General features: G+C 36.0%; 2 protein-coding genes across 2 annotated transcripts; both read right to left on the reverse strand.

Moving 5' to 3' along the window:
* Positions 1-25,285: 25,285 nt before the first annotated feature.
* Positions 25,286-36,352, reverse strand: LOC123548527 (peptidyl-prolyl cis-trans isomerase 6-like). The gene is made up of 4 exons (XM_045335843.2): positions 36,195-36,352; positions 35,082-35,283; positions 30,931-31,050; positions 25,286-27,317 (listed from the first exon to the last, which is right to left on the reverse strand). The coding sequence occupies exons 1-4, from the start codon at positions 36,255-36,257 to the stop codon at positions 27,076-27,078; spliced, it is 627 nt and encodes a 208-aa protein (XP_045191778.1). The 5' UTR covers positions 36,258-36,352; the 3' UTR covers positions 25,286-27,075.
* A 24,632-nt stretch (positions 36,353-60,984) lies between these two features.
* Positions 60,985-61,791, reverse strand: LOC128558068 (galactose-3-O-sulfotransferase 2-like). Its single transcript, XM_053546869.1, has one exon. It carries the CDS (start codon positions 61,789-61,791, stop codon positions 60,985-60,987), a length of 807 nt encoding a protein of 268 aa, XP_053402844.1.
* Between the last annotated feature and the right edge of the window lie 10,298 nt (positions 61,792-72,089).

A 72,089-nucleotide genomic window follows, 5' to 3' on the forward strand; every position in this document is an offset into this window, starting at 1 on the left:
TGTCCAAGAAAATTAAATTTTGGGGTTGAAATGTCTTGGGGTCGAAATGTCTTGGGGTCGAAACGTCCAAGATTCACAATACTGACATGTTACAAGGCAAAACGCAAAAAGCAAGTAGCAAAACGCAAAAAGCAAATACTGTAGCAAAACGCAAAAAGCATGTCACATCGGGATTCCATGATGCTTGGGAAACACTAAAATACTTACGAATTACCATTGTGTGTTCGGCAATGAAGTGAGGTATCATTGCGCAATAAATACATTTTAGGGCCATCGATGCTTCAAGATGACTATTTACGTAAAAGTTCACTGTTTTGATTCATCTTGTAATACTTTTGTTGTGACTACACGTTAATAGTAACTAATTTATAACCAAAAATTACAGGTTAACACGGGAAGTAACTATTCCGTGAATAATGCAGTATTTTGAAAATTCGTACTATTATTAGACAATACCGTGTTGTCCCGAAGGATTTCTTTTGATCTTGGTTCCGACAAAGAAAAAATTACTTTAGCGAAAATAATTGCTCATTTTCAGTTCTATACTATGATACTAGAATGCAAGTTCAATAAGCAGTGATGTAATAGAAAAGGTATTTCTAAACAGAAAAGTTTTCACAACAACTTCAGTTAAAGTGTTAGGTAGGTAAATCGAAAGGATCAATTTCTCAATTTCTACACCATTGTCAAACAATATCCTCAACATAAGAAGCCCGGCGCTGATGCGCCGTGCAATGAAATTCTTGGATTTCCTTTTTCAGATGTCTTAAAGTGAACTGGGGCTTAAAGAGGGAGTATTGGAACCACCCGGGCCGAAATGTTCAAACTGAGAAACTAAACAGTACTGGTCAATAACACGACATAAAAGTCTTGCTGAATATCAAAATTTAACAGCCCTGATTGAAATACAAGGATAAATATCAAACAGGGAATGCCACGTTCCGCCACAATTTTACAAATGCTGTCACCGGTCATCTGATGTACAATATGGAAAAAAAAGTAAAATGCAAACTGTTAAAAATGGACATAACCATCAAAATACTAGCCCTGTTTGGCGATATAATGATGCCAAATTCAAAGCATTTGGAATTGCAGTTTTTTAGGAACCTTTCATGTAAAATACACAGCAAACAAATCTAAGGTTGTTCGTCTTCCGATTCATATGAGGAAAAACCAAAACAAATTACATGTAAACCGTTTGGATTTCGCATAAAATATTCTATGAATGAAACTGACTTTGAATTCGATGGTATTATAGAAAATTCAATTCCAGATACACCACCATGGACCCTTCATATCCCTAAAGTTCTTCTCGATTTGAAAACTGCCTTTAGAAAGTCTGAAACAAACCCTGAAATATTCAAGTCCAAATATCATGAAATAAAGTCAACTTACAAGGACTGTTTTGCAATTTACAGATGAATCAAAGGTTGGCTGTGCTGCTGTCAGCCTCCTTCATAAATCAAAATTACGTTTGCCAAATAATGCAACAATATTTTTAGCCGAGGCCAAAGCTATTGATTTAGCTCTAAATTTTATATAAAAAAATAGTGAAGAAAAATTTATTATCTTTTCCGACTCACTTTCTGTTTTACAGTCAATTCATAACCGAAATATGGAAAATCCATTCATTCAAAATATTCTTCTCGGGTTTCATGAACTATCTTTAAAAAAGTTTATCATATTTTGTTGGATTCCCAGTCATGTTGGTATTCATGGAAACGAGGATGCTGATATTGCAGCAAAGAAATCCCTTTTATTATCACAATCTAATTTAAAATTACCACATACCGATTTTAGGCCCAATATAAACAAATACATTTTATCTAAATGGCAATCGTCATGGAACAATGCTTCATTCAATAAACTTCAGGATATCAAACCTACTCTAGGGGAATGGCACCAAGGGAACAGATCTGTTCGCAGGGAGGAAGTTGTTCTTTCTCGCTGTCGAATAGGTCATACCCGTTTGACTCATTCTTATCTTTTGAATAAAGAAGATCAACCCGAATGTGTACCATGTCAAACACCTCTAACTACTAAACATATTTTAATCGACTGTGTGGACTTTGCTCCACAACGCAGTACATACTATGACGTTCAATCTTCGAGTCTTTCAGTCTTTACTCAGACTGGTATTTTCTCAGTTCGGGAAAAACTTCGGAAATTACATGACAAACCATGAGTGTCATTCGAGTATTTTTTTTCTATGATTTAAAGCAGCATGTTTTATTTCCGTGTATTTGTTTTAAACGCTTCTTCAAAACCTGTCAAATACGTCATTTTAAGATCTGCTGAAACAAAACGACGTTAATGGTCATGTTTAAAGATATGCAGCAGCAAAAAATGGAGAACAAATTTTAAGAGAACTGAAAAAATAACCAGTCGGTAGGGAATATTGTCCAAAGTAATTTATGAAAATTTAATAAGTCCGTTGAGAAATTGGAGGTGGTCTTAAAAAGTACAGATAAATTTATTTTGTCAGTTATTTAGTTCTATTATAAAGTACAGATACAAGTTTCAATTAAGTGTAGGAAGGGCCAGATGGTTAAAGTCACTGATTTAATATCACTTGCCCGTCACTGATGTGGGTTCGAGCCACATTTGGGTTGTAGAATTTTCTATCAGGAAGCCATCCAACAGGCTTAATGAAAGTCTGGTTCTACCCAGGTGTCCGATGAAATAATGCCCGGGGGGGGGGGGAACCTGGGGTCTTCCTTAACCACAAAAAGGGGCCTCCGTGGCCCTGTGGTTAAGGTCGCTGACTTCAAATCACACCCCTCAGCGATGTGGGTTCGAGCCTCACTCGGGTCGTTGAATTCTTTATGTGAGGAAGCCACCCAGCTCGCTTCCAGAAGGTCGGTGGTTCTGCCCAGGTGCCCGCTTGTAGTGAAATAATCCACTGAGGGGCACCTGTGGTCTACCTCCACTATCAAAGTTGGAAAGTCGCCATCAGACCTATAATTGTGTCAGTGCGACGTTAAACTCGAAAAACCCACCACGAAAAGATAGAATGTCGTCACAAGGGGTGGGGGCGGGGGTAAGAGTGAGGTTAGGTGCACTATAAACCAGTTTAAGCTCCCCAGTGGTGGTTTTGCCACTGACCGTTCCAAGACGGTGCCCCAGTATTCATTTATTTGTTTCAGTTCATACTCGCACATATTCCTTGTTGCAAGATCATCAAATTGACCTATATTGACAATGACCGTAATATGACCTCCACCTTTAACATTAAAACAGTTTTAGTCCTTTATTAAGCACAAACTGATTTGTTTATAGATTTGATTTGTATACAGATTACCTTGACCTTCATCCTTTCATGTGACCCACTTTAATGACCAGAAATATTTCATACTCACAATTGACAAGCCTTGTGGCAAGATCTACAAACTAATTTATACATCAAAGACCTTGGCCTTGACCCTTTTATGACCTTCACCTTCAAACATAAGACCTTAATAATTTATCTGTACCATTTTGTTCCTGGTCCTGCAGCCCATATAAATTACCCAGTTTAATTCTTTAAAGTAACTGATAGCTGAAAACCTGTTTTAACCTATTTTAACCATAAAATGGACTTTGATGAAATTTTACACAAGTGATCTATAGGTGGCCCTCTTTCCAATTTATTCAAATGATTCAAATTCATTTAAGATATAGGTCACTATGGTTAAAAGTAGGTTTTCAGGTATCAACATTTAAAAATCTTTTTCTCTGAAGCGATATAAGCTAGTGCCTAGCTCAAAAAGTATTTCATATAAATTGGTGGAACCTTGCATGAGTCTTTGTCATATGAACTTGAACACCTCCTATATTTCGTCTGGTTACGCAAATTGTTTCCAAAGTAATGGCCCCTAAAATGGTCAAAAATGCAAATTTTCACCTTGCGACGCGACTAGCTCAAAAAGCATTTCATTTCAATTGATGAAACCTTGCATAAGTCTTTATCATAATCCCCGTTTAAAACTGCAAAACTTGAATTATTTCCCCTTATTTGTGAAGTACCAGTGAGGGCACACTTTGTGTCCTGCAGACACATTCATGTTTTCTATCTTCCTTGTTTACTTTGTTTAGCTCACCTGAGATGTGGAACCAAACTTTGTAGTCCTGTTTGGCGCCAAATAACCTAAACTGTGTTGGTGCGCAAAACCCAAATAAATAAATAAATAAATTACCGGTAGCTCACCTGAGCACAAAGTGCTCATCTTGAGCTAATGTGATCACAAAATTTCAAAATAATTTTACTCAAATGGTTAATGTGTGACCTTTTTCCAAAATTGTTCAAATTGTAACGATTCGTCAAAAACATGAATGCCTTTCCCTATATGTATATACTGGAAACATTAAAAATCTTGTGTGAAACTACTGGCCTGATTTTAAAATAATTTTACACAAATGGTCCTTGTGTGACCCTTTACCAAGATTGATTCGTCAGAAAACATGGCTGTAAGGGGGCGTGGTACACTTTTCCCCTTTATGTATATAATAGAAACTTAGAAAATATTCTTGTATAGCACAATTTTAGAATAATTTCACACAAATGGACCTTGTGTGACCTACAGATACTGTTCAATTTTTTTGATTAGTTAAAAGCATGGCCGTTATAGGGCGTGGTCACTTTCCATCAACAGTTTCTTTAAACATCTTCAAAACCACGGAATGGATTTAAATGAAACTTTACACAAATGATCTCTGAGAAGCCCTCTTTCAAAATTGTTCAAATGGTTCCGGTTCATTGAACATATGGGTCTTATTGGTTAGAAATAGGTTTTCAACTATCAGATTTTAAAAATCTTTTTCTTTAGAGCTTTGATATTTTGCACGTGTTATAAGGGTGTGACTCTCTACTATAATTGTCCGAAGTATGCCCTACGGTCAAAAATTGCCATGCTCCTGTGTGTGACATGTACTTACAATAGGCTTACATATAAGAAACTTGGAAAATCTTCTTTGAATCAATAACAGCTACAACCTTGATATTTGGCATGTGATATCAGAGTTGCACTGTCTACATTAATTGTTCAAATTGCCCTAAGTTCAAAAATGTGTGCGACATGTATACTGGCTAACATATAACAAACCTAATTTTGTACTTGTACCATTACGGTACACAAATACAATTGAAGACTTGTACACAGGTGAGCGCTTTAGGGTCAATGACCCTCTTTTTATAATCCTAATGCCTAAAGCCTGTGCCATTAGATGATCATTTATATACATGTAAAAAGTTTAAGAGGATGACAAATGTTAACTTAGTTTCAATACCAGTAGTGTTTAAAATTGCATTAAATACTGTATCAAACAAACAGACACATATAGCTTTTATTTCAAGGCATACAGCTTTCAGACTTATTTTTTTCTTTTTATAGGTCAGTTACCAACCTTACTGGGCCAAGTCACATAACTCTGACATGTATTTTTTTTGGGCCAAATTATGCCCCTTTTTGGACTTAAAAATCCTGGTTAAAGTTTTGCATGCAAGGAACTATCTTTAAAACTAATGTAGATATTGATTTTGAAACTTCGTTATAAAACCACGTGATAGCCAATTAAACATGTTTGTAACGATAGTCCGCATGATATTGGAAAGGTGAATGAATTGTGTAAGTCATGGGAAGACTGTTGCAATGGGGGAAAAAAAGGTTTTTCTGTTCAGTGTCGTGAAGATGTACTTTCATGTCTTGTTAGGTTTATGCAATTTCGCACATAATTTGTTAGGAAAAATTATCAGTGGTATTTTATAATTATTAATTTTAATGTTAAAGAAAAATGTGTCATCAATAAAGATCAACTTACAATGGAGCAAACAGTAATCCAAACGTTGTTCCATATAAAAACACATCACATACAGAAATTCCGACTTGTTGTACAGCATTACCTAGGTCATTATGGAAAGGAGAGTGTTCAGACAGTTACAGAAAAAAATCAAGTCATCAAACAATGGTATGTATAAATAAGATTAGTCTGGCTACCGACTAGATAAGCTTCTTTTTTTTTTAGAAAAAAAATCTGTAAATAATTCTGACTTCATCAGTCCTGGCTCTGATTATCTAATGTTTTGAGAAGAAAAGGGACATAATTACACAGAATTTGAATAGTCTCAAGGGTTCTCTCTGTGGAGTTCTCACTTTTTCTATTTTACTAGTATTTGAAAGAACACTTACAACTGCATGTAATAGTTTAAAGAAGCGATACAAAAACCATGGCGTTGGACGTAATCAAGGATTTTCCTACGACGCTTGTTTTTTTACTTGAGATTGTTTCCTATCTGCGATAATGCATGTGTGTCTGTCCAAAAACTGTTTTATCGCATGGAAAAATTTCTTAATATCCAATATCATATAGATTGTTTTCATCGAGTTTCCCACTAGTAGCCTTAAATGTCCTTGAAAAGTAATGTGTGTACCCTAATTACTGTGATTGAAACTTTACCTTTTAGTACCGCCAAATTCAGTTCCTCACGATTTCAGTAACTTTAAAACAAGGATACATATCCAACAGGGAAAGCCACGTTCCAAAACCGCAGCCTCCCAACAACGTTAATCCAGCACGCGGACGCGCACATGACAACACATACAAAGCAAATACACTAGAACAAAACGAACAAATCAAGGAACACCTGCAGTCTGCTTGTGCCTGAATTCTAAAGGGATTTCAACACTGAAAATTATGGTTGTCGATTACTTAGTGTTTAAATTATATAGTGTCAACAAGCCTTAGTTAAACAAGTATTCAGTAAAAATCAATTTTAGGGCGCATGATACTTGTAGGAAGTGGTACTATATTTAATTTTGAATACAGTACAACCTTACCAGAGCGGCCCTCTCTTAATCAAAAACCTCTCTATAAACACATCATCAAAATTTCCCTAAGCTGAAATATACTATCAAATTTACCTCTCCAGAACAACAACCTATATATACTCAAAAGATGGTGCTCACCTCCCCAGCGCTCCTGCTCTTACGCTTATGTATATAGTATAGATTACACCTAACCGAAACATACATGGGAAAGGAAACACTTCAAACATTTCTTATCAAACTAAAGCAGACCTGGCTTTTGCTTCTACAAAGGAGGATATTAGAAACACTAGCTATGGATTTTTTTTCCAAAAACCCCTTTTCCAACAATCATGATCAACGTTTTTAAAATATCAAACGCTGGGGTCGTGGGTCCGAGCTCATTGATGTTACGGCCACGACTTTTCGTATAACACCAGTACTGGTTTTCCAGGAAACGAACTCTGAACCGTCTCTTTACACACGCAAAGAAAAACGTATTGATATATGCTTTGAGGGTAGCTGCAAAAACCTGTAACACTACTCATGAAATCGATTGTAATGAGAAAAACAACAAGAGGGTCATGACGGCCCTAAATCGCTCACCTGAGTACCATTGCCCTTAATGATAAGATCAAGTTTCGACATAGATCACATTGACATACACATTAAATATCACCAGGATAAATATTTTCTTGTAACAGTCCCTTTTGACCTATGGCTCACGTACTAGTCAGGGCCAATCTCCATACCAAGTTTGAGGGTCCTAGGCTCAAATGCTGCATTTTTATACTAGCATGACTATTCCTTACCCTGGAAGACGTAAGTAACATTTAAAACCAATGTCATTAGATGCTGCTAAGGTATATTCATTTACATAAAATAAAGGGAGGTAATTTGTCATAAATTCAGTCAAAAGTTATCTACCCTGATTGTCCGAGTTCATCTGACGGCATAAATGACATTTCAAACCAGTATCTTCATTGGTAACTGAGATACACCCATTTTAATTTCAAACAAAGAGAGGGAATTTGACATAAAATCAGTCCATAGTTATCTACCTTGATTGCCTCAGTCCAATTAATTACAATAATGAAACTTCAAATGAGTCCTATAAATACTTACTGAGATAAATCCATTTTTATTAAAATTAGGGGAGGTAATCATGCATTGCTATATGCATGTAGAGATACAGACCTTTTCAACAATATATTAGAAGAGTTGGTAAAAGTAGATATTTCTTACCATGGAAGACATGAATAAAGTTTCAAACCAGTCTCATTAGAAGCTGCAAGGTAAATTCATTTACGTAAAGAACAAAGGGAGGTAATTTGTCATAAATTCAGCTAATATGTATCTTCACTGATTGTCCAAGTCCATCTGATGGCATAAATGAAATTTCAGATCAGTATTTTCATTAGTGACGGAGATATACCCATTTTAATTTGAAATAAAGGGAGGTAATTTGACATAAAACCAGTCCGTAGTTATCTACCCTGATTGTCTGAGTCCAACTAATGACAATAATGAAATTTCAAATGAGTCCTATAAGTACTTACTGATATAAATCCATTTTGATTAAAATCAGGGCAGGTAATCAGATATAAAATAACTCCAGAACCTATGATTGGATCTGACAGATTCATCATGGAATCCAAGATTTATTGTTGTTGAAGATATTTTGCAAGTTTGTGTCAAATCAAACCATAAATAAAGTCTCTATATGGCTGCAAAAGCCAAAATAGCAAATTTTGGTCCTTAAAGGGCCATAACTCTGGAACCCATGATGGGAGCTGGCCAGGTTTCGAAAGGAACTGAGATATTATGCCAATACAAGTTGTGCGCAAATTTGATTAAAGTTGATTGCAAAATGTTGTCTCTATCGTGTTCATAAACAAAAAAATAGCAAAGTTTGGCCCTTTAAGGGGCCATAACTCTGGAACCCATGATGGGATCTGGCCAGTTTTCGACAGGAACTGAGATAGTATGCCAATACAAGTTGTGTGCAAGCTTGATGAAAGTTGATTGCAAAATGTTGTCTCTATCATGTTCACAAGCCAAAAATAGCAAATTTTGGTCCTTTAAGGGTCCATAACTCTTGAACCCATGATGGGATCTGGCCAGATTTTGAAAGGAACCAAGATATTTTGCTAATACAAATTGTGTGCAAGTTTGATTAAAGTTGATTGCAAAATGTGGTCTCTACCATGTTCACAAGCCAAAAATGGCAAATTTTGGTTCTTTAATGGGCCATAACTCTGAAACCCATGATGGAATTTGGCCAGTTTTCGAATGGAACTGAGATTCTGTGCTAATACAAGTTGTGTGCAAGTTTAATTAAAGTTGGTTGCAAAATGTTGTCTCTATCATGTTCACAAGCCAAAAATAGCAAAGTTTGGCCCTTTAAGGGGCCATAACTCTGGAACCCATGATGGGATGTGGCCAGATTTTGAAAGAAACCAAGATATTTTGCTAATACAAATTGTGTGCAAGTTTTATTAAAGTTGATTGCAAAATGTGGTCTCTATCATGTTCACAAGCCAAAAATGGCAAATTTTGGTTCTTTAATGGGCCATAACTCTGAAACCCATGATGGAATTTGGCCAGTTTTCGAAAGGAACTGAGATTCTGTGCTAATACAAGTTGTGTGCAAGTTTAATTAAAGTTGGTTGCAAAATGTTGTCTCTATCATGTTCACAAGCCAAAAATAGCAAATTTTGGTCCTTTAAGGGGCCATAACTCTGGAACCCATAATGGGATCTGGCCAGTTTTCGAAAGGAACCGAGATATTATGCCCATACAAGTTGAATGCAAGTTTGATTAAAACCAATTTTGAAATACAAAATGTGGCCTCTATCGTGTTTACAAGGAAATTGTGGACGGACGGACGGACGACGGACGAAGGGTGATCACAAAAGCTCACACTACGTGACAGGTGAGCTAAAAAGAATCAAACCTTCTGATTTCCGCATTGAGTCGTAAAAAATGAAACTTGCTTTGAATTAATGATGATATGAAAGACAATCCAGTCACCACTATGAATCCTTGCCTCCTCTACAACTCTTTTCAATATAAAAACTACATTTAAAAGTCCGAAACTAACCCTGAAATATTTAAATATGATTTTATTGAGATCAAATCGATTAACAAGGTTTATTACTCAACTGAATAATGAAAATCAACCTAAATGTTTTTGGGCAAGTAAATCGTTTAGACCACCTGCTGCAAATTAGTTGAGCCTACCTGTTTCGACATGTGAGAAAGCCCTGATGATTAGTGGTTCTTCTATGCCTTGACTAAAATCCAGAGGGTCTTCTTCCATCACAAAAACCTGAAAAGCTACTAAATTGCCACTGAGGCTTATAAGCAAATAAAACAAACACGTGCATTTCTTTTTTTTTTTTTTTTTTGTTATTTTACATGCAGTTATGCAGATTTTGTCATTACTACCTTTATGGTATATATTTATGATTTTTCTGTATTTACTGTACATCAGTCGGCGTTTTTCTGTATCAAAACAACCACAAAATTTTAAATCATCTTACCCGTTTTTAATTTATAGGCATGTATCATCTTCATGTTCCTACAATTTCAAAACTCTAGTAAAATAATGTGTGTGTTTTTTATTTTTCATTGCATTATATATGTTATTGATATCATATTGTTAGAATAGTATCATTTCTGTTCCAAAAATATAAAAGAGGAAATTTTATAAATTCTACAGCTAATACGTGTGTACGCATCATCACTGATAGATTTAAGGTATATACTGGTATCGTTTCTGCTGTGTTGGCATACCAGAACCTGGTTCATTAACTATCCGTGTTGAAATAAACGACGGCGTCACCACTCTAGACCGACCATCAGATCCGTCGTCGTCGTCACAAAACGCTGGGTTCTGAAAAGGACCGGCAATTGTGTTATCTCGCTGGAGAAAGGGTCTTGGGGCAGGGTGTGATGGTGGAGGATGTTGAAAGTTAAAATCGTCATCGTCACTGATCTTTTTCTCCCGGCGGTGTGCTATTATGGAACGAACAAGACAACAGCAAAGAACAGAGACTGGTACTACCACCAGAATAGCACCAGCTATGACATAAATCCTGGAAACGTCGTGCAGTTTAAAATCTGAGGCCAGTGTTGTCGGTTTAGGGGCCGCGGTCGTTCTTGTGGTTGTTGCATTTGTTGTAACAGTTGTACACAATGAAAGTTCTGGAGAAAAAAAGAAATAATAGGTATATTTTACCAGTTCATTGTTTTAAATTTTTTTTTTCAACGTTGTTTCAGTTATATAACGACAAACGTATTCCTAGATTTTAGAGTTCTCCACAAGTAACTACCAAATTCACAATATTGATCGGATGTGGAGGATGGATGAGTTCAGACACATTGTCTTCCTACTTATTGACAGAGAGAATTAACACTTCGATCCAATGTTTGCAAGTCGAAAAAGCTCACAAAATTATATCAAATTTCTTCAAAACTTTGTTTTGTAATAAAGTAGCTTTGGTATAAACTTATTTCTTCAATTTTGTATATTGCAGATTTAGTATTAGCGCTGTTTTCATATCGTTAGGATTCGCTAAGCGAGCGGCATACTTACACAGTAGCTGTATATTATTCGCCATATATTCGCGATTAGAGCCACATAATCACAAGAATATAATTATATGTGGTGGCAAATTTAGGACATTTCGTTATGTCACGTTAACGTGAGCACCTTTTTGTCACATATTACCTTGTGTCGTGTTGGTGCGTGCGCCAGCGTGCCATAACGAAATACCAAAAGTTGTGTGTGTTATTTTGGTGTGCGCAGCAACGCGACGAAACGAAACTAATGAGCGCCATAGCTTAACATAAGACGCGACAGAACGAAACTAATGAGGAGCGCCATAGCAAAACACGAAACGTGACAGAACGAAACTTATGAACGCCTTAGCGAAACATTAAACATGACAAAATGAAACTAATGAGTGCCTTAGCGGAACATAAAACAGGACAAAACGAAACTAATGAACGCCATAGCAAATAAAATCTGTACAAAATATCCTTTGGAAGCAAATAATGCAACCAAGAAGAATAATAGCAGACACGATTTGATTGAGTCTGTTCATGAGACGTAATGAAATGTGCAACACCTCTCACGCCCCCTAGCACCGGCTTTAGCGGAACTCTATTATATATATGTTGAATGTAATCCATGATCCCAAAGGACCAGAAAATATAACAACACTGAAACGCGTCAGATGAAATTAATGAAATTAATGTGACTGAACGAAACTAATGAGCGTCATAGCAAAACATAAAACTCGGCAGAGCGAAACTAATGAGCGCCATAGTGAAACATGCATCGTGACTGTACGAAACTAAGGAGCGTCATAGCAAAACATGAAACGCGACAGAAAAAAAACATTATATTAGGTGTAGGCGGGTGTAGATAAACATAGATTCCTTGAGCGTGCGCCAAAGCAAAATGTAATTGCGTTGGCAAGCGCGCTACTGTGTGACACATTTTCTTGGTGTCTTCCTCGCGCAAGCGCTAATGCAAGAACATGAAACATTTTTTTTCGTCTCGGCCATTGTACAAACACAAAAGTTTTAATGATGGTTGTCGCGCCATTATGAAATGTAATGTTTAGTTCTGTCGCACTGTTAGTTTCGTTTTGTCTCTGGCGCGCACGCTAAATCGACACACACAACTTTCATCATTTCGTTTTGCGGTTTGGCACATGCACCAGAACGACTCAAGAAATGTTCTACATAATCTGTGCACATGATAACATGACAATATGAATTGTCCTTTATCCGCCATCATAATTATCTCAAAAAGTAAAACCAGCTTAAAAACGCAAATTTTTAACAACACCAATTTGTACCGGTAAGTTGTTTTCAAATAGAGATACGACAGTGACGCGAAAAAAAAAAGTTCAATCTACTTAAGTATCAGTCCAGGTTTCCGGATGCACAACTTTCTAACGCTTTAAGATGATCAGGAAAATTAACCGTCTTCATGAATATTTGTAAATAATTACTACAGATTTCAATTTCTGTTTTTATTATTCCTTTTAAAATTCACAAAGAATGTTAACTTATGAGACTATACGGGCTGCAAACAGTAAAATGCAGATACGGGTAAGGCTTAGAGGGATGACAACTATAAAATATCAGATCATAAAAATAAGTCATCCCGATAAGCCAAATGAGTAAGGCTGACAACTATAAAATATCAGATAATAAAATAAGTCACCCCGATAAGCCAAATGAGTAAGGCTATCGTCTAGCATAAACATGTTTAAAAAAGTGTATTATAATAGCTGAGGTAACATCAGAGTCTTACAGTCTGAGTGTATGGATCTGATAGAATTATATTGAAGTCTTGTTTATAAAGAGCATTTGAGAGTTTCATCTATTTTATTTACTTTCTTACGACTTTTGGGCAAAACAAGTTAAAGAGCATAGCATTTTTATTATGAAAAATCTCAGCTGCCTATGGCGGGATTCGAACACAGGTCGCTAGGATGCTATAGCCCAGTGTTCTAACCACTGATTCCAGTGACATATATGTAGAAACACAATTTTACTCCTATAAAGCTGTACGCCTATGTAACGTATACTGTCCTGGATACATACAACACATAGTTCCAGCTGTCCATTTTGACAAAGTTAAGGCATTTAACTTTACTTTTTATGACAAATATTAGGTAGAATTTTCTGACAAATATTTTGATTAAGCTTTGTGAATCTTAAGAGTATAATTTCCAAGAGACGGGCGAGTGCATTTGATGGCAGACAGGCAAATTTTGAAAGTTATTTTTTAATCAACAAGTTTTGGGCAAGTAAATCAAAGCCATCCACAGTTAGCCATAAAAAAGAATGTGAAAGGGGTAGAAATATGTCGCGGGGTCGTGAATTCGATACCTAGGCGGGGTGTATGTTCTCCGTGACGATTTGATAAAAAGCACTGTGTCTGAAATCATTCGCCCTACACCTCTGATTCGGAGTTGGGAAGTTGACAGTTACTTGCGGAGAACAGGTTTGTACTGGTACAGGGTTTGTACTGGTATAGAATCCAGGAATTCTGGTTAGGTTAACTGCCCTCCGTTATATAACTGAAATACTGTTGAACAACGGCGTAAAATCCAAAACAAATAAATAAACAAACAAATCCTGATTGTACAAGTCTAAGCCTAATCAGATGATGTTAACTTCTGAGAGAATAGAAATAGCCCCAGCCCCAATAGAGTCAAATTTGTCATTATAAATTAAACTGGTATTTAAAGACCATTTACTAATCAATTTTCTGTTCTTGATCGGTCGCATAATGTTTTTCTCTTTTTTTTTCTAATATGAAATTTTCGAAGAACTACATATCAATTGGGCATGATCTAACGACACCAATAATTACACATTAACGATATATAAGTCGGAAAATGTATTTTTCGGCACTAAATAATAGAAACTATTTACCAAATGGATCTTTTTAATGTGTCGATAAATATTCTTAAAAGAAACTTAACTTACCGTAAATGCAGAGCGTTGAAATTACAAGAATAAACTCTAGTTTACAAATAATGCCATTATAGGCGTCCATATTCCTTGCTTTACTGTATTAAATTGAGCCAACAACCTCTTTATATTAATAATTGACCAAAGCTATTGCTCAATTTTCAGTCCGAAGTTTGTTTACCTGTTCAATATTCTATGTTTGATTAAAATTGGTTATTTCAATTGATTCATCATAAATATACGGAGTTATAGACAAAATGTTTGTTGAATATCGGAATTTAAACTTCTGTAGAATTTCTTAAGAAAAACATTATTCTTCATAGTCTTATTTATAGACATTTAAGACGTATCTACTTTTGTACCATACAGGCGTAGGTCTGGTAATGATTAAAGAAAAGGAAGTCACTTTTACAGTAGTCAACTCTCTAAATATTTGAAAAGGGGTTTGTCTGGCTTCTACGCCCCGATTCTCAATAAAACAATGAAACTCGTAGAAACCGCAAGGCAAAATAACTATATAGGATATAAAAGTGAGTAATCTATTGTCCATTGATGCAAAATGTTTCCATGCAGAGCGTTTAAATGCTCCCGAAATGTTCCTCCGAATTACTGCCTGTATGGTTGTTTTGACCAAATTTAGCAGAAAGTAGTCGACATATTTACCCCAAATTGGCCCAATTTCATGCTAAAAATGAAATTCTGACCTGGCTGATTTGATTTACAGTTCAACAAAGAAGAATGCCAAGCTAATATATTCTGCAATAAACAATGCTCAACACGCGGACCAATTAGAGAGCTTTTCGACATTACATTTGAAGTCAAATTGCCGCATGGCGTCCTGTTCATTACCACTCGGATAAAGAAGTCCAACATAATTTGTATTGAACGTATTTCGATGAGCATCTTTTGGTTTATCGTATAATTTACCCCATTTCAGCGTTCAGATGCTTAGATATTTATAAGTTCATGCAAATCTGAAGCTGACTATGATAAATAAGGCGACAAACCACTTAACTGATAAACAAAAAAGTGGCAAAACAGGTTTACAAGATATATATTTAATTTAAACCGTGTAATAATGAGAAAATAGAACCCGTTGTAAAGGTAACCCTAACTTTTGAAGTGGATATGGCACCACTATATATTGCAGAGTAATTGTCTGTTAAAGTTTCCTCTTAACTGTATCGGTAGTCGGAAAGAGTAACAGTTTCCGTCCAGACGGTATCGGCAGTCGGAAACAGTAACAGTAAAAGTCACTGGCACCAGACCAGAAAAAGATGTTTCTGTACATGATGTACTCTACCCGTAAAAGCAAAAGGAAACTCTGCGCAAAACAAATCAGTGTACGTATTATTGATAGAACAGGAGATGATATAACGATACTGGTGTCTTTGTTGTAGACCCTAGTCAAACAGACAGTCTGAATTAAGGGTTTTCATGAATGTTAGAGAAAAAAACATTGCCTTTGTAGAGTGAGCAGGATTTTTATTGTTGTATTTAGTGACCTAATTATAGACTGATCATGACCCATATGCGAAATTGACCTCTAAGTTTCGGTATATGGAATGAGATGTATTGCATTCACAAGGTTGTGCTTAAATTCAGACTTACGTAGTTGTTCATCCGAAATGACTGAGTTTCAAACTTAGCTCAGATGTTATCAAGACCATTATTCTGATAAATGTCTAATCAGGAATGTGGGCTCTATATGATACTTTCATGTTAAATGATGAGGAAGGACTATGATGTACAATGAAACACAACAAACATCCGCCTAGGGGCGTGAAACTCACAGTTTAAAAGGAACAAGAAAATTATAACAAGAAATATCTTTAAAAATGATGGTCGGCGAATTGTAATAAGGAAAGAAGTTTATGAATTTTTCATCTAACATTCATCTAACATTCATCTTTCATCTAACAGTTTTCAAATTGCAAAACTAAACACCGCACTTTAACAATTTAAATGGTTCTCTTTTAATTTTTCGCAAAGGTTTCGTAGGGTTGCAATTTTGTTTCGTTTATCTTTAGACGAATAATTACAGCAGTAGTCTGATGAAGATTCATGATGCGGTTCATGAGAAGAGGTCATTAAACGTGTTTATAGTTTTAGCTAAATTGGTCCCTATCCCCATTTGTAACAAAATAGCAGGAGACCTTACGATATTGTTACACATCGAGTTTGATAAAAATCGATTACATTTTAGTGGTTAATGCGAAGAAAGGCATATCTACTTTTAGCTGTTATAGTGGTCCCTAATAGGGCCCAAGTTCCTATATAAATAAATTTGGAAGAGGACCTTATAATGATGCTCCAGACCAAGTATGACAAAGATCCACCAAGCTGTTCATGAGACGCTGTATAAAGGCAATTCTAGTTTTAGATCTAGCAGCCCCTAAAAGGGGTCAAATGTCCCAGCTGGACAAAGCTGGCTGCGGGCCTAATAAAGGTGCTACAAATCAAGTTTGATTAGAATACATGAGAAAAAATCAATTAAAGGATTTTTTTGTTTATTATTTTTATTTATTTCTAAAATAGGCCAACTGATCCCGCTATAACAAATAGCATATCCGCTATTCATGAATCTTTGGACAATGACGTCACACCTATAAAAAAGTGAAGGTCAAGCAAAACATACATTTGTAATTATTTTAATATTTCTGTTTCATAAGCAAAGTTTGACCATAGTCACATAGATAAACTATATGCAGCGTACCTTCATTTCAGTGTAACGAGATTCTGTCATTATATAGCATATATATAATAAAACAGATTTCATCTGAGTTCAATATTTGCATACCATACTAAAGAAAAATATTCATATAAAATAAATCAGTTAAATTATTTATAACAAATATATCAAAGCAAACAAGTATTCATTTTAATATGCAACCTGAATAAGTCACAAAAGCAAGAAATTTTCATATACAGACGACAATTGTAACAAGGAAAATCTTTTAAAAATCACTTCTCTACATAAAAGACTCTTATCACACCCTTATTCATGTAATACGCAGACCGTATTCAGCTCTTTCTTTAATTTGATATATGTTGGTATTGAACAGGTTTTTATCATATTTATTAAACTTACTTATCATTTTGAGATATATCAATATTCTTGCTAAATATACTGAGCCAAAGTTAGCTTTAAAACTGTGAACAGCGTCGTTTAGGATAAACGCTTTGTCTACATTTCACTCGGCGTAGCACAATCAACAGAGTGAAAGAAATTGACACTCTCGTCCAATCAGGCAGAGTGTTACATAAATCTTCCATTTTGATAAATTATCTATAATGCGTTATCAAGTAGTTTGATTCGCAAACTGAAGTCACGTGGCATAGGTAACGAAAACGAATTTAGACGGCGTCGCCGAAAAAAACAAAGAAAAATATCAAACAGGGAATGCCACGTACCAAAAACGCAGCCTCCCCAAAACGAAACCCAAGTGTTATATGTTGACGATTATGTTGGTGTATTTACTTAGAGGGTATTGTTGTTAATGTTGTTTTCTTCACCTCCTCCCTAGGAGAACAGCTTCTAAATACGCAGCAATGAATATTGACTAACAGTTCAGTACTATAAACACCTTTACCACTATATACAGTCATATACTACGGTATTCCGTTTGGACAATCGTGACTTTTTATTTAATACTAAACCGCGATGCACGATGGTCCGATGACGAAAACGCTATGGGGCGATGGCACGATAATGAAACAACGATGCTACGATGGTGAAAACGCGATGGCACTGTGATGAAATCGCGATGGTGCGATGGAACGATGGTGAAATGTCGATGTAATATCGCATTTTCATCATCGTACCATCGCGTTTTCATCATCGTACCATCGCGTTTTCACCATCGTGCCATCGCGTTTTCATCATCGTACCACCGCATTTTCACCATCGTACCATCGCGTTATCACCATCGTACCATCGCATTTTCACCATCGTACCATCGCATTTTCACCATCGTACCATCGCCTTCCGGTGGTCATGCGCTGTGGTACGGTATATGTGTCAGTAAAATACAGGCTTGATACAATCTCATTTTCACATTGCACTATGCACTATCAACATCCTATAAAGAATAAACTGAGTTTGAGTAATACCATGTCATGTGACTATTACACCCAGCTTTTTATTTACTTTCATGCATACATAAAATACAAAGGACGTGACCGTGAAGATTTTACAGTTTAATGAACTGAGCACTGAACATTTTGCAAAACATTTTGCAAAACAGAAGAATCTAAATGGTAAATTTCTTTTCACAAAATACACTGAGATACATTCATCTATTGTTAATAAAATTACAAGTGCACGGGACTCCGCATTTCTAACCGGAAGGCGATGGTACGATGGTGAAAACGCGATGGTACGATGATGATAACGCGATGGCACGATGGTGAACACGCGATGGTACGATGGTGAAAACGCGATGGCACGATGATGAAAACGCGATGGCACGATGATGAAAACGCGATATTACATCGACATTTCACCATCGTATCATCGCACCATCGCGATTTTATCATCGTGCCATCGCGTTTTCACCATCGTACCATCGTTGTTTCATCATCGTGCCATCGCGTTTTCGTCATCGTAACATCGTGCATCGCGGTTTAGTATTAAATAAAAAGTCACGATTGTCCAAACGGAACACCGTAATATACTGATCAACTGGTAACAGTCAATGTTGTGCAATCAGCCACCTCTCAAGAAAGACCATTGTTCTGATATTGCTTAAGGTAAGCCTGTAAGAAACCTACACTGAGATAATAGGGTAAGGATACTTTAAAATGCAAGTCACCTTGGTTAAAAGGCCAGTTTTTGCCTTATTGTTAGGTGACATGTATTACTAAAACGTTTGACTATAATTATGCATATCAAACATTAAACACATAAATACTTAACTTAAAAAATTGAAGTATGAAATATAAGACACTGTTTATTCCAGACGTACGTACTGTGTATAGTAAGTTTAGTGTTGATTGCCGAAAGAGGAATGGTCATAACCATGCCTACATTAACATTACAGAGCCTTGTACGTTTAAGGAATTGCAATGTGAGTTATATATAAACTAATACATAGAAACAATGACATAGTAACAACACGATACACAATGTACAACAATCATTAACAAATGCACACTATACAACAATCCATAAACGCTTCTACAGAAGTACATGTAGTACTATAAAACAATCCAGTAAAAGTAACGCAATGAAATGGGTTAAAAAAATTAGCATAAATTAACTTTACAAGGCAGTATCCGGAATTTCGGCTGGAATGTAAGGCTTATACCCCTATCATATGAAATAAACGTGGCAAATAACAATGCCTACAATATAATACATCAATATTTAAAATAAAATAAAAAATGAAATTATTACTCGCCAAAAAGGTAACCTTCTTTCAGACGCATTCATCAAACTTAAAACGAAAGGAATTTTCCACGTGATGTCCGACACATTGATTGCTTTCTTTTCAGCTCTTTGATTTCTTTTCTGCTTCTTTTTCTCTAGTGAAACTTATTTTTCTCGTTTGTGTTGTTAAATCTGATGCCATTATTAGGGCCTTGTATCATAAGTCGGTTAGAGTTACACTTTCCGCATTAAACGTATCAGCATTCGTTAACAGTAACACTAAGTCCTAAATGTATCACCGTTAGGTTAAAGTTTTCGTCCTAATTGTATCAGTCAGTTAAAGTTATACTTTTCGTTCTAACTGTATCAATCAGCCCGCCCGCTTAGCTCAGTAGGTAAGAGCGTTGGTCTACGGATCTCGGGGTCGCGAGTTCGATCCTCGGGCGGGGCGTATGTTCTCCATGACGATTTGATAAACGACATTGTGTCTGAAATCATTAGTCCTCCACCTCTGATTCATGTGGGGTAGTTGGCAGTTACTTGCGGAGAACAGGTTTGTACTGGTACAGAATCCAGGAACACTGGTTAGGGTAACTGCCCGCCGTTACATGACTGAAATACTGTCATGTAAAACTGTTGAAAAACGGCGTTAAACCCAAAAACAAACAAATCTAACTGTATCAATCGGGAAAAAACCGCATTATTCAGCAAACGTCTAATTTCAGCTCTTCTGTTAATGTTACAGTCAATATTGTGGTAAAAAATACAAAGCTATAAATTATTAGATGTATCCCGAGTGTCTTCTGTGTTAAATTTATGGAAAATGACACATTTATAATAAGCATACAATAACCTTGGTTGTAACGATTAACTACGATCAGGTGCGGCGGTGTAGCAGATGGCGTTGTCATAGGTGGGCATCTTGCTTCTTTTCCATTTTAGTTTGAGATAATGTTTCATTAAAGAAACTGTACCATCTGAGACTGGTCTCCAACCTTAGGTTTGTAACCTTAGACTCGATGCATTACCGTAAACTAACCTTTTAATGTTTCAAGATATACAATATACGTTATTCATTGGGTGACCTTCTCAAAGAGAACGTTTCCAATCAAGGAAAATGTCAATCGTAAAAAGTATGAAAATGTTACATTGAAACAAAAATACACAAAAATGGTTTCGGATTAAGATGGAGAGAGCTCGGCGAGTACCTGCTATTGGTTATAATTAATTTGCGTGAACCTCAAACATCTAAGCATTTCTTGAAGAATTTTCGGCATGCTTCACTGACAAGCTTGGAAACTTGCGAAATTTAACCCAGTTTTTGAGACAACTAAGAGGGAGGATACTTAAGCTTGAATATATATTTTACTTTTTTAAAATATATCTGTCCTCATAATCTCTGACACACCCGAACATCTGGGGTCAGTATTCCCAAAAGCGAAGCGCTTATTTCTGAAATTGCTTTGTTTTGAAGAAACGTTTAAAGATTTTCATACATAGTTCTTGTTATAATGCGCATTTTTAATAAGAGAAAATCAGTGTATTCTTCTAATGATGAACAAAAATAAGGACTTTTTTTTAATTTATAAAATATTCTATTTTTTGAGTATTTCTAAATCTTAACAATTGAAATGAATCTTGTATTTTTCAGATTTATCTTTTTGTTCGTTTATTTCAGAAACAAACTACCTCATTGTGTTTTTATACTCTATTAATTAATCAATCCAGTATGGCAACGGTTAAAAATGTTATATCACATATGCGACACCATGATGGTACACCCATTAATAGATCAGTTATATAATAGTTTTTTCTTCTCATTTTGTCATTAATTTTTTCCGTATGATAAAGTAAATGTCACATGTACTTGAGAATGTTAGCGGATATAATGAAAAATGTCAATCACGGCATTCATATCGGATGACATTATCCTTCTTAGGTTCACGATATATTTTAGATACTTGATGAAATACCGACATCATTCAGAATCAGATAAAAAAGAAAAGTTTTAATACATTGTATAAAGTCTATGAATTTATCATCAAATGTCCGTTTTATGTCCGTTGTTAGTTTTAGCCATTCTTGAATTCCATTTAACCCCGTTTATTGAAACTACGCGGGAACATTTTTTGGCATAAAAGCCAAAACGTTCATGTAAAAAAAGTAAAATTTTGAGAAAGTAACAATTTTTTCTTCGAAATATTCATTGGTTATCAGAGATTATCCCACGGAACATTTCCTACACGTTGGCTCATAAAATCAAAATAATTCAATGCAAGGCGTTCCTACTACCACCGCTGGAGACGTGTAGAATTTTGAATACAATTAGCTCACCTGAAGAACACTGACCATCTGACCCTAAAAGGAGTTTAAACCCCCAAACTGAACTAATTTATCAGAGGACCTTATACTGATGCCACAGACCAGGTTTGATGAAGATCCACTGAGTGGTTCATGATAAGTAGACATTCTTCTTTTGGCCCTAGCAACCCCTAAAAGAGACCAACTGCCAACATTTGAACAAATTTGAGAGAGGACCTTATAATGATCCTACAAACCAAGTTCTTTAAAAATCCATCTAGCCATTCATAAACAGAAGTATTTTTAAAGGTATTTCTACTTTCAGCTCTAGCAGTCCCTAAATGGGACCAGGTGTCCCCACTTGAAAAAAATGGTAAAGGACCTAATAATAATGCTACAAATCAAGTTTTATGAAAATCTGTTTAGCATATCATGAGAAGAAGTCTTTTGAAGGCATTCACATTTTAGCTCACCTGTCACGTAGTGACAGGGTGAGCTTTTGTGATCGCCCTTCGTCCGTCCGTCCACAATTTCTTGTGAACACGATAGAGACCACATTTTGCAATCTATTTTAATAAAACTTGCACACAGCTTGTATTGGCAAAATATATCTTGGTTCCTTTTGACCACTGGCCAGATCACATCATGGGTTCCAGAGTTATAGCCCCTTAAAGGGCCAAAATGTGCTATTTTTGGTTTGTGAACACGATAGAAACCACATTTTGCAATTGATTTAAATAAAACTTGCACTGAACATGTACTGGCAAAATATCTCGGTTTCTTTTGAAATCTGGCCAGATTCTATCATGGGTTTCAGGGTTATGGCCCCTTAAAAGCCAAAATTTGCTATTTTGAGCTTGTGAACACGATAGAGACCACATTTTGCAATTGATTTTAATTACACTCGCACACCAGTTGTACTGGCATAATATCTCGATTCTTTTCGAAAACTGGCAAGATCCCTTCATGAGATCTAGAGTTATGGCCCCTTAAAGGGCCAAAAATTGCTATTTTGGCTTTTGCAGCCATATAGGGACTTCATTTATGGTTTGATTTGATACAAACTTGCAACATTTCTTTAGCAACAATAGATCTTATATTCCATGATGAATCCGGCAGATCCAGTGATATGTTCCGGAGATACGGCGCCTGACTGACCCCGAAAGAGCCAAAGTTTGTTAAATTTACCTTGTGAACATTATAGAAGTGACCTTTTACATTAGATTTTAACTACTCTTACAACTTAAGTCACAAAAATATCAAGGTTCCTTTCGCAAACCGGCTAGATTCGGTCATGGGGTCTAGAGTTTTCTAAATTGGCCCTTTCAGCCATATAGAGGTTTCGTTTATGCTTTGATTTGAAATCAAAGAATAAGCTTGTTTACACTCTATGGGGCATATTTATGATTCGATTTTCATAAAACTTGGTCAGAATGTTTGTTATCATAAAGTTTTGGATGACTTAAAATCTGGGTCACGTGGGGTCAAAAACTAGGCCACTAGGTCAAATCAAAGGGAAAGCTTGTATACACTCTAGAGGACATGTTTTTGCTAAAATCTTCCCGAAAATTTGTCAGAATGTTTGTTTTCATGACATCCTGGACAAGTTCGAATCTGGGTCATGTGGGGTAAAACATAAGGTCACTAGGTCAAATCAAAGAAAATGCTTGTGTATACTCAAAGAGGCCATATTTTTGGTCTAATCTTGATGAACATTGGTCAGAATATTTGTCTCCATGAAATCACTAGGTAAAACATGTTTACACTGTTATGGTGTGTTACTCAGGAGGGCGACCTAGGGCTATCTTGGCCCGCTTGTTGATCTAGTGGTCCATAAAAGGGCGACCGGCTGCCCCAATTTGTACAAATAGGGGTGAGGACCTTATAATGATGCTACATACCAAGTTTGATGAAGATTCACCAAACAGTTCATGAGCAGAAGGCTTTTAGTCATTTCCTTTTTTAGTTCTAGTGGCCTCTAAAGGGTACCAAGTGTCCCCATTTAAATGAAATTGGGAGAGGACATTATAATAATGCCACAAACCAACCTTGATGAAGAACCGTCAAGTGGTTCATGAGAAGTCATTTAAAGGCATTTCTAGTTTTGGCTCTAGCGGCCCGTGCCTCCATTTGAATAAAACTTTGAGAGGACCTTATAATGATGCTACAGATCAAATTTTATGAAGATCCATTAAATGATTCATGGTTCATGAGAAGAAGTCTTTTAAAGGTATTTATATATTTAGTTCTGGTGGCCCCTAAAGGGGGTCAAGTGCCCACATTTTAACAAATTTGGGAGATGACCTTATAATGATGCTATTGATCAAATTTGATGAAGATCCAGTAAGTGGTTGAGAAGAAACCTTTTAAAGGCATTTCTAGTTTTAGTTCTAATAGCCCCTAAAAGGTACCAACTGCCTCCATTTGAACAAAATTGGTAGAGGACCTTACAATTATGCTACAGACCAACTTTGATGAAGATCCTTCTAGCGGTTCAGGAGTAGAAGTCGTTTAAAGGTATTTCTAATTTTGGCTCTAGCGGCTCCTAAAAAGGGCCAAGTATCCACAGTTTAACAAACTTGGGAGAGGACCTGATAATGATGCTACATACCAAGTTTTATGAAAATCCTTCATGCAGTGCACGAGGAGAAGTCGTTTAAAGGTATTTCTAATTTCGGCTCTCGCAGCCCCTAAAGGGGGCTAAGTATCCCCATTTGAACAAACTTTTGACAGGACCTTATAATGATGCTACAAGCCAAGTTTGATGAAGATCCATCTAGCGGTTCGTGAGAAGTTTTTTAACGGGTTTTCTATGTTTAGTTCTGGTGACCCCTAAAAGAAGCCAAGATGAACCATTTGAACAAAATTGGATAGAGGGCCATGCCAGGATGCTACTAACCAAGTTTTGTGTAATTCTGAACAGTAATTTCAAAGGAAAAGATGTCTAAGTGAAAATGTGGGCGACGGACCATCCATCTATACTAACAGCTCACCCTGAACCTTCGGTTCAGATGAGCTAAAAAGCCTAGTTCGAAAATTAAAGAATAAATAAAAGAAAAAATTGTAGGCACTACGGCAAATAAGCTCGACAGGTAGTGATCAGGATTGAAAAGGGAGGTCGCAGTTCGATCCCTGGTGGAGGTGTCTGACGATTCGGCAGAAGACATTGTAACTGAAGTACTGAGACCTCCACCTCCGAGTCATGTGGTGAAATTGTCAAGAATTTTAAGTGAAGAAGTCACTACAATAATTATACAGACACAGAATCCAAACTGACCGTTGTTGCATTCCTCCTACATTGTACGGAACACGTGCATAAATAACAGTAAGATACTTTTCATGACTAAGTTTTATTACAAAAGGCAACGGTAACAGTGGTAAAAATATCATCAAAAATAATTTTCAACAATATTTCAAGCAAAGTTATCACATATAGCAAATATTTCATGTATAACAATATGAAAACGCAAAAATGTCATAAAAGTCTGAATGAGGTATGTATTTCAGAACTTTATAATTTATTTCATTTATCCTATGGACGGATTAAGCTGTAGTAACAAAATACTTTTTCGTTGCTATTTAAAAAATATGTGCCTCGTCACGACAAAGGGAATCAGTCTGTCCTACTTTTTGTTGGGAAAAGAGTTTTGAACGCCATGTAATTTTACTCGTTATATGCGTAAATGTTCTTCATTTTTTCTTTCTTTAAAATCAAACTCAAACAAACATAAATAGCATTTTTTTAAGATAATAATATATTCTGGATCTACAAAAATATCTCTAAGTCCATTTCATCATGAAAAATCGCAATATCAGAAACTCTCTTTGACATCCTATATACGAAAATTTAAGCAAGATTTGATTATACAGCGGATACCCAGTAGCAATAATTATTTTAGTACTTTTTGCTGCCTTGTACAACATGTCAACACTGGCCTTAAACAAATGTGTGCCGACGTGTCAAAAAATGACTAGTTCTTAAAGGTGGTCAATCACATTTAAGCAAAATTTAGTGACATTTTTACTTTTTGTATATTCTGTTAGAGATTTATTTAAAAAACAAAAATACCCATTACCTAGAGTTAGATCCCTGTTAGAAATGTATACTTTATTGATTTTCATAAAAATTTGTAATTACTCCCCTTTAATATGAAAATATTTAAAATGCTTGGTATTTCTTTTTTATTTCTATATAATTCCGAGTTTTACATTCGCATTGGATAGATATACCAAATATTTAACAATCTGAATCAAAAGGTGGGTTTTAAAATGCATGTAGCTTCTGAATTTCATTTTTTTCCATTCTATCTTGGTTGCGCAACCAAGACAGGCAAAGGGAGGTAATAATAATTTTTCAAACTTGCATTTCTAATGAATTCAATCTATATATGTAATTGCTAATGCAATTATTTTACGAATATAATACAATATATCGGTTAGTTATACATTTTCTTAGGTAAAGTATGTTTATCACATTTATACTTATGATAAAATAACTCGATCTTGGTTGGGCAACTGCAATAGGAAAACCAATTATTAAAAATATCTCCAGTGAAAACCTAACTTGTATTAAGCGCTAACTGAACATAAATGAGTGTATATGATCAGATGTTAAAGTTTAAAACAAATCCGTTACATGGCCAAAATCTGATTATCCACCTTTAAAAGTCAACTTAAAGTTAATTGCTTTTTGTGGGTTTTTTTTTCCAAACCGAACAATTATTAATTTTTCACTTAAGGTAAAGATATTCGGCAATTTCGATGCGACTGTACATATTAACTTCGTATACTCTTTCTGCATCCATCGGCTAAAACACAGCATTTCTTCATTTCATAACAATCGGAAAATCCCGACATCATACACGGAGAATGCGGTATCGGGCGGAAATGGCCGAATGTTATTACCTTAGACATAAAGATGAATATGTTCTTAAAAATCCAATTACATTAGTGTTAAAACATGAAAGTTTGAAAATAGCAACCCAATAGTTCTTTATAAGTTGGCATTTTACAAATTAGAAACAAGGCGTAGTGACTACTGGATTATGAGCAGCCAGATACTATGATCTGAAAGACCTCATATCATTCTAACAGCGAAGTCTTTGAGCAGAACGTTTAATCTTAAACCATCCAATCCGCACTAACTTTGGCTACTGTGAATGTCTTATCAGGTTTTGAAATCCTGCTTTTCGATATGAGCACAGGGACCAGTGGTGTGTCCGTCTCCTTGTTTGTCTCCGTATTCAAGATCTGACGTATCACCCGCATGCCACGAAGAACTTTGCCAAAAACCACGTGCTTGTCGTTCAGCCAGTACGTATTCTTTGCGGTAATGAAGAACTGACAGGTGTTGGTGTTTTCGCCTAAAAAGAACAAATATGTGAAATGAATTATCACACATGGAGTTGTCGAAATGTGAAGTAGATAATTATTTTAAGGTAAGAAGGCAAATGTTTAGAACGAAGATGCTGAAATCAAAATGAGGTCTTGGGCGTTTGCAAAAAAAAAATGTTATATAATACTATTTTCAATAAAAAAATTTGAGCATTAGATAGCGAGTACCGAGAGTGCTTCATAGGTGTTCAAAATGTTTACAAGTGATTAAGGTAACAGTCGATTAACTTTTAGGGCTATATTTTTACATTTAAGATTTAGAAAAACAAATTTATGAGTTACGGATTTTATGAATTACGTATTTTTAACAAAAAAAAAAAAAAAGAAAATACAGTTAAAGCAAAACATTTTACTAGTGTTTTCACACCAAGAATAGTATTTTAAATAAAATGTAACCGACTGTTTAATTTTGATTCATACTATTAATCTTGGTGGGAAACACTAGTCTGGTGTTTTATTTACTGGAAAATCATCTTAGTGTTCCTTAACTCATTCATTTTTTACTACATGTAATGTCTGTAACATTTCGCCCAGCTGTCGAAAAGGTCCAGGTCTAAAAATGAGAACATTAACGCTAATTGTACTTATCGACCGATTGACAAAGATATAACTAAATTTACGTTTCTAAAAATATTCTGGTTAAAAAAAAGAATATATATATATATATATATATATATATATATATATATATATATATTTTTGTTAGAATCACAAAAAGGTCTGTCTAAGAAAAGTTCGAAAACTGAGCATTTTTTTTGTTTTTAAATTTCAAACTTGTTTCGGCTGATGAGTATCGCTTTCTGAATTGCACCTAATTTCAGTGTAAGCCTCTTTAAATAAATGTTGTAGATTCTATTGATTATTGACACAATTTTTACCTGTGCAAATATCAATAGTTATACAAAGTTTCTGTAGAAAATGCGCATAAAACAGAGAAAATGACTTGACAAAATATCTGAAAAATAAATCTAATTCTAAAATTGCCACGAACGATTAGGAAATCTTGTGCTGTTCTGACTTGGCATTTCATTCAAAGTTCTGATGAGCCCAGTATTCTTTAACGTTTTTAAGTCACTGATACTTTAAAATGTTACACTGTAGATCTACATTGTTATATTTGCATATTATCATGAATTTGCACCTTTATACAGAGCTGAAAAAATCATGGTTATGAATTCGCTTGTAACTTGAAAATGTGTCGTTTTAAGTTCTAAGATTGAGACTTTATACATGTATGTAGATGAAAACGGGCCAAGGTGGGGCTGAAATCCGGTCCACAAATAGATAACGTTTCGATACCTGGTAGACTAGCTACTAGTCTGATAATAAGTTTACTTTTTTATATACTCATATTTCCTAGTCAGAGATCTTTCATTTATAGGTTGCTCCCATTTGAATATCATTAACTTACATTCAGGAAAAGGTAACCATGTTATAACTATGAAGGGAAGTAATTTAACATAAAATATGAAAAGAGACTATGACTGGCAAATGTAAGGACTGTTACCAGTCTAGATGCCTGGTGACCCAATGTTGTTTTGGTATCACCCGAGAGTTGTGTCTACTGAACAAGAATTAGTAAATAAGATGACGATAAATAATATGCAAGAACCACTACAGTCATGTTTTGACTGCGAAATGTTAAACCTTACACTTTAATAGCTGGATTCCTGTTGAAGTATCATTGAAATCTATAAAATAAAAAGGGGAAAAAAGGAAAATTCTTTTACATATTTTTATTATGTAATCTATACTTTCTTTTTCAGTAGACAATTTTCACTAATGATACCAAAATTATATAAGATTACCAGGCATCAATATTTGATATATTTTAATAGCATTGTTATTTAGAACTTGTTTATTGTGAATCAGATACCAGTTAAAGGGGAATATGCAACATGTGGCAACATTTCTTATTAGCCTGGAAGAACTAGGCGAAACATTAACACTGACGAAAAAAGTATCAGAATCGGGCTACAAACAAAAGAGGTATAGCCATTTGAAAACCATCTATTACTCGAATGGCAGCCCTTTTGAGCACAGTGACATCATCATTCTTTCCTTGTATGGGCATTACCATATATGGAAATTCAGTGAATAACAACTAAGAGAAACATATTTTGTGGACCATAATACAATATGAACCTTAGTATGTGTGTAAAAGTGTATACCTTGAATTTAAGCTCCATGTTTTTAATATGATTTTGCCATGTATACAATATCTGGTAATGTCCATATAAGGAAAGAACGATGACGTCACTGTGCCCAAAATGACTGCCGTTTCATTAATTGATAATATTTAAATTGCCATATCTTTTTTGTTTGTAATCCGATTTTCATTTTTTTTCCGCCAGGTTATAGTATTCATGAAGTTTTTTCTAAATATATTCTTAATCAAATGTTGAATATTCGCCTTTACCAAAGCGTGCTAAGTAATCAGTTTGTATTATGCCGCTGAAATTTTGCTTAAAGGCCTAGATTCACTACTATATAAGTGTCCCCCCACCCCCCAAATCCAATATACAACTCCATCTTATCTGCTGCTTATCAGTGATTATGTAACCGTAACTGATTAGAGGGCAATTAGCACAGCAGGGACCCCAACTAGACCATGAAGATGTGTGCAGTGGAGTTGAAAGAAATTAATTTTTCTTCAGTGAATGTTGAAGGATAATAATATTAATTACTATTTTGATATTATATAGATGATAATAAGTATTACTTTAATGTTATAATAATGATGATAATAATAATAAAATAATCATAATAATAATAATTATTATTATTATTGTTATTATTATTATATTGCATAAAGGATAAGGATAATTAAAGATACAGTAATGATATTGAAAATAATAATGATAATAAAACACAAGTATAGTGAAAACTTCAGGAGTTCTTTGTGCTGACAAACAATATTTTTCTTATTGGAAACTGGGTTTCCTGTATTCATGTAATCAACATTATTTGAACTTAAAATTATTGTGTTCCATCTATACTGAATTTTCATTTTCACTATGTTGCCAAAAGTGACTTTTTTCATGCTTTGCTTTGTAACTTTGAAATGCACATACTGTTCAATTTTTAGACAAATGTTATTTACAGTATTCTGCAAGCTTTAAATGAGTGAAAGTCACAATTTTCTGAAATATCACAATTCTCCAGACAGACTTTGAAAAAATAAAAATTTGCATATTTCTTTAAGTAAGTTTATCATTATTTCATTATTGTGAAAATAAGTTTCTGATTATCTTATTATTGTGTTTGTTCAACAAATATTTATCTTTACATAGAAATGCCAAAAAAAATGTAGTATAACTTTAAAAGTTATCAATTATATATCAATTTAAGATAAATTACATTGTTTCCCCTTCTCACTAATTGAGTGAGCATAGCCCTAGAAAACGCATTTATGCAATGTTAATTAGTTTTACTACAATTTGATCTTATCAAAACAAAACAGAACAAAATGATAATTAGCACCTTTTAAAGGGTAGCTCTAAATGTCAGACCTATATCGTAAAAGAATACGGGCCCTGTCTTCTTCCTTAACATTATATCTAATTATGAATTACACTTTACCTGCGTTAGCCATGCTGACCCATCCTGCACCATAATGTTGTAATAGGAAGTTCTCATCTTCAAATCTCCCACCATAAATACTTGTCTCCCCTGAACCATTACCATACACCACATCTCCCCCTGTAATAAATTTTTTGTAGATGTCAAATTTGTCTCCCTTTCATGTAATGAATTCTATGGAAGCCTGGTTGTGACAAGAAAATAATAGATGAGTCGTTTGTCGTCTGCAAGACCTAGTATGTCGTGCGCAAAAATAACAAATAAAATTATATTAATTTTGCTTCGGAAAGTAGGATGACATTTTAAGTCGTGTGCACGATATACTACATCCTTCACACGACACTATGTCGTAAGCACGAGATTATAGACAGCTGTGCACAAGAAATAGAAAAAACACTTTTGAATGTCACCTTCAGGCATCCGTAGTACCTTTAGGCTTCATCTAATACAAGGCAGAGTATAAATCATACTGCTGTACTTTGATACATGACATGCCAATTACAAAAATATTTTAAACAACCAGCAAAGTTTCATCTAACCACTTTGATTCTCATTTGTTTATGTCTTTTTTTTATGAATGTCATTTCTAAATTTCGAAAAAAGTGTCGTTCTCCTTTATATTATTAAAGGTACATAGACTTCGGATACTATGTCATACTAAGTTAATATTTCGTTTTAGCTCAATGTGGTCCTACATAACTCGGACTTCAGCGATACATTTCACGTGTTACTTAATATGAAAACCTTGTTCCTTTTGTTATTCAACTTTTTTACATTGGAAATATTGATTTCTCTAGCAGTCCGTTAAATCGTACAGTATTGTTCTATTTTGTTAAATGATATTTTTTTTAAGTTTTGAACCAGATAACAATCAACCTAGTAATATGTAACTTATATTGAAATCATTTCAAAATACGCCAAATACTTCATTTGTGGACAGTACCATTAATTGTTAAAAGGGGTGCATACAAAAACAAGAGATCACAGAGTGATCTTGGCGCCCACCAAGTGCCATTTTTGAGTGTTCCAAATTTCAAGACTTACTGACTAGCTCAAGGTCAAATTTCATTTCCGTACACAACACTGTGCATGTGGTCCAAATTCGAAAGCTGTAGCTCGAGAAATGTGAAAGTAGGTCACTAGATCAATCTTAAGGTCAAAGTTTAATTCGGTATACAAAACTATGCAAGTGGTCCGAATTTGAAGGCTTAGCTTGAGAAATGTGTAAATAGGTCACTAGGTCAAAATCAAGGGTCAAATTTCACTTCAGAACACAAATCTATGCATGTGGTCCAAATCTGAAGCCTGTACCTTCAAAAATGTGAAAGTAGGTCACTAGGTCAATGTCAAGGTCAAAGTTTGTTTCGGTACACAATCCTATGCAAGTGGTCCAAATCTGAGGCCTGTAGCTACAGAAATGTGAAAGTAGGTCACTAGGTCAATCTTAAGGTCAAAGTTCAATTCGGTACACAAAAATATGCATGTGGTCCAAATTTGAAGGCTGTAGCTTGAGAAATGTGAAAGTAGGTCACTAGGTCAAAATCAATGTCAAATTTCATTTTGAAACACGGAACTATGCATATGGTCCAAATTTGATACCTGTACCTTCAAAAATCTGAAAGTAGGTCACTAGGTCAAAATCAAGGTCAAAGTTTTTTCAAGTGCACAAAACTATGCATGTGGTCCATGTAGTTTTATTTCAGAATACAGAACTATGCATGTGGTCCAAATTTGAAGCTTGTACCTTCAAAAATGTGAAAGTAGGTCACTAGGTCAATGTAAAGGTCAAAGTTTGTTTCGGTACATAAAACCATGCATGTGGTCCAAATTTGAAGGCTGTAGCTTGAGAAATGAGAAAGTAGGTCACTGGGTCAAAATCAAGGTCAAATTTAATTTCGGAACACAAAACTATGCATGTGGTATAAATTTGAAGACTGTACCTTCAAAAATGTGAAAGTAGGTCACTAGGTCAAAATCAATGTCAAATTTCATTTTGAAACACGGAACTATGCATATGGTCCAAATTTGATACCTGTACCTTCAAAAATCTGAAAGTAGGTCACTAGGTCAAAATCAAGGTCAAAGTTTTTTCAAGTGCACAAAACTATGCATGTGGTCCAAATTTGAAGGTTGTAGCTACAGAAATGTGAAAGTAGGTCTCTAGGTCAAAATCAAGGTCAACTCATGTCAAGGTTCATCTTGCCACTCAAAATATACATGTGGTCCAAATTTGAATGTTGTAGTTATTGACAAAAGATCTTAAAAGCTTTTCCCTATATAAGTCTATATGAACCATGTGACCCACGGGGCAGAGCCATATTTGACCCTAGGGGGATAATTTGAAAAAACTTGGTAGAGAACCACTAGATGATGCTACATTACAAGTATCAAAGCCCTAGGCTTTGTGGTTTGGACAAGAAGATTTTCAAAGTTTTTCCCTATATAAGTCTATGTAAACCATATGACCCCCAGGGTGGGGCCATATTTGACCCTAGGGGTATAATTTGAACGATCTTAGTTGAAGACCACTAGATGATGTCACATACAAAATATCAAAGCCCTAGGCCCTGTGGTTTTGGACAAGAGGTTTTTCAAAGTTTTTCCTTATATAAGTCTATATAAACCATGTGACCCCCAGGGCGGGGCCATATTTGACCCCAGAGAAATAATTTGAATCATCTTGGTAGAGGACCACTAGATAATGCTTCATACCAAATATCAAAGCCCTAGGCTCTGTGGTTTTGGACAAGAAGGTTTTCAAAGTTTTTCCTTATATAAATCTATGTAAATTATAGAAATAAACAAAGGGCCATAACTCACTCATAAATTGTTGAACCAGTCTGATTTTCAGGGGGACACAACTAGGGTACCAATACATCATTCTGACAAAGTTTGGTCAAAATCCCCCCAGTAGTTTCTGAGGAGATGCGATAACGAGAAATTGTTAACGGACGGACGGACGGACGGAATGACGGACGGACGGACCACGGACGCAGAGTGATTTTAATAGCCCACCATCTGATGATGGTGGGCTAAAAACACTGACTGAATAGCGAACAATGTAGATCATGATCAGACTGCACGAACGTGCAGGCTGATCATGACCTACACTGGCCGCAAAGGCAGAATCAATCGTGTCCAGCATGATAAAGGTTAAAAACTGCGCTAAAGACCACTTGTGAATAGCGGCAGGCTGACACTTAAGACTTTTTACAGTTTCGCTTCCGGTGTAATTATGTATTTTTCACCCTGTAGCCTATTAAAACACATTTTGTTCTACATAGCAATAGCACCAAGCTTTATGCTCGTTTATCGCTGTATTTTCTGATTGAACTTTACTTTAGATACCTATGATACAGTTTGGTGTAAAAAATAATTCATTTAAATCATAAATAAAAAGATTACATCTCATATTCGGTCTTTACCCCGCATACACGAATATACCCCGCATACACGAATATGAGATTCTAAGTGCTCGGTGGAATTATTCTAATTAAATACCTTATAAATACTTCAAATCAACCCAAATTTCGCCTGAAATAATAATATGTTGTTTTTTTTATTAATATAAACAAAAATTAATTTAATTCATAAATAAAAAAAATATATCTCATATTCGGTATCTGATCTCATGTTCGCGAATATGACTCATATTCGGTGTTAAGTCATACCTAGGTTTAATTAACGTCACACCGACACAATTATAGGTTACATGACGATTTTCTAGCTTCTGATGGTGGAGGAAGATCCCAGGTGCCCCATTCACCACGGGCGGGCACCTGGGTAGAACCACTGACACTCCTTAAGCCAACCAGATGGCTTCCTCATATGAGCATATGAGAGATTTCTAAACCTAATCGAGGTTTTGAACCCCCAACGGTGAGGAGAAGAGCTTCGAAGCCGGCGACCGTAACCATCTTAACTATTAAACACTGATCTTTATATTAAAAACTACTGGGAGGGAAAATCGCTTTCGGAAAGAACTACCCCGTTCCCGCACAGTACCCAAGGTGAAAAACATATGAAATAGAAAAAAGTACTGATACCATTTTGACCTGTGACAAAATGAACGGAAGATGTGCCTATAAGTTTGGTTCGCAGTTCGCGTTACGTCAAAACGGGCGGAGGAATTCGATTATCAAGGAACTTACCTTGAATCATAAAGTCGTCAATCACCCTGTGGAATGGGCTCCCCTCGTACTTATACTTCTCCGCTCCAGACGCCAGTTGTACGAAGTTCTTCACAGTGAGTGGTACCGTATCTCCAAACAGTCCAATGTCTATCGTACCCACATCCTCACCCCCTATGGTGACATCAAATGACACGATATCTGTAACCGATGTATCTTCAGCCTGAAATATCACCAGGATACCTATCAATTATGTAATATGTGCCACAGGTCACACCCCTGCTGCTTAAACCACCTCAAATATGTTTAATTTTCACACTCCTGTGACGCGCTCTAGATAAGAAAGAGGAAACATATATTGATCTACTTGGTCATCTATGTGATAAAAACACATGCTGAGATAGGATATAGATACGGTTTTTATCACAATGTTGTGATTTCTTTCCTTATAGACCTTTAAATTTAGATATAAAAGGGCGAAGGATGCCGTTCCGTGATAATGTTTTTAGATACAACAAATAACCTTTCCCTAACTAAGTTTCAATTTGTGCCCAGCAACTTGTAAATTCAATAGAAATTAACGTTATGTTGTTTTGTCTTTTTGATAGCTATTTCTTTCAGGATCTTGATTTAAACTTAAAGCAATATTATATCGTATAATACGCGTTGATCGCATCACATGAACAATCTCGATTTTGTTATGTGCAAAGAAGTATTGAATACATTTTTTTCATTTTTATAGCTCTTTGTGATGTGTCATTACATTTCTGATACTCAAAAAACGCTGCTACCAAAAAGAACGAAGAATCTTCTATAAGTAAAAGACCATATAGTCCACCATACAACAATGAACTTTCATCATTAAGATTATCTCCCTTGAATGAGGACGTGGCAAAATATTCTTGAAAAGATTTTCTGAATTGCAAAAGAAACTTCAACTAACTGAAAATTATCACGCATCCCATTGTAACGAATAAACTGAAGCTATCGTCTTGCCTGGTATCATAATTTTCGTACGCAGGTCATTCCAACTATACGAAAACAAAAAATCCACAATAAACACTGTTGTGATACATTTTAAAGATTAAAACATTTATAAAACAAATAACTATTCATAAAATGAAAACAACTTACATATAATCGGTTAAACATCAGCACAAAAGATCCAAAATACACGATACTGTAAATCTTATCCATGACTTTCTTCTTTCCCGTTTCTGCTTGTAATGCCACGTCTACAGGTTTATGTGGCTGGGCATATCAGGTATCTGATATTGAGGGGCGTACAATAAGATCTTTGTATATCTGTTACTTGCTAGTCGGGTGTGTAACATGTTTATCGAGATATGAATCAAGCGTGTGTAAGAAAGTCTGTAATTAAATACGTATAACATAAATAGAGCGTCAAGATTAAAGCGAGTCGTTAACACATTTAAGGTGATTTTTTTTCTAAACTTGCTGACATGATTTTTTCACGATATACTTATAAATTACCGAATATATTGTGAAAGGTTTGCAGTTTATGCAAAACATATGGTTCTAATTTCACTCCAGCTGAGGACGAGTCTTAACAACATGTTTAGTGAGCGAGTTGGATTTTACGGCGAATCGACACAAAAAGATCATATATTGTCGATAAGAAATTATATTGAAAATGTGAAGTGTAAAGCCGATACGACTCTTTCAACGATTGAACGTCATAGTATGTATTGCGGTGTTAAGATGATTGTACAATTAAGAATTGTTTGTGAATCGATAGACGTTAGAAACGCTAGCGATCTCGCGAGAGAAACTGATATAGACATACATGTGACTATACCAAGGTAGGAAATTGGCGAAAGTGATCATTTTCGGCCAAATATACCTAGTTTTTAATATAATGCATAAAACAATTACATGCGTTAATTTTGAAGTTATCTGGGAAGATTCATACATTTTATTCATGGCTTTCCGAAAATACAAATTGTTCCTTTTTTTATTTTTCACTGTCGTAGGCATTTTATTTCAAACGTATCATTGCACGTATTAAGATAAATGCCAGTCACTTAGTATATAAGTATATAAATAGAATTGGTTCTTTTACACATGACTTATGTAGGAATAACGCATGTTATTTTCGTGTTATATGACATCTGCAGAATTGGTACCCGAGCCCGGTAGCACATGAGCGCGAGAATCTCTCTGTTAACACACGTTTTATCTCTTGTTAAAACACCCCCGAAAAGTAACAATAACAGCAGTTTTATGCTAGAATGATAAATACATGAATAATAATCTATTTAATCGATAACGTGGATGCGCACTTGATATAAAAATGGAACGATACTTGATATTAACTTTTTAGACGACCCTTACTACCGGAAATACGTAGCGATCTTCTACTTAACATCAGCCAGATGCCAATCTCTTTATCCAAGCAGATCGAGTTGTTTATCTCTAAAAATAATCTTAACATATTTGCATTTGTTAGTGGTAAGACAGTATTATCAGTTACTTTGTTGGTATTTATTTATATCATAATAGGTTAAAAATAATCCCTTTAAGTGTATGATGAATATTTTAGTAAAAACGTGACACTTGAAGTTCACGCACTAACTATAATCTGTTACATAACTACAAACTTGAAATAGAGAAGCTTCGTATAGTTATACGGAATTTCTAATGTATGTTTTCTTACTGCTCGTTGTAGTGCTCACTTAATAATCGTTGCACGAGAAGTTAAAAGCATACTGAATTCGCCAATTAACAGAATGACCTCCATGACAGGATAATTTATGTCACTGACTTTGAATCACATGAGAAAGCTATTCAGCAGGCTTCAAGCCTTGCTGACCCCTCTATCCTTGGTGTCCGCCCGTGCTTGGTATAAATTCGGAGGGGCTTTTCCTTCGCTAAACATGAAAAATCGCATCATTTCCTAAATTATGTTGGTTACTGTTTCCGCATCACTGGTTAATGCAATGAGTCATACACAGAATTATGATAAAGTTTTTTAAGTACTTTATTTTGTTAAAGCTATTCTGACAATTTTTATCATCTTCACTTTCGTAAATCACGATAGATGTTTATGTGGCATTTGGGAAAAAGTAAAAAAGCAGAATCCTGTATGAAATCATATTATTTATCTGGTGGTGGGCAAAAAGAATGTTTTTACACCGTTTGTGTATAGATCAGAATTTTCTATTTTTAAGGCCACACCAAACTGATTACCTGTTCGTCGGATTTCCCGCACCAATTTGACGGGAAATGAAAAAAAAACGTTTTAATTTTTTTTTGACCGCCCGCACCTGGCGTATTTTTTGCGCTGGGTCGAAATCAATAGGAACGAAAAAAAAGTGGAAACGCACCTTGCTTGTAATTTATCGGAGCATCGGCAGAACATGTTCTCTAATACAGTCACCGATTCGACTACGTAGTTTCCCTACCACACAGAAGGGATACCTACCCCGGTAGTATCTGTTTATTCGATTAAATTTTTGTAATATTCGATCGCTTTAAAAATCGGGCATAACAAAATGGCAGCCCCCTATGTCTTTTTTTGTCTCATGCCGAGATGACCAACGGCAGGTATTTTCAGCAACAGCTGTTGAGATTTCCCCGAGCTGCAGTTTTACAGAGTTGTTAAGGCTGCTGCGCTATACAATAAGATGAATCTTTTCGCAGATACAGCCGTGTAAAACCCGCCGGGGTTATGTTTGTTTCTCAAACGTAGGTTTTTGTTTTTGTCGATTGTTCTACAATTCTTTATTTGGTTTGAGTGATATTCAAGATGGTACATGACGATACATCAGGAATTCTAGACATTTGCTTATATGTCACTCAAAAGTGTCAACATTTGTTTTTGTTTACTTTGTATAGTCAAACTCTCAAAGTGCTGGATTTTCATTTGATTTCTGACAGTAAAACCCAGCCTGCAGACTTAGCACCGAATAGTACCACCTCTGATTAACTAGTTCAGTTGAGTGCTGTGTGATCTGCATTTGTAATAGATACATGTTGTCCAGCACTTCAAGGGTTAAAAGGTCTAATGTCAAGAGCAGAGAAAATTGTTAAGTGATACGGGATAAATAAGACATTTCAGAATAATAAAAACCCTGATATATTTCTTACTTTTTATTGTATGCATTACACATTAACCATTCAATACTCCAAAGACAATGCTGTCAGAATGTTACTTCACACACATTTGTTTTTCCGGCTTATGAATAGAAATACACTTGGTTTGGTGTTAAACATGACACAAGCGACTATTTAATTTTTTTATTTCATCGCTCTTCGCTCGCTTCAATAAATGATGATTTGAAAAAAAAAATATTTTAATTTTTTTTTCGCTCGCTCGCCCCAAATATTTTTGAAAAAAATTCGAAGAACAAGACATCAATTTGGTGTGGCCTAATAATCTTTTCGCTCATTTACCAATTTTCAAAATTTTAAAAGTTTTGAGTTACTTAAAATTTTCAAATTTTCGTATTCAAATAACTTTTTTAAATGAATAACCTTTTTAAATGACATTTTTTTTATAGCGTAGTGCACGTGATGTTCAAAACTTTAAGAAAAACGCTGTAAGTTTAGCGTTCAAAAATAATACATTTTATGTCGAAATAATAATTAAAATTAATTAATAAATTGCTTGATTGATAAGCTTTCCATTGATACTAATAAAATTTGTGTTTTAAGAAAGTTTAGGCCGTTAGAAAAACATCTCTTTACAAAAAACATGGACGTTCAGCGTCTGTCCACCCGATCAATGTCTTATCAGCTCTGAAAATAGAAAATAATACACACGATCTCTCCTAATGACATAATACTGTAAGGGGTTGCCTTTATATATCTACCCTTACCTATTATCTTATTATCTTCTATAACGATAACGAGAGAACCTATATTAGCTAAATGAACCGAAAATAAAAAAGGTAAATGAAATTTCTCAGAACTTGCATCGAAAAATGTCATTTTAGGCACGTAAATAGCAATATATTGACATTTTGTAATAAATAGCTATCCACCCTTTTATTGTACAACAAGAAGAAATATATCTGATTTAAATGTTACATTAGTAAGAGCAGTAATCGTTGAAAGGGTTTTTGTAAGAACAATAAAGCATCCCAATATCTATCCATCGGCACCCCTGTTCGCGTTGCGGTGGCGCAAAACCAAAATGGACCTCCGAAGGTCGCTGACTTCAAATCACTTGCCCCTCATCGATGTGGGTTCGAGCCTCACTCGGGGCTTTGAATTCTTCATGTGAGGAAGCCATCCAGCTGGCTTACGGAAGGTCTGTGGTTCTACCCAGGTGCCCGCTCGTGATGAAATAATGCACGGAGGGGCACCTGGGGTCTTCCTCCACCATTAAAGCTGGAAAGTCGCCATATGACCTATCATGTGTCGGTGCGACGTTAAATCCAACCAACCAAAAGCAAAATGACAGAAAATCGAGAATTGTGGGCGAACGATAAGGTCCAGCGAGCTTGGATCGGCGTCATTCGATGTACAATTATAAATTCTCTGTAAGTAAATCAATTTCGGACGAGTGCAACAAGTTTTAGGATATGTCTCTTTAAAGGCCGAGGGGTAGGGAATTACCCTACTATAGTGGTCTGAAGCCCCGGCTACTTTTCCAGTAGCAAATAAAGTAATAAAAGGGGAGGACCCCTACTACTCGGAAAATCTGAAAGAGGCACGATATTTCGTTATTAAATTTGAGTAGGGACAAGAACCAGCTGATGGCTCTTTGGGCCACAAGGAAAAGTTAGTGTCAACCCCTGTGGATGTGCAGATTTTCCTCTTATTCTTTATAGAGATACCTCTTGAATGTGCTGTTTCAGTACAACGTTTTCTAAGCACACATGCGCGCGCGCACACACATTGTATGATGACGTATAGAGGTACTACCTCTTATCTCAATATACTATTTTAGTTCGTGTAACATGTACATGTCACTAAGATTCTCGTTTCACACATAGCGTAACGGTACTGACCTCTTGATTCTGGCTAAAATTGAATTTTATCATATTAGGAACGTTAGAACATGGGTTTTTGTTTCTAGACTATCTGAAAAATGCCAAATTAAGGAAACAAAGCCATGCCAAAGTCGGGAATCGAACCCGGGATGCCTCGTCAATAATTTGTTTCCTGCTTACTTGACCAATACACTATGGAGGAATATGGATTAAACGGTTGTTAAATTTAAACTTTAATGATTAAGGCAGTTTACCTTCGGTACCCCGTTATAAAACCTTTTCAGTGTTGAATGGAAAGATTAATAAAACAACTCTTATGTGTTTCATTAACATATAATGTGTTAGTAACTAAGTTTTTAAGCTTTGTTAAGAAATATAGCATTAATGTCCTGATACCTAGAATTTTCGTATGATGTGGAGATCAGTACCTTTAAAATCTTAGTGGAAATTCTCATGCACTAATTAAAATCTGAAAAGTCGATCCCTCGGAAGCACCGAAAACAAGGCAAACAGTGAAAATTGCAGACTCGGTTTGATTGAGTCTGTTCATGAGCAGTAATGGAAAATGCAACACTGCCCACGCCCCCTAGCACCGGCTTAAGCAGTATTCAATTTTCAAATCTAAATGAGTTGAAATCAATGATCCCGAAGGACCAGAAAATATAACAACACTGAGATGAAGTCGGGGCGACTTTTTACGGTTTTGACTTTTTTTCAGGAAAGCCCGTGGCAGAACTATTATACAGTAATGAGACCTAGTCCTTACACTGCAAAGAAAGATGAGCCAGCACAGACGATTCACGTGCGATATATGTGGCAAATCTTTTAGTTTGAAGTATAGCCTTAATTCCCACATCAGAAATATTCACACAGAAAATGAGAAACTGCGATAAGAGACTATCCAATCTGACAGCGAAAAGCAGGCACGAATCTAATATTCACCCTGGGCTTAACATCATGCATGCGAGTTTTGGGACGAACAATTCTTTTACAAGGACTTAAATGGTCATATTCGATCAAAGCACCTGGAAAAGGGTCTGTCAAAGCTATCATGTGAAAGGTGCGACAACGTTTGCGGTCACAAGGTTCACTGCAGCTGCATGTTAAACAGTGTGGGAAGAATGCTAAATCTATAGAATGTTCACGAGTATGCGTTGGATTTGCACATTTCCTGTAAGCACTCTGACAGTGTATGTCTGTGAGAATTGCGGAGTCTTTCCAGCACAAATTATAACGTTATGATCGTTACTTGAAGCGCAGGCATGGAAACCCGTGAAATTTTGGTTGTATACAATTCAATCCCGTGAAAATTTAGTTGTATACAATGCAAAGCAGTTAATCAAGTATATGACATAAATGCAATTAATTAATTTAATCACTTTACTGATATTAAAAAAATTAAATGACGTTTGATTGTGGATAACAAGGAAGAATATCCAACAGGGAAAGCCACGTTCTAAACACGCAGCCTCCCCAAACGCAAACGCGCACACGATCAACATACCATACACACACAAAGCAAACACACAAGGACAAAACAAACAAATAAAGGAACTCAGTGGGGCACCGCCTTGAAACGGTCAGTGGCAAAACCACCAATCATACTAGACACTTGTTGTTTTTTTTTCGTGATGATGATCTATTTTAGTTAATATTGTCTTTCATCCTACTGACTTCTCAATTAAGAACAACTAAACACTATGACATTCATAATCCATTGGATGGAAATTAAAAAAGTAGTTGTTTTCTTTTCTGTTCACGTGCTCTGAACAAAATAATAGCCTATTCAAATGAGCCTGGATGCATGTGGAGTCCATGCTCATTCATAATATTCGTGAACATACCACAGGCCGCCACTTATATAGCATCAATGTTCTGCGGGATATGTGCACATTTCCTACAAGGCTCGCACGTCCATCATATCAACAGGGAGCTTGTAATCCCTTGCACCTTAGAACATGAATAGTATGAAAAATACTTTTAAAAATGTTCACATACACCAAAGCGTTGAGTAGTTTAAATGAATTCCATTTTATTATGCATATAAACAGTTTCATTGTTCGTTTATTGACTTTTACTGGCATCAATACTTTAAAAATAACATGTTGCGCTCGCTATGAAAGAAACAAATATAAAAAATATATATAAAAAATATTATTAATGGTTTTAACACATTTGAGCAGTTAGGTTTGATTACCATATAGTTCTGGGTGTTGGAAGAGAAGCTCGGGCTTTTCAGTTGGCAGATCTCCTCCCCGACGGCGCACCATATGGTCATTCCATTCTTTTATTGACCTGTCTAGCTCTCGTGTTGCTCGTTCTGGATTACTCTCGTGAAACAGAATCTCAGGCATTCACTGTAAAAACATTCAGGTGTTTACGGGTACATGCAAAGCCTTCGAATAAATGCAAATCGTGCAATTAAACCCATAAGCAGTCATGATTACAAATGCACTGAAAAGGTGTTTAACGTATCAAATTTGCATGCCATGCCATGCATTTCATTATTTTCACATTTTTATCCAATAAACATTATATATATCAGTCTTAATTCAAGCCAAATTATGGAAGTGTGTACATATCTATGTCGACAGATGTTGAAAATAGTTGTTCTTCTTCAAGCCTTGAAAATCACAGTGTACACACTCTCTGTACGCCCAAACTGAAGTCGCCAAGAACTAGGCGTTCAAAAATCAAAACACAAATTTTTGCTGTCGCGGATGGCTTGGATTTTGGTTGTTTATTTCGTCAATATCACATAAAGCAAGTGTTTCGTCAATATCGCATAAAGTAAGTGTATTTTTTAATTTTCATGTTGTTTAAGAGCTACTGTTTACGTAGATACCAAACATGCCTGATAAAACTCATAATATACTTAATTTCAAGTCAAATCACGTGTTGGTATTTGTTCGATTTTGTAATGAAACTATCAATTTCTTTGAAATACATGTATCTTGAGCTTTTGCAAAGAATTGAAACCTTTGCATAATATCTTACGCATCGATAAATACTAGCATGGCTCTATGGTAACGAATACGTTTTCAGGAAAATGTGTTTTTCTGAGACATGTATGCCGACTACACTGTCCTACTATTCGATACATTACCGGCCCACTAATCGCAATTTTTAAAATCCGGACTAAACGCTTAGTCGAAAAACTGTACGCCTCTTTAAACTTCTTTCCATTCTTATATTTCAATGTTTTGACTTTTGTTTTATGATAACCAACAGTTAAAAAATAATAGTTATAATTTCTTTCGTTTTCAGAGCAGTCATGGACCAGTTTATATGTTACATGATTTATGGTATGTGAACATATATTTCATCATTTATTTGCACGTATAAAAACAATACATCCGACATCATTTTATATATATATTTCTTTGTATAATTATATTTAAGTATATTAGAGCATTTGTTTTGAATGATGACTGAGCCCTCCCGATGATTGCACAGTAAGATGTCTCCTAGTGTACATGTGGTCATGTATTCTGAAACAACGCTAGAATTTACCTTGTATTTCCTGCACATATTGGAGAAAGTGTCCAATAGTTGTTCGTTCTTGCAACTCTCAGTCATAGAACTGCCCTTGAAAAACTGAAATATTTTTACTGTTCAACTAAGTAGTAACAATGTGCACCTTTTCAAAGCATAATGCAGATGTACACGGAGATCTACTTGATAAGTGATATGTACTTCAAAGCTTCTAAAAACATGAGATTTAACGGCGATAATAATGGAAATTGAAATTGTTAAAATGACATGAATGTTCTACATAAAATGATTTGTCTGGTGTTATATTGTTTTAGCATTACAGTTCGATCCAAGTTGGACAGCTAACAAGGGAGTGTAACGGGTGTCTGTTCAGTACCGATGACTGTAAACCGGTGATAAATTATGTACATTGTAAATTAACAAATTAAAGGCAGTTGCATACGGGTTGAAAATTGATGCTGAAACCAGGTCGGTTACATAGCTTAGTGTCCATTAAAGAGCTCATAATCGTTCTGTTCGTAGTCATAAGCTAGAAATCTTCATACTAATAATAAAAGCAATGGAGTGTTATCTTGAAATACAAGAGAAAGCGGTTAGTATTCAAGATTTTAACTTATGTAAATTGTTATCAATGTTGTTACTTATTTTACGGTGTCGTAAAGTGACATTTGAAACATACTTTTATTTCGTTTTTACGAAATCTTATTTCTTTTTTAAAAACAAAATGTAATGTTATTTCGTTAAAACGAAATGTGTAAAAACGAAATGTTATTTCGTAAAAGGAAATGTTATTTCGTAAAGACGAAATGTTATTTCGTAAAAACAAAATTACGAAATGTATTTCGTAAAAACGAAATCTTATTTCATAAAAAAGAGATATTATTTCGTAAAAACGAAATGTTATTTCGTAAAAACAAAATTCAAATATGATTTCGTTTTTACAAAATAACATTTCGTTTTCACGAAAATAAGATTTTGTAAAAACGAAATAAAAAAAAGTTTCACGTGTCACTTTACGGGCACCGTATTGTTTCTATACCTGACTGCAAATTGCAAGCACTGAATAGAGATATAACAGTTTTCATTGACTAGTTTATATAATTGGAGAACAATTACTTGCTTATGTTTATGCCATGTTTTGTAAGGAGCCGTCTTGACATCTCCGATTCCATCAATTTCTGACTAAAACATTAAAACACATTTTAATATTTCTGTCAACACTACTTATTTTTTTACTGTAGGGAGTATCTCAACCAGACGCAAATCTAGTATGTATATGTATATGGAAAAAAGAGGATCCATAATTTGCAATCCACATTGATTGAAGCATTAAAAATTGAAAGTGAAGGAAAAGGGTGACAAAAACATATTTTTGTTGGATTTAACGTCGCACCGACACATGATAGGTCATATGGCGACTTTCCAGCTTTAATGGTGGAGGAAGATCCCAGGTGCCCCTCCATGCATTATTTCATCACGAGCGGGCACCTGGGTAGAACCACCGACCTTCCGTAAGCCAGCTGGATGGCTTCCTCATGAAGAATTCAACGCCCCGAGTATGGTAGTGTAACTGTATAGCTGCGTTTATGAAATTATCATCCAAATGTCTTCTTCGTTTCTGTGGCAACGTTAAATGTCGCAACGCCGCTAAATGTCGCAACCACCGTTAAATGTCGCAAGGCTGACGTTAAATGTCGCAACCACCGCTAAATGTCGCAAAATCGTATGCCGCTAAATGTCGCACCTTTAACGTTAAATGTCGCAAAAATTTGCCCACCGTTACATGTCGCAACACCAATGCTAAATGTCGCAATTCCTATTTGACACTATAACTGTCAATTCCTTGTGTATATTTACTTTTTGACGGAAAAAATTAGCAGGTTTATGTAATACAAATAATTATCTTAATGATAAGTGTTGTTACGTATAGCAACAAGAGGGCCTTGTTGGCCCTAGATCGCTCACCTGAGTTCCACACCTTGTTTGAACAGTCACGCAAGAAAAATATTTGTGAAAATATTTTGTAATAGGGACATTATTTTAGGACAGAAATATTCTGAGGTTTCTTCTAATTAAATACGATTTGGTAATAGTGTTGTATGTTTGTGGGGGTTGGGTATGGGTGGGGAACGGGGTGAATAACGACACAGAAATCTAAGACACAAACACACAGCACCAAGACAATTAATAGAAAATATAAATATTTACATGGTTGAAGGGGTGATGGGGGGTGCGGAGGGAGAGGGGGTTATGTGTGGGTAGGCGGAAAAGTAGGATAATGAGGGGAATGAGACTAAAGCAAACATTTTAAGAGACTAAAAGTAAAATATATCAAAATTCCCGCTTTACCTGAAAGAATGTACAGATGGCCACATAGGATCTTTCTCCGCCATTGAAGCTTGATAGTCACCTTATGGCTTTAAAAGTAAACCTCCAAACAAAGATATAGAACCCATGGCAGATTAATAGAAAATCTTCGTTTTCTACAGCTGGTACAAAACACAGTCTTCGTGTCGCGTAGTTGAACATCCTATTGTGTAACAGGCCTGGATTGTTGCCCGAGCCGATTCCTCCATCCCAAACCCCACCTTGTTGGCTTACTAGTGACTTATACTCATCAAAGTTGCACCCAATTATTTTGGAAATAATATCTTCTCAAAATGTAGACCCAAAACACCCCAGAGGCGAGCATTTTATACTTATATTTCAAAATTCCCCAGGGGAAGAACCCTTGACCCCTTAAAATGGGGGGAGTACCCCTCCAGTACCTTAAAATTAAGAAAAAATGCACTAGAGGCAACCAGTTTATACCTGTTTTTCAAACTTTCCCGGGGAGAGACACTGAGCCCTCGAAAATGACAGGGATAACCCCTCCCATACACGGAAATTTTGAATAAAAAATGCAATAAAAGTCCAGCATTCCATACCTGTATTTCGAAATTGTCAATGGGAAAAGACCCTAACTACCTAAAGTAAGGGGAGTGTCCCACTAGTACGTACCTAAGAAATAGACAAAAATGCACCACAGGCCAAAATTTCATACCTGTATATAAAAAACTTTCCGCCCCAGATACGGACAGAGGAACACCGTACCTACCGCACGTCGCCGGTGACGCTTTAGTTTTAAACTTGTGCCCCCCCCCCCCCCCCCCCCCCCCCCCCCCCACCATCCTCAATCAACAAGTCTTGTTGTGAAACGAAATTCAGGTCGACTAAAGACATGCGATACAACGCGCGACAATACGGAGCGCGAGCGAGCTTAATGTCTCATCAGCTAAACAGGACTCCATAGAATTACATAGTTCTGACCTGGAGTAAATCTAGTACTGTGGCGAGTACCACGTTAGTGTTCAAACCTATAGATATTAAATATATAACGTATGTATGGTGCGGAACCACTGAAAAGCAAACGTGCAGATTAGAGTGAAAGGTCAATTCAGACCTTCCCAAATCAAGCATGCATTACCCAGTCTTATCTCTAAGTTATAAAGACCGTTAACTTACCTTATTTTGCTGTGCGACATTTAGCGTTGGTGTTGCGACATATAACGGTGGGCAAATTTTTGCGACATTTAACGTTAAAGGTGCGACATTTAGCGGCAGATGATTTTGCGACATTTAGCGGTGGTTGCGACATTTAACGTCAACCTTGCGACATTTAACGGTGGTTGCGACATTTAGCGGCGTTGCGACATTTAACGTTGCCACAGTTCCAATCCAAGTCCTTTTAGGTGGCGCTCTAATTGTCTTAAACTGAAAAAGTATAACATCAGTATTGCTTACATACCATTTTGCATTGCATTTATAATCTTAGCAACAGCAACCACATACGTACACTTGTTCACAAATTATGCATACGGAGTATTTTCCCATGGTTATTTCTGCACTGTTGATGCAGATGCATGACAGCCGACATCTGTTTGTATTCGGTGTTTAAAGATCCATTAAATGCAAAAACAATGGTTGTATCAAAGACAATTTGAAAGAAAGTATGTACATATAAAAATATATTAAATAACTTAACACTTGCTCGGCTATCCTAAGGACATTTGACACTGGAAATAAATTTATGGCAAGGGTTTCCATGTGAGATCTTAACGACCAAATGTAAGGTAGAAAAAAGGGAAATAACTCAAATAAAAATCATCTTGTGTTGAAATCATTTGATGTCCATGTAAAGCTTATAGTTAGCAATAGCAAATGAAGGTAATGAAGCTATCAATTGGACCATAATGGGCTATTGGTATTTTGCGGAACAGAATGGAACGGAACAGAACAATGTTTGGGGCACCCTATGGGGTATAACTGCAGTGTTACAAAATATGCTTTGAAAATTACGAAATTATTAGTTTAGAATAACAACTATTGAACTAAATTCCATAATAGCATCAATTCACTCAATTAAATTATTTTAGTAGACTTGGTGAAAAAATGAATTTGTCTGGTTCCATTTCGTTCCGTTAAATACCATTACCTATATGGGTATTGGTACTTTTCGGAACGGAACCACAAACTTAAAGCTAGAATCACACTGCCCCGGATTGGCTTGCGAATGAGTTCCGGATTCCCATCCCCGAATTGCTCAGGATGTTTTAAGGAAATAAATGGGTTTGCAGAATTTGTTATGTTATAAATCTCTAAATCAATCGTGATAGAACCTTACTTAACCTTATTAGAACCGGAATAAAATCGTTATAGCTCGCATGTTTTCACCACAGTGATTGTCTTCCGGACTCTTACGATCTTTTAAGATCTGTTACGATCTTTTCAGAACTGTTACGGATTTATAACGGATTCCTTACGGATATATTATCCGTGGCAAAATTTGAGCATGTTCAAAACGTTGCACCCTTGGCCCCGGATGCCCCTCCCCCCATTTCTGAACGGATACACCAAATGACTTACGAATGAGTTGTGAGTTCTACGGATGCGTTGTGGGTGCTATCCGGAACTCACCCGCAAGCCCATCCGGTGCAGTGTAATTGTAGTTTTAAACAGATTTCAAATTCATCTGCAATCTCAGTGGAATGACCGGCTGCACTAGCGGATCCAGGTGGGGTGCACCCGGTGTCCCCCACCCCACAATAAAATATGTCAAAAGTTATTGCCCCATATGGTTATGGGACGATCTGTGTATGAAAAGAATTGGAACAACTGCCTTACCCTTGCATGGTCGTAAGAGGCGACTATTAGGGTCCTAACACTTGGTTTTGCAGTAACTCTGTGATTCAAGCAGGTATGCAAATTTTGATTCCACACCTCAGGTTTTTATTTCGATGTAAATGAGATGTGGAACCAAAATTTTTAGTCCTGTTTGGCGCCATATAACCTAATACTGTGTTGGTGCGCCGTAAAACCAAATAAATAAATTAATATGAAAAAACAAACTATAAAACTGAATTCTATAATAGCATTAATTCACTCAATTATATTATTTTAGTAGTCTTATTGAAAAAATGAATTTGTTTGGTTCCGTTCCATTCCGTTAAATACCATTACCTATATGGGTATTGGTACTTCGCGGAACGGAACGGAACCACTTAAAACAGATTTCACATTCATCTGTGGTGGGGTGCACCCAGTGTCCCCCACCCCACAATTAAATATGTCAATCCCATGTTTTTACAGATTGTTTACTGTGTACTACTGTTTAGCAGTCGAGGAGCAGGTAATCCAGACTACAAACGTTCGAGCCACCCCACTCAGCCTCAAACAGTAAATCCTGGAACCGCCCCTGGCGTGTAATTTTCCAACAATATCAGTAAAAAAAAAAACAAAAACAAAACAAAGAAAATATCAAACAGGGAATGCCATGTTCCAAAAACGCAGCCTCCCCAAAACGAAACCCACAGCACGCAGACGTGCACACTACAAACACACACACACACACACGCACTCGCATACAAAGCAAACACACGAGGACAAAACGAACAAATAAAGGAACACAGTGGGGCAAAGCCATGGAACGGTCAGTGGCAAAAACACCACTGGGGAGCTTAAACCGGTTTATGGTGCGCATCCCTGAAAATGCCCTATTGGCTAATACATTACATCCGTTATGAATTAAAACTAGTATACTGAGTGAAATAATATCATGAATTCACTTATATAATATTGCTAGAATAGTCTCGTTTTTTAATAATTGAATTTGTCTTGTTCCATTCCATTCCGTTAAATACCATTACCTGTATGGGTATTGGTATTTCGAAGGATCTTCATCAAACTTGGTCTGTAGACATATAGAAAAAACAGGTAAGCGACTTTGGCCAATTTGTTTGGCTGTTGTTTTTGTTGGGTTTAACGTCACACTGACACAATTATTGATCATATGGTGACTTTGGTGGTGGAGGAAGACCCCAGGTGCCTCTCCATGCATTTTTTCATCACATGCGGGAGCCTGGGTAGAACTATCGGCCTTCCATAAGGCAATCGAATGGCTTCCTCACATGAAGAATTCAACGCCCAAAGTGAGGCTCGAACCCACATCTGTGAGGCTCAAGTGATTTCAATTCAGCGGCCTTTACCACTCGCCAACAGACGCCCCCAAGGTCGATTTGGGCCTCTTGTTTGAAAAGTCTCATTCATCATGTTCGTTCCATTCCGTTGAATACCATTTACTATATGGGTATTGATATTTTGCGGAACGGAACTATAAAACAGTTATCACATTCATGCAAGCTAGACCTCATTACAACGATTTCCTGTTACTTTCTAACATTACCGACAAACTTGACCCATAGATCGATGCATATTTCCGAACTATATATTACATATGAGGTATAGCTGCAGTGCTGCAAAATATGGCTTGAGAACTGAAACCCTCAATTACTGAAAAAAACCTATTATATGGAGATTCATAATATCATAAATTCACTTGATTAAATTATCTTAAAAGTCTTATTAAAATAAATTCATCATGTTCCGTTCCGTTAAATACCATTACCTATATCGGTATTGGTACCTTGTGGAACGGAACGGAACCAAGTAAAAAAAAAAGAAATCGCAATTATCCACAACTTCATAACAATGATTTGCTGTAACTTGCCACCATTACTGACCAATTTTTGCCCCTGGAAAACGCCCTATAGATCTATACATATGTCTGTACTACAAACCACCTATGGTGTACGTATAACTGCAATGTTACAAAACATGGCTTGAAAATAACGAAACCATCAATTATTGATGAATATTAGTGTTATGTGTTCAATATCATGAATTCACTTAATTATCTATATTATATGAAGAGTCAATACAATTATATAAATGAAGTTATCCTGTTCCATTCCGTCCTGTTAAATACCATTACCTATATGGGTATTGGTATTTTGCGGAACGAAACGGAAAGAACTAAAAAAAAAAGGTTCTGATTCAACCGTGACCTCAGTATAATTATTTGCTGTAATTTTTCAAAATTATCGACAAACTTTTTCACCTGAAAACGCCCTATTGATTGATGCATATTTCTGTACTACAAATCACCAATATATATATGGTGTATAGCTGCAATGTTACAAAATATGACTTGAAAATTACGAAACCATCAGTTAGGAATAAAAACTATTGTACGTAATTCCATAATATCATCAATTCACTTAATTAAATTATATTTATAGTCTCATTAAAACAAATTCATCATGTTCCGTTCCGTTAAATACTATTACCTATATGGGTATTGGTACTTTGCGGAACGGAACGGAACCAACTAAAAAAAAGATCCAACACTGTTGGCAAAGTTTTACCCCTTATTACGCTCTACAGATGGAAATATATTTCTGTACTACAAATCACCATAGCTGATAAGGCATGTTTTTGTTGGGTTTAACTTTATACCAACACAAGTTTAGGTCTTATGACGACTTTCCAGCTTTTGATGCTGGAAGAAGATTCTAGATGCCCCTTCGTACCTTATTTCATCACGGGCGAGCACCTGGCAGAGATGTAAATAAACCCTGAAAATAGGCAGGGGGTCAAGGGGGCAGCCTAAGTCCTTTTGTCAGTCGAGGGCATTGCCCTGTCACTGTGGGGGTCAGGGGGTCGAGCCCCGTGGTACCAGAGGAAAATAACAATTTTAACAAGCCGAGAACTTTATTTCCTTAAAAGAAAATTTAGCATTTCAGAACTATCTTCATGACAAAATTTTAGACTTTTTTTATTGTGAATCTCCTTCAAGAGTTTCTTTACTGTACTGCCGTAATGAATTTTGTCATTGCAGTAAATGCAAAACATTTCCATCAACGTCTGTTTTAGAAATGTAACCTGGTAAAAACATTTCAGTCACTGTCCTTTTCTGTCAGCCCCACCCATCGTTTTGACCCAGGTCCTTGGTAGAACCATCGACCACATTCATCGGCGACCTCATTACAAATGGCTCTAACTTTCCAACGCTAAGTAGTATTTGTTTAAGCTAGTTTTTTTATATTTAACTTTTTGTACAAATACTTACAATACCATAATATTTAATTTCATTTCAGTTACTCATTAGAGCGCCTTCATTTTAGGCCAAATATCAACAAATACATTTTAAATAAATGGCAGTCTTCATGGAACAATGCTTCGTTCAATAAACTTCGTGATATTAAACCTACTCTAGGTGAATGGTACCAAGGAAACAGATCTGTTCGCAGGGAGGAAGTTGTTCTTTCTCGTTGTCGAATAGGTCATACTCGGTTGACTCATTCGTATCTTCTGAACAATGAAGATCAACCTGAATGTGTACCATGTCAAACACCGCTTACTATTAAACATATTTAAATTGACTGTGTAGACTTCGATCCACAGCGCAATTCATACTACAATGTTGAATCGTTAAAAGAGTTGTTTGAGCAAATTCCTGTCGACAAAATTTTGCAATTTTTGAAACAAATAGGCATATATCATAAAATCTGAACCTTATTTGTTTTTTATTCACAATTTATACACATTTTTAGCTCACCTGTCACAAAGTGACAAGGTGAGCTTTTGTGATCGCGCGGCGTCCGTCGTCCGTGCGTGCGTGCGTGCGTCCGTAAACTTTTGCTTGTGACCACTCTAGAGGTTACATTTTTCGTGGGATCTTGATGAAAGTTGGTCAGAATGTTTATCTTGATGATATCTAGGTCAAGTTCGAAACTGGGTCACGTGCCATCAAAAATTAGGTTAGTAGGTCTAAAAATAGAAAAACTTTGTGACCTCTCTAGAGGTCATATATTTCACAAGATCTTCATGAAAATTGGTCAGAATGTTCACCTTGATGATATCTAGGTCAAGTTCGAAACTGGGTCACGTGCCATCAAAAACTAGGTCAGTAGGTCTAAAAATAGAAAAACCTTGTGACCTCTCTAGAGGCCATATATTTCACAAGATCTTCATGAAAATTGGTCAGAACGTTCACCTTGATGATATCTAGGTCAAGTTCGAAACTGGGTCACGTGCCGTCAAAAACAAGGTCAGTAGGTCTAAAAATAGAAAAACCTTGTGACCTCTCTAGAGGCCATTTATTTCATAAGATCTTCATGAAAATTGGTCAGAACGTTCACCTTGATGATATCTAGGTCAAGTTCGAAACTGGGTCACGTGCCCTCAAAAACTAGGTCAGTAGGTCAAATAATAGAAAAACCTTGTGACCTCTCTAAAGGCCATATTTTTCATGGGATCTGTATGAAAGTTGGACTGAATGTTCATCTTGATGATATCTAGGTCAAGTTCAAAACTGGGTCATGTGCGGTCAAAAACTAGGTCAGTAGGTCTAAAAAGAGAAAACCCTTGTGACCTCTCTAGAGGCCATATATTTCAAAAGATCTTCATGAAAATTGGTCAGAACATTCACCTTGATGATATCTAGGTCAAGTTCGAAAGTGGGTCACGTGCCGTCAAAAACTAGGTCAGTAGGTCTAAAAATAGAAAAACCTTGTGACCTCTCTAGAGGCAATATATTTCACAAGATCTTCATGAAAATTGGACAGAACATTTACCTTGATGATATCTAGGTCAAGTTCGAAACTGGGTCACGTGCCGTCAAAAACTAGGTCAGTAGGTCAAATAATAGAAAAACCTTGTGACCTCTCTAAAGGCCATATTTTTCATGGGATCTGTATGAAAGTTGGTCTGAATGTTCATCTTGATGATATCTAGGTCAAGTTCGAAACTGGGTCATGTGCGGTCAAAAACTAGGTCAGTAGTTCTAAAAATAGAAAAACTTTGTGACCTCTCTAGAGGCCATATATTTCATCAGATCTTCATGAAAATTGGTCAGAATGTTCACCTTGATGATATCTAGATCAAGTTTGAAAGTGGGTCACGTGCCGTCAAAAACTAGGTCAGTTGGTCAAATAATAGAAAAACCTTGTGACCTTTCTAAAGGCCATATTTTTCATGGGATCTGTTTAAAAATTTGTCTGAATGTTTATCTTGATGATATCTAGGTCAAGTTCGAAACAGGGTCATGTGCGGTCAAAAACTAGGTCAGTAGGTCTAAAAATAGAAAAACCTTGTGACCTCTGTAGAGGCCATACTTGTGAATGGATCTCCATAAAAATTGGTCAGAATGTTCATCTTGATGATATCTAGGTCAAGTTTGAAACTGGGTCACGTGCCGTAAAAAACTAGGTCAGTAGGTCAAATAATAAAAAAACCTTGTGACCTCTCTAGAGGCCATACTTTTCATGGGATCTGTATGAAAGTTGGTCTGAATGTTCATCTTGATGATATCTAGGTCAAGCTTGAAACTGGGTCAACTGCGGTCAAAAACTAGGTCAGTGGGTCTAAAATTATTAAAATCTTTTGACCTCTTTAGAGGCCATGTTTTTCAATGGATCTTCATGAAAATTGATCTGAATGTTCACCTTGATGATATCTAGGTCAGTTTCGAAACTGGGTCACGTGCGGTCAAAAACTAGGCCAGTAGGTATAAAAATAGAAAAACCTTGTGACCTCTCTAGAGGCCATATTTTTCATGAGATCTTCATGAAAATTAGTGAGAATGTTCACCTTGATGATATCTAGGTAAAGGTCAAAACAGGGTCACTTACTTTCGAAAACTAGGTCAATAGGTCAAATAATAGAAAAACCTTGTGACCTCTCTAGAGACCATATTTTTCAATGGATCTTCATGAAAATTGGTCAGAATTTTTATCTTGATAATATCTAGGTCGATTTCAAAACTGGGTCACATGAGCTGAAAAACTAGGTCACTATGTCAAATAATAGAAAAAACGACGTCATACTCAAAACTGGGTCATGTGGGAAGAGGTGAGCGATTCAGGACCATCATGGTCCTCTTGTTATGTTTGCAACTGATTTTTAACACTATATATGTATATACCTTTTTCACTTTAATAGTTTTATATAATTTTTATGCTTTACAATTAACGTAATTCATTTAACTTTTTCTCGGCGATATATGACCTTTTCGTGTCGGTTCGCCGTAAAACCCAACTCATTCATTCATTAGCATTTTTCTTTTTCTTGATATTCAGGCTACTTTTCACAAATAAACAGTATTATTATCATCTATAAAAGGAAAGGAAAGACGAAATGGGAGTCCGTATAATTAATGCAAGAATTTTACAGGATAAAATATTTTCATGATCACCTCAAATAAAAACCAACCTTATGAAAAGATTGCTATGATGTAATTATGATCATATGAATTGACAATGATAAAAATATCATTTCATCAGTGATATGTGATTGAAATTTTAATTAAAAACATTTAAATTGTAAAGGTATCCGGATAAGAAAATTTTGATTCATCAAAAGCTTTTAAAACTCGATTTGTAACATTTAGTGTTAAAATAACATTTTGCTTCAAGGCTTTCTTTCGATTTTATTAAATGAAAGTTCATTTTTGAGTACAGGCTATGAAATGGACTAAGGCAGTCTGGCATTGTGGAAACTTTGACTTGCAGCAATTAAAACAAATGTATTTACAATATGTAACAGTACAGAAAAAATAAAAATTTAAGACACCGGTCACATTTTAGGTTTACCAGACCACTATCGCATTTGCATTGCTTAGTTAATCAAGTATGATATGTTGCGCAACAGAACATCTGGTTGTATATATCCCTATGGATAGCACACACTGCATGCAGTTGAATTGTGTAAACTCGCAATTCTGTGATCAAAAGTATTCAATAATTTCCGAAAAAGTCAACGTTTTAGGATATATTTTTAGGATAGAAATATGATGATTTACTTAAACATCCAGTTCATTTTCTTTCATTTCTTTTTATCATGAAGTTGTTTTTTATAGCTGACCCTTATACAGGCGCGGATACCTGCTGTGTTAACAGAAGTTTTATCATATTGTCATGCTGACAGCTACTATACTTAACACTTTGCTATTAATCAGAAACACATTACACCCTTATATATAATTAGCCAACATGCTATATGATATTTTACTTTAAAATCAAAATTATATACTGTAATATTAAAATCTATTTTAAATAAAAAGATATCAAGTTAAAAGATATATCATGTCAAGCCATTGTTCACATTTAAACTTAGAATAGTTTTGACAACTATTTGTTCGACTGTATGATAATTACAATTAAACACTCGAATCAATAGAATATTTTATATACTTCCAGTAGTGCTAAATTTATGTGTTAGTCCATTATATCATATAACAATCTGGTAATACATAAACATTATGTACGTAAAATTAATACAGTCGTATGTTGATACAGCTGTGATTTATTCTGTTATGCACGGATCCGATTCTGATAAATAGTAATGGAAGTGAAAACCCTGTAAAAACAGTTTAGAATTCTGATTTTGTTTAATTTCTATACTGAATCTGCACGTTATACTATTTTTATTTCGCACGCACTAATTTCACTTTTACAAAAATGCAACCGATATATTATGTCAGTCACAGTGAAGCGTGGATGTACAATTTACAAAACTATAAACTGTAATTTTTGACATTTTAAATCTGTTATATTCTAAGACCGAATATTTCAATACGTGGTTGAGACAATTTACATTTTTTGACTGTAACAATGACACATGACTGACTTACCGAAATACATAGTAAATTTTGACACCATTTTTTTTTTTTTACATATTAAAATAAACGATATGTAACGAAAAATGGGATAAAGGTAATATTTTATCTTTTATTTTTGAAACAGCCAAAATACTTAAGCTTTACAATGGTATTCCAGCTATAATAGTTCTAATATCTTTGCCTCTACTACGGAATACTTCAAGCAAGACCGAGAATCTTATCGGCTAAGCGAACATAACTCGGACATTTTGGGCAGAGTGGCTAAAGTGCAATTTTAGCCGTTTTTGAATGCAAATGGAAGCAAGATGCTATTGAATTACTTTAAATATTTTTATATCATCATTTTCTTTGTTATACTTTCACGTCATAACAGTGATCAAAATTGTTTCAGAGGAGAAACAGTATTAAATGTCCTTTAAAGTAAGCGAAAAACGTGTTTTGCTTGCATTTTATATAGGTTATATAGAGAAATACTATGGTTGGTTTCAAACGAAATTGGAAGCAAGAAGAAATAGTGTTACATTAATAAAAAATACACCAGTGGAAAGATAAGAAAATGAATTTTATGGTAGGAACAGTGATAAATTTAAATATCAGAACAGAAAATAAGAATGGTCGAAACAAAATTTAATCCTTCTATATTTCAATGTAAATCTCAGGTCTGTCTGATATCAGAAAGTCTCTGCGGCGGCTGTTCTCGCACCCCGCTGCGGATGGCTTGATAAGACGCCTAAGAAGAAAAAAGTTGGGTATGAGTACAGAACAGATCAACAAGGTGTGTTGCAACCTTGACCAATGTTTAAAACTTAATTCTTCTGTACATTTGTATGTAGGAACGGATCTGTGGCCTAGTGGTTTAAACACTGGGCTCTAGTTAGGACACCAGCTCCTCCCTAACATTACAATCTTTCCGATGATACTTTAAACCGAAGTTCTGTGTATTTTTGCTTTACACCTGGCATAAAAAGGATTCTTGGATGCTTGTAATCCTGGGGCATCTTCTGTACTTCTTGCACTATCCGTCTAAATCTATACTGATAAATGTCGTACATATAGAAAATCGGTGGTGACAGTAATGAAACGTAATACTCTGTCAAGTATTATGAAATACTCTGTCTAGTATTATGAATTTGTTAGTAGAGAGTTGTAAAAGTGAAACACCAAGAGGGATGGAATTGTGTTAAATATTACAAAGAGGAATTACTCCAAAATACTGATGCATGAGTCATGTTACTTCTGTCCGACAATCCTTATTATCATCTATGTTTCAAGTTCAGATTGTGATGTTTAAAACACATGTCATATTTACAAAAATCTATCTTGTTCAGTTCCGTTCCTTTAATTCCATGACGTATATGGGTATTGTTTTTCTTCCGTACGGAACATTACTCTAAGTGCCGTATGGTGGCTGTAAAAAGTCACCCCGTACTTGGATTCAGTGTTGTTATATTTTCTAGGCCTTTAGGATCATGGAGTCCATTCAGTATGTGTAATAGAGTTCCGCTTAAGCCGGTGCTAGGGGCGTGAGATGTGTTGCAAATTTATTACTCATCATGAACAGAATCTATCAAACGAGTCTGCTATTTTTCTTTTTTGGTTGCATTTTATGCTCCCAAGGTATCTGTTTACAGATTTTATCATCATAACTGTTGATGGCTGTGTCATATTTCTCACTTGTATTTGTAGCTGATAATGATTAAAGCCTTTAAGTTAATGCATGCAAACACATTTATGGAAAACAGGATGGGGAGACAACTACTTATCAGATAAAATGTGTTCTATATTTCATATAAAATTCAGCTACTTCAGATCAACTTTCATGCAGTTTCTAGATTTTCACTCTGTCGTACACCAACTGTCCACAAGATATCTATATATTTGCTTCAAGAAAACGAAACGAAAAGAAAAAGGGGTGTTGAATAGTATGCAGTGAAATGAAAGTAAACTAAAATCAGGTACCCTCATAATGCCGCATTTCAGAAAGCGGTCCGCAGAATAAACACCCTACGTTCGTTTCAAGTAAACAACTCGAAAACATGCGAATATTAGCAAGAAAAATGTCTTATTTTATGTAAAATTTATTCCACGAGTGAAATAATGCCCATTTGGTCCCGGTTTACGCGCAAATGGAAAAAGTGGGATCTATTTATTAGGGACTTTTTTCAACTATACCATGGAAGCACATTGTTTACCCAATTACTGCTATAACATAACCTAAACAGCCATCACGAAGAACACGACTGTCTCTCATGGGACTCAAGCTCTTATCTAATCCAGAAATAAATCTGTTGCCAAGGTCATGCTTTGGTTACTTTTTCACAATGACATGTTATTAGCGATTTAACATTTGGTCATAAAGGGAACAAAATAGTTTTAAAGATTCATTATTGTTCAATCAATATGTATGCACTATAATCAATCAAATTGCATTGTCGACAGTGCAATGATTTCATATAAGACAAAAAAAGGCATAACGTTTGTTAAATCCAAGACTAGAACTGTTGGCAGACGTAATTACACCCCCTAACGCTGCCTTCCTGTACACAACAAATTCTAAGTCAAAAGGGACCATAACTCTGCCAATGTTTCCTACAAAATTTCAATGAATACAAGCCAGTGGTTGCTGACGAATACTCTGGACAAGAAGTGGTGCTACTGTATACTTATGTTGAATAATGAAAGGAAAATAATTCAGCGGTAAATCATCCGGCCGGAATATGAAGACAACATGCGCAACCCCTCTTGGCAGAGAGGCTTACTATAAAGTTTTGATGAATTCTAGGGAGTTGTTAATGAGGAATACTCCAGACAAGAAATGCAGACAAATTCAGGTACGTTTCTAATATTTACTATGCTTCTTCTTAGAGCTTATCTCTGTATTACAAGGCGCTTCTCAAACGAATTTGAAGTTTTCTGATTTTATATTCTAATATGATTGTTTTACATATTTACTGACATTCTCTTCTTACGTTTTCAGAGATGGCAAGAGTGACCATACAGTCCGAGCAGGACATAGATGTGATAGACGTCGTAGAAGACGCGGAGATACAACTCGATGACTCTGAAGCTGCTAATATGGACGCTTTGAGGAGTATATTGGGAACATTTGTTGAGGAAACCTTTTCGAAGGCAGAACAATTAATCAATCGGCGGGTTCAAGAGGCTCTTGAAGAATTCAAGAAATGTAGGATTTGTTTGGAAAAGGAGAAAGATGTAACATTAGTGCCATGTGGACTGTGTAATCAGAATGTTTTTTAATACATGGAATCTGAATTGTCCATTCTGCAGGGGTGATATTCATTTCATTTCGAGATTGAGATTCACCGATTTACAATCAAACACAAAATAAACAATGTTATCAAATGTAAAATGTCTTAGTCTTTATTTTCACGGAAATGTACCAGAATAAGAAGATTAAAACTTCATCGAAGTTATCTTATAAGTCTTGATCTCCTTGTCAATTCATCACATGCTATGTTTTGAAATTAATGTTAACGCTTTTCCCTTTATGAACAAAAATAATACGACGTAACAAATTTGATACAGTTCTCAACAAGGTCGATTCTATTTTGAACTTGATTACGCCTTTCTGTTTCTTTTGCTCGTTCCAACAGAAACGAGAAAGGGCATCATGCGAGTTGAATATGTTTAGGAGCAGAACGAAGCTTGGAGATAATTCCTTTGTCTTCATCCATTCGCAATCTAGCTGTGTAACTTGAAACTTTTCATCCCATCTCGATTTTCCAATTGACAATGCTACTATTTCAGTGCTATTCTTTCTCAAGCAAAATTCGCTCGTTTTGACAAGAACAGTTTGAAAAAATTCGACTTCTTTATAAAAATCATCCTCAAAATATTCATATATTTCAAAATCAAGGAAACTGGTGTTTCTGAATTTCGCTTTTTCTGTAGAGTTCAGAACCGTATGTTCGTGTTTATGTGAGTTGATTTTGAAGTAGACGATATCATGAAATGACCAGTTCAGAACTCTTTTCAGCATGACGAGAGATTCGTCAAAGTTTTCCATGATAAGAACAAGCAGAAAGTCTGAGTTCAATTGGTCTAGGTATTTCCTGATTTGAGATTTACATGTATTTCTTGGTTCAATGTCACCATGAAACCCAAAATCTTTGCCCATAGAATTTCTCGTGTGAGAGAAAAATGCTGTATCATACTTTTCCGGATAGTTTACTAGATCGTGTATGAAATTGGCATGCGGTATTGCCTTCAAGTAGCCTACGTTGAAAACGTCTCGGTAGTAGAATGCCGAACTGATCATTCTTTATACTGGGTTTCGGACGATTCCAATGTATACCGAATCTGCTGGTAAAAGGCTGTCAAACCATTGTTTTTGGTATACAGTGTGACATGCAAAGATATCGTAATGTTCTCCTGCTTTCAATGGAATTTTCTGTGACGCTGTATTGAGACAGTTTCCTGACTTCGGTAGTTGAATATTCAAGTTATGTCTCATCCCGAATCGAAAAAGCAAATTTTGCAAAGTAGTTGATCCTGCCTTGTGTTCGTTGTTCCTTGTGTTCGTTGTTCGTTTTGTCCTGATGTGTAAACTTTGAGTGTGTGTGTGTGGTGCACGCGTTTGCGTGCTGGGGGTTCGTTTTTGGGAGGCTGCGCTTTTGGTGCGTGGCACTCCGTTTGATATTTTTCTTTGTTTTTGTGTACCTTCAGAAAGGCAACATGAGTTGTAACGTTTTTATGATGGCGTGTAGAATTTCTAGTAGATCGTTGTCTGTACTGCAAAGCAGGTAGTTTGTCTATCAACACAACCGAATGTTTATAGCTGGTGAAAACGATACAGGCCATCACTAGGACGAATAAGGTAATCCTGAAAAGAGAAATAAGACAGTGTCAATACTATTACGTTATTCCCTCTTTACTACTTCATAATATTTCAAGTTGAAGAAAGTAAGGTACATATGTACCTTACCACAGGACGATTTTTAGAGCAGATGTTGTTCTGTTACTCTTTTCTGTCAAGTCTTTTTCTTCAGGTTGTACTACGATATTGCTCTGTAACATCATATTAATCATAGCTCGTCCTTTTCCTTATGTTTTCAAGTCTGATTTAATTTTGCTCTTTCGTTCCTTTTTAACCTGTCCGATTTAATCATCCCGAACATTCTTTGCATGCATTTGAATTCAGTTCCCGGTTAAATTTACCAAGACGTAAATTCACCAATTTGAAAGTGAAATCGACTCTTGTCGCTTCTGGTCCTCGATGAAGGGTTATGTTAAGTTGTTCGAGGTCAATTTGTTAAAACTGTGAAGTTGGTCTAAATTTGTCTTTAAAGTTAGCAATAAAACGATAAACAGTAATTATGTACCGTGAGTTTTACCTTAGGTCAAGTATCAACTAGCTTTATGTTTTTTCACAACATGTAAACAAGGGGCATTAACTGTCTAACCTTGGGAATATTACTGGCATTGACTTACAATCTTAGAACTTTTCCATTTCAAAACCGGCTGTTGTTGCTTCTGGTCTTCGAGTAAGGGCTAGGACAAGTTGTTCAATGTGGAATTGTTAGAATCAATAAGTTGGTCTAATTTTTTCTTATTGATGAACTCTAAGCAAATGTAACCATGAACAGTCATTTTTACATAAGGCGAATTACCAACCGGCCTTTGATTTTTTGATAACACGTAATAATGGGCATTAGCTATCTAACCTTGTTAATATCGCTGATATTCACCTACAGTCTTGAACTTTTTTCCAAAACGAAATCGGCTTTTGGGGTAATTGGTCCCAGGAGGGACGAGCAAAAGTTAGAAAAGGTCAGGGCTATGGTTTGGCTATTTTACAAACTTAAATGACATCTTGTTTTTACACAATATGAGGGCTACTAACTGCTCAGCATTGAGCAAATTACTGTGACAATCAGTCTTGTTCCTTAAAATACAACAAGGCACATATTCAAGTTGATGTACTTTTATTGCATTAATATTATCATCAGTTACGAGTACCGATAGCAGCAATAATTTCTCTAAAACTTGATGCATTGCGTCGTTGAGTTTCAGTGGACACGAATGGTGGCATTGGACTGTAATGTTTTTTATGATCTATTTCTCTGATGAATCTGTCTACAATTCCGTGATCCACGAATGACATCAGTAAAAGTGCATTGTTCAAGATCCAGTAAACAGTCTCGCTACCTGCAACAAAGGTTGTGAGTTCGTCTCTCTATGATTGAACTGAATAGTAATCCAGTAGAACAAGTAGTAATCTAGTATCATACTTAGAAACAATAATTTCGTAGTTCTTTGCTGGATCTAACAAGTCCGCAACAAATAGCATATGTAGAAGTTTAATGTCGTCATCTGCAAGAAATCCATACAGTTGTTCTTCCAAATAACTCTGGTGACATCTATTGAGCAACAATGTGTGCTCTGTCTCGCTGTACTTCTTATCTTCGTGTCTTAATAGCATATCCAGAGTCTGAGATCTCTGTCTACGTTTTTCAATGCCGATTATGTCAACTTTCATCTTGTGAAATTGTGGAGTAGAATTGTTTTGCGTCTTGATGTTTGCCACTGACCGTTCCAAAAAAAAAAAACAAAGAAAAATATCAAACAGGGAATGCCACGCACCAAAAACGTAGCCTCCTCAAAACGAAACCCCCAGCACGCAGACGCGTGCACCACACACACACCCAAAGCCAACACATAAGGACAAAACGAACAACACACACGCACACAAAGCCAACACATAAGACGAAACGAACAAACAAAAGAACACAGTGGGGCACCGCCTTGGAACGGTCAGTGGCAAAAACACCACTGGGGAGCTTAAACCGGTTTATGGTGCACCTAACCTCACTCTTACCCCCATCATGTTCCAAAGACATGGGACAGTGTAAATAAAAGTAATCCCCTCCAGGTGAATCTCTTACACACGTAATGGAAACAAAAAGGCATGGCATGTAAAACACAAAAATGCTCGTGTATAAATATATAAAAAACAAACCTTAAGAACCAAAAACGTATGTACTCAATGCCTTTTCAGAAGACAGAGCAACAAGCGAAACACCCTTAAGGGCCCGACGAAACAGGCCAGAAGACAAATATCAAAACAGTCCAGTCCTGGTAGGATTAAAAAACTGCTTATCATAGAGTCCTCCTCCTCTTCCGTCAGACGCAATCAAAGAGGGAAGCGTAGTGTCCAACTGTAAACGGGTTGAAGGCGGTGCCCCACTGTGTTCCTGTATCTGTTTGTTTTGTCCTTTGTGTTCATGTTTGTGTATGGTGTGCAAGTGTTTTTCGTGTGTGTCTTTGGGGAGGCTGCGTTTTTTGAACGTGGCTTTCCCTGTTGGATATTCTTCCTTGTTTTTTTTTTTGACGGTATGATTGTATTCAATAAAATGAAGCTCAAGTGTCGATTTCTCTTGTACTGTACCGAAAATAACTTTTTCTATCAATCTGCTTTATGATTGGTCAGTACAAAGTAGGCGTGGTTTAAGTGAACCGTTCTGATTGGTCAAAACAATTTTTGCTAGAGAGAGTGTTCGCAGATGCAGTCTTAGTGTCATTCTGTATCAGAAAGATGAACAGTGCAGCTGCAAATTTACTGAGCTCATTCATGACGAGGAGTCGTCAACAAGCAGTGGAAACATTTTTCGTATACAAACGAAGAGGCCTCATAAGAAGAGCTCAGAACTTGCTCCAAAACATCGATAATGTAGTTACTTGTATCAACTTGGATCGTGGACGAGACCCTTCCTTATTCAAGACTAGCATGTCGACGCTATCGAAACTGAACATGCCATATGCCATGCCTTTTTGTTTCCATAACGTGAGTTAGGGATTCAATTGGAGGGGATTACTTTTATTTACACCGTCCCGTGTCTTTGGAACATGGTGGGGTGACTGAGGTTGGGTGCTCACCATAAACCGGTTTAACTAACCGTTTCAAGGCGGTGCCCCATTGTGTTCCTTTGTTTGTTCGTTTTGTCCTGATGTGTTTGCTTTGTGTGTGTGTGTGTGTTCCTTTGTTCGTTTTGTCCTAATGTGTTGGCTGTGTGTGTGTATGTGTGTGTGTGTGTGTGTGTGGTGCACGCGTCTGCGTGCTGTGGGTTTCCTTTTTGAGGAGGCTGCGTTTTTGGTTCTCGTATACTTACTCAGAGTTCTCGTAAACCACATCCCCATAAAAAACGGGTTTAGAAATACCTTCTCGCAGAAGTGTCTTTAAATTACTATTGAATTCTAAAACTAAATCAGAATTACGATAGTAAAATTTAGCAAAATATTTACGCCATTTGTAATAACGGTAGCCTTGCTGAAGAAGTTTACTTGTAATATATTGATTACGTTCATTGAAATGCTTGACATGACTACACGCTCTGGCAAACCGAATTAATTGAGAAATATATACCCCATAAGATGTAGCCTGAGGTACATCCCCATCCAAATGGGGAAAATTTACAATTCTAAAATTAAAATCATCCCTCTTGTCATAAATTTTGGTATGTATAATATTGTCATAAATAGAGAGATGTAAATCTAAAAATGAAGCATCAGTATCCGAATTGTTAGTTTTAATTAACTGAAGCTCCCTAGGATAAATAGTACCCACCAATTGACCAAAAAACGGATTATCCATATTAAGAATATCATCCAGATAGCGTGATGTATTATTAAATGCAGTTATAATATCTGCCTGCGTATCTGGAGAAAGGCTCAACCTAAATAAAATCTGAAAAGTAGATCTCTCAGAAGCACCGAGAACAAGGCAAACAGTGAAAAGTGCAGACTCGGTTTGACTGAGTCTGTTCATGAGCAGTAATGGAAAATGCAACACTGCCCACGCCCCCTAGCACCGGCAAGCAGTATTCAATCTTCAAATCTAAATGAGTTGAAATCAATGATCCCGAAGGACCAGAAAATATAACAACACTTAGATGAAGTCGGGGCGACTTTTTACGACTGCCACACAGCACTTAACACCCGCTATTGTGAAGTAAATAAAATCTGAAAAGTAGATCCCTCGGAAGCACCGAGAACAAAAAAACAAAGAAAAATATCAAACAGGGAATGCCACGCACCAAAAACGCAGCCTCCCCAAAACGAAACCCCCAGCACGCAGACGCGCGCACCACACACACACGTACACACACCCAAAGCCAACACATAAGGACAAAACGAACAACACACACGCGCACAAAGCCAACACATAAGACGAAACGAACAAACAAAGGAACACAGTGGGGCACCGCCTTGGAACAAGGCAAACAGTGAAAATTGCAGACTCGGTTTGATTGAATCTGTTCATGAGCAGAAATGGAAAATGCAACACTGCCCACGTCCCTTAGCACCGGCAAGCAGTATTCAATCTTCAAATCTAAATGAGTTGAAATCAATGATCCCGAAGGACCACAAAATATAACAACACTGAGTAAATAAAATAAAATTTGGAAAGTAGATCCCTCGGAAAAAAAACAAAGAGAAATATCAAACAGGGAATGCCACGCACCAAAAGCGCAGCCTCCTCAAAACGAACCCCCCAGCACGCAAACGCGTGCACCACACACACACACACTCAAAGCTTACACATCAGGACAAAACGAACAACACACACACACACTCAAAGCCAACACATAAGGACAAGACGAACAATAAGCATACACACACGCGCGCACACAAAGTCAACACACAAGGACAAAACGAACAAACAAAGGAACACAGTGGGGCACCGCCTTGGAACGGTCAGTGGCAAAAACACCACTGGGGAGCTTAAACCGGTTTATGGTGCGCACCCAACATCACTCTTACCCCCACCATGTTCCAAAGACGTGGGACAGTGTAAATAAAAGTAATCCCCTCCAGGTGAATGTCTAACACACGTAATGGAAACAAAAAGGCATGGCATGTAAAACACAAAAATGCTCGTGTATAAATATATAAAAAGCAAACCTTAAGAACCAAAAACGTATGTACTCAATGCCATTTCAGAAGACAGAGCAACAAGAGAAACACCCTTAAGGGCCCGACGAAACAGGTCAGAAGACAAATATCAAAACAATTCAGTCCTGGTAGGATTTAAAAACTGCTCATCATAGAGTCCTCCCCCTCTTCCGTCAGACGCAATCAAAGAGGGAAGCGTAGTGTCCAACTGTAAACGGGTTGAACACTAAACATGCGGTATGTCTCAAAACAGTTGGGTCGTAACCTCTTTTAATAAAACGTTTGATAATCTTTCCAAATACATTTGGAAAATTACCATGACCCAAGATCTTACGAAGTTTGTAAACCACATCCCCATAAAAAACGGGTTTAGAAATACCTTCTCGCAGAAGTGTCTTTAAATTACTATTGAATTTTAAAACTAAATCAGAATTACGATAATAAAATTTAGTAAAATATTTACGCAATTTGTAATAACGGTAGCCTTGCGGAAGAAGTTTACTTGTAATATATTGATTACGTCCATTGAAATGCTTGACATGACTACACGCTCTGGCAAACCGAATTAATTGAGAAATATATACCCCATAAGATGTAGCCTGAGGTACATCCCCATCCAAATGGGGAAAATTTACAATACTAAAATTGAAATCATCCCTCTTGTCATAAATTTTGGTATGTATAATATTGTCATAAATAGAGAGATGTAAATCTAAAAACGAAGCATCAGTATCCGAATTGTTAGTTTTAATTAACGGAAGCTCCCTAGGATAAATAGTACCCACCAATTGACCAAAAAACGGATTATCCATATTAAGAATATCACCCAGATAGCGTGATGTATTATTAAATGCAGTTATAATATCTGCCTGCGTATCTGGAGAAAGGCTCAACATAAAGTATCTTTCATAACAATATAAAAACAAATCTGCGACAAGGGGTGCACAATTTGTTCCCATGGGAATACCAACAACTTGTCTAAAAACTGCATTCCCAAACCTGATGTAAATGTTGTTCAATAAAAAGGAAAGGGCTTTACAAACTTCGTCACAGGTCCACATTGTATAATGTTTAATAATATTGTTAGTAAAAAAAGCTTTATCAAAATTGCAAGCAATAAATGTAGCATTCTGTCTGGCAAAAGTCTTTTGAATTAGGGCAGTTAATTTGTCATTTATTAAGTTATGTGGTAAAGTGGTATACAAAGTAGAAAAATCGTATGTACTAACTGTAGATACCTTGTAATTATTAATTTTCAACTTATCCAGGATTTCGCCAGAATTTTTAATCGACCAAAATAAGTGTTTACCAGAGTTTTCGTATACTTTATCGCAGCATCTTTCCACGTGGGCTTTCACAGCAGTTAGACATGATGTTAATAGTTTTGAAATATTTGTAGTTGTACAAGAGCTTGAATTAGCGATAAGGCGAGCTTTATATGGTTGTTTATGCAATTTAGGAATCCAGTACATGGTCGGTAGTTTAATATGTTGATCGTCTATACGAACTTTTAAATTAGAAACTTCAGTGATGTGATCAGTAACCAATTTGTTTTCAACAGAAGGACTCAATGTATAAGTTTTAGTGCTATTTAGTTCGTTTTGTAAAACATTAATATAATGTAGGCGTCAAATGATGATAATATTGTTAAATGTCTTAAAGTAAACTTGGGTTTTGGTGGAAGTAGGTGTACATTAGTTTGATAAAATTTTTATTCGAGAATCAACAATGTTAAAAATATTTCGTTTCCAAGACGTTAATGCATTGGGATCAGCGTTCTCACGACGACACCATTTAACACAGAAGGTTTCAATGAATTCTGCAATGTGACCACGACAAGCATTAAAATCAATAGTTGAAGAAGTTCTATATTTAGGTCCTTTAAAAAATAAATTACGAATATGTTTGTCTTTAATAATATCAAAATTACCAGTGATGACATGACCTGCATCTGAATAGCAAAATTTTGAGTTTTTACATTCGCAGTAAGAAGGAGTATTTGTTTGAACATCTAAGTCGGAAACAATTTTATTGTAATTGAAAATAACATTTCTTACAGGTGTTTTATATTTATAACAGATAATAGGAACTTCGGAGTTTCTGAAATATTTAGGCACAGAATCAATGACACGTTTATCCCGAAATATACTAGGTACATCGATGAAGTCAATACCTTTGTTCATGAAATATATTTTAAGAAAATGTCTCTCATGGTCAGATTGGATGTCAATATGTGGACGGAGAACATGTTGTGTGTAACTTTGAATAAGATATGATACAGTGTAAAACGGATCTGTTTGAATAACATACTGGTCCGCTTCCTCGTCAAGCTTTTTAAGAGACTGTACAGATAAAGATGAAAGACGAGAAAGCATTGAATGTCTACCAGAGTTTGAAAGAATTAAATCGAGGTCAGCAACAGATATATTGACTTTAGATTTGCGTTTAACATTACCATTTCGTCTAATTCCATGAGACCTGGATTTACGTTTCCTAATATTTAAAATAGAAAAGATATCGATATCAGGGTTTTTAGAGATATTACCTTCCTGATAAATATTATCATTTAAAAGCACCGAGAACAAAGCAAACAGCGAAAATTGCAGACTCGGTTTTATTGAGTCTGTTCATTAGCAGTAATGGAATATGCAACACTGCTCACGACCCCTAGCACCGGCTTAAGCAGTATTCAATCTTCAAATCTAAATGAGTTGAAATCAATGATCCCGAAGGACCAGAAAATATAACAACACTGAGATGAAGTCGGAAGTCGGGGCGACTTTTAACGGCCGCCACACAGCACTTAACACCCGCTGTTGTGAAGTAAATGAAATCTGAAAAGTAGATCCCTCTGAAGCACCGAGAACAAGGCAAACAGTGAAAATTGTAGACTCGGTTTGATTGAGTCTGTTCATGAGCAGTAATGGAAAATGCAACACTGCCCACGCCCCCTAGCATTGGCAAGCAGTATTCAATCTTCAAATCTAAATCGCTTTCATAACAATACAAAAACAAATCTGCGACAAGGGGTGCACAATTTGTTCCCATGGGAATACCAACAACTTGTGTAAAAACTGCATTCCCAAGCCTGATGTAAATGTTGTTCAATAAAAAGGAAAGGGCTTTACAAACTTCGTCACAGGTCCAAATTGTATAATGTTTAATAATATTGCTAGTAAAAAAAGCTTCATCAAAATTGCAAGCGAGAAATGTAGCATTCTCTCTGGCAAAAGTCTTTTGAATTAGGGCAGTTAATTTGTCATTTATTAAGTTATGTAGTAAAGTGGTATACAAAGTAGAAAAATCGTATGTACTGACTGTAGAAACCTTGTAATTATTCATTTTAAACTTATCCAGGATTTCGCCAGAATTTTTAATCGACCAAAATAAGTGTTTACCAGAGTTTTCGTATACTTTATCGCAGTACCTTTCCACGTGGGCTTTCACAGCACTTAGACATGTTAATAATTTTGAAATATTTGTAGTTGTACAAGAACTGGAATTAGCGATGAATCGAGCTTTATATGGTTGTTCATGCAATTTAGGAATCCAGTACGTTGTCGGTAGTTTAATTTGTTGATCGTCTATGCGAACTTTTAAATTAGAAACTGGGGGTTTCGTTTTGAGGAGGCTACGTTTTTGGTGCGTGGCATTCCCTGTTTGATATTTTTCTTTGTTGTTTTTTTCAGTGATGTGATCAGTGACCAACTTATTTTCAACAGAACGACTCAATGTTTAAGTTTTAGTGCTATTTAGTTCGTTTTGTAAAACATTTATATAATGTAGGCGTCAAATGATGACAATATTGTTGGCCGCCTTGTCTGCTGGAACTAAAACATACTTAGAATGAAATTCTTGGATTTCTTTTTTCAAATGTCTTAAAGTAAACTTGGGTTTTGGTGGAAGTAGGTGTTCATTGGTTTCATTCAAAGCGAGCGGCTAATTACATGACGTCAGTATATCATGACGTCACTGTGTTTGCTTACGAATGATGTCATTTTCGCAAACGTTTTACGATTGAGAAATAATTTATAGCAAAACACGGTTTAACACTATTTATACACGATGTTTGGTTATACGTCGGGCGTAATAATTTCACGAGGGCGCAGGAAATGGTAATACGTTTTGCGGAATTGTGCCATTAGCATATGATTAGGGTGCAAATGAAGATGAATTACCTTCCCCAACTAATAATCAACTGTGTTTGTAAATTAAATTAGACAGTCATGCTATGTGACATTTCGTTTTAAACATGTTCTGAAGTAAAATATTTGGTAATATTTGAAAGCGCTATTTCTCGATGCTTACATGGCGCTAAATATCGCGTCGGAGTGACGTGAATTTAATATCGTTGTGATCATTAAAGCATTGTAAGTACAAGATACAAATTTTATTTAAAATTGAGAAAAGTGGAAACTTCACAGGTCGCTAAACACGACAAAAACGAAAATGTTGCAGGCTCGGTTTGATTGAGCCTGTTCATGGACGGTAGTGGAAATGCATGCTACCGTCCACGCCCTCTAGCCCCGGGTTGAGCAGAACTCAACATTTATACATGCTAAAAGTACAAAAAACAATTTAGAGACATCCGCAGATGTTAAAGTCGGTGTTAATATACAGACAACATTAACTATGTATAGCTATTGACCGAAAAAAAAACAAACA

This window comes from Mercenaria mercenaria, chromosome 6 (genome assembly GCF_021730395.1).
Source record: "Mercenaria mercenaria strain notata chromosome 6, MADL_Memer_1, whole genome shotgun sequence".
NCBI lineage: Eukaryota > Metazoa > Mollusca > Bivalvia > Venerida > Veneridae > Mercenaria > Mercenaria mercenaria.

Excerpts from the sequence above, each read along its gene's own strand:
- LOC123548527 (XM_045335843.2), bottom strand. The coding sequence starts at position 36,257 with ATGGATAAGATTTACAGTATCGTGTATTTTGGATCTTTTGTGCTGATG. Across the intron at positions 35,284-36,194 it reads TGATGTTTAACCGATTATAT|GCTGAAGATACATCGGTTAC; the intron begins GTAAGTTGTTTT and ends GTGATATTTCAG. Across the intron at positions 27,318-30,930 it reads GGTCAGCATGGCTAACGCAG|GCGAAAACACCAACACCTGT; the intron begins GTAAAGTGTAAT and ends TGTTCTTTTTAG.
- LOC128558068 (XM_053546869.1), bottom strand. The coding sequence starts at position 61,791 with ATGATCAGTTCGGCATTCTACTACCGAGACGTTTTCAACGTAGGCTAC.